The following is a 60,948-nucleotide window of genomic DNA, read 5'->3' as shown; positions in this document are numbered from 1 at the left end:
ATTTTAAGATCTTGATATTAGCTACCACTGTTATAAAAAATACACTATCATCAAATAAATTAGTAAAAGTTAAAACAAGTTCCTTAAGCAGTTATTGCAACTAAATGTTTTTTTTTGTTCTATAAATTATTCTGAGCAGTTAACCCACTTACGCCATCTACTGTTACAAAAGTGTTCAAATACGATGATAATGTCGGCTACTAATGGCGTAAATAATCTAAATGCACGTGCATGATATAGTTTGTTGTGGTTTGTTAATAATTATATATCATATCATATAATTATATTGTGTAATGTTTGATACGACAAATGAGCTTTTTTAAATCAGGCACAAATAGGACAAACTGCCTGTTCCTCCATGTGTTCAAGGACCCCTCAAGATGTCCATGCTTGCCGAACGTGAGTTTACAATTTGGAATGTATTTTAGGATAGTTGTATGTGTTTGAAAATATTAGTTGTAGGTTTTGTAAAATTGAATTAGGGTTGTGCTTTTGATTTGGATGAATATCTTACATTAAAGTCATTTTTGCATTCCTCCATGTTGTTTTGTATGTTTGCTAGCAGGCTAACGTTAGCCACCATGGTCATTTAATATCACAGGGCGAATCATGAGTTGTCAAATACTTTAAAATAATTCCGCTTTATACTGTAGTGTAGGCCTACCTCATAGACACAAAACCCTTGTGACACTCATAAAAAAAAAAAAAAGATTGAAACGTAACATGAAACGAAATCTGCTATTATTGTAGTTGCTTATTTTTTTTTACACTTATATCATATTTTTTGTATTTTATTAGCACGTCGTAAACAGAAATGGGCAGCGGACCCCCAAAACACCACGTGGAGCAACGATGAGTCTAAATTTGGACAGAAGATGCTGGAACGTATGGGCTGGGCCAAAGGAAAGGTATAATAACACATTAATAAAAACATACGTCAAATGTCTGTAATGAATATTAAGTTTAACTTAAATATTTCTAAACTTCTTATTTCTGTAAGAACGCCGCTGAGAATTTGACTTTGACTTATCTGTCACTTGCAATGACTGGTGCCACAACCACATTGTCTACGTCTTGAATTGGCTTATTATAACTTACGTATTACTTATATTTTAGACACATAGGTCTATATCAATAAAAACATATATTTAAAACACAACAAACATACAAACTTTTGTGCCAGTGATTTCAAAAACATGAGGAATATTGCATCCCTTAATGTAAGATCATTTAAGGCCATTCTAAATATATATATATGTATATGTATGTGTATATATAAATAAATTAATCATCCCACTAATCTTAAAATCGTTGATCCACCTACACGTGTTATGACTACTTGTGTTCTTGAACACCTTTCAATTCTGTTTATGCAAACATGTTGCTTGCCATGGCAATATTATCTAGCTGGCTGACATAGATGAAGAGTTACATTTCCATAGCAGTTTATGATAGTCTTTTAAAAAGTACCAAATAAACTAATAAAAAAGTTCAATTTGAATTATTCATTTATTTATTTTTGTGGCATTGTATAATATATAGTATAAAAAAAAAATCACACTATAAAGACAATTGCTAAATGTTTTTTTAAATGTAAATTGTAATCCAGATTTGTTAAATTGTTTCAAAGTATAGCTTTTTCCTTTTTACAATAATAAAAATAAATAAATAATAATTCAAATAAATAGAATAAAATAAAGGTAGAAATAGTAACTATGTACATCCAGGGAGAGAACGTGTGGCTGAATTAAATTCCATCTGACTGGAATAAACTCAAGCAAGTCATTATTTTGAAAATGAACATGCATCTATCAAAGAAAATAACAAACAAACCAAAAATAATAACAAACAAAACTAAAGGTGTTCCAGAGGGGGAACAAAATATCAAAAATAGTTGGTGGGGTCCTGTTGTAGAACAAGAAAGTCCACATCCCGGCACTTGCATAGTTAGACAGGTAAAAAGCCTTTATTGTAAGACAGGGCTACATCTTAAAAACCACCAACACGTTATTGGTGCTTACCATATACAATAAAGGCTTTATTATTATTTTTTTGCAGTCTATGTATCAAAGTGCTTGCATGCTTCTGATTATAATTTTGTGAAGGCAAAATTTGTGTAAAACCTTATAGAGATGGGTCCAGCTAACTGAATCAAAGGCTTTTTCAGCATCTAAACTTAAAATCATTGCTTTTGGTTTATTTCTACTTTATTTATCTTAAAGGGATGGTTGATTATGATTTCACTTTTCTAACTTTAGTTAGTGTGTAATGTTGCTGTTTGAGCATAAACATAAACATCTGCAAAGTTACGATGCTCAAAGTTCAAAGCAAAGGGAGATTTTAATTTAAAGAAATTGCCTTTTAATGACTACAACCCACGGCTGGTAGGGACTACACAACATTCCTCCCGGGTTAGTGACATCACCAACCCTAAAATTTACATAAACACCTCCCCCGGGAACACGATTTATAGATTAGCATCAGCTCATTTGCATTTAAAGGGACAGACACCAAAACTGCGTTTTTGCTCGCCTTCAAAAAGTGACAACTTTAACATGCTATATAAAAATATCTGTGGGGTATTTTAAGCTAAAACTTCACATACACACTCTGGGGACATCAGAGATTTATTTTACATCTTGTAAAAAGGGCATTATACCGCCGTAGGCCACATGACAATGACAATATTGTAGTATTTACAGATGTAGTAAGTCTGAATTTTATTTATATACGCATTCATACTATATAGAACATACTTTTTTTTAAATGGTTGTGAAGTAAGTTTCAAATCAAATGTAGTACCTATTGTACAGTATGTGATTTTGGATGCAACGCATGTCTGTATTGTGTGGAAATGTAATACATCATCTTCTAATTGTCTTATTTGTGTGTGTGCTCACGTTTTTCCTGGTTTGTTTGTGTGGCAGGGTCTTGGCAGGAGTGAACAGGGGTCTACAGAAAACATTAAAGTTAAAGCCAAGAACAACAAACTGGGTCTGGGCACTTCTGTAAACAACGAGGTGAGAGACCATTACTGTTTTTTTTCTCTTTGAGCTACTGTGTTTTGCGTTGTGTTTTTTAGTTACATCAATCTTCCTTTCGGGGGTTTGTGTTGTTAGGACAACTGGATTGCCCACCAGGACGATTTTAATCAACTCCTTGCAGAGCTTAACAACTGCCATGGACAGAGCCACACTGACAGTAAGCTGAATTTTGAACCTCAAAGGCAAAACATCACTTAAAAAGTAGTTTTGAAATGGGTTTAATTCTCCTTAACGTCCAATAGGTGGTGCTATTGTAATGTTGAAATGACCTGGACAATGTAATGTGGTTTTCATGTCTGTTACATTGTAGTTGCGTGAATCACTCTTATGTTAAAAACATTGTGTGATGCAATTTTTTTTAATGATTGGTTTTATTATGATTTTAACCTTTCTGTGTACTTTCAGATCCCACACAGGAGCAAGGATTTAGTTTGGAAGAGAAATCAAAGACCTCAAAGAAAAGGGTCCATTACATGAAATTCACTAAAGGTGAGCCATTCAGTGTCGTCTTGCAAATCTGACATTATGCTACCGGACTTTATTTTGAGCGAACTTTGCTCTACAACAGTGGTTCTCAACCTTTTTGACTCCCAAGGCCAATATTATCCACAGTAATATTCAAAGGCCCCATTACTTTTCCAGTTACTTTGCGATGTTCTGATTTTTTAAATAATAATAAAAAAAATGTAAAAGTGTTTTTTTTTTCTTACAGTTTGTGCCTGATAAAATATATTAAAGCATTACAGGATTTTCCAGGGATAGAAATCACACTTTTAAATGATGGCGTCCTTATATAACCAGGGTATCAAGAAAGTGGGAATTATGGTTCTTTTAAATAATTTATATTATGCTTGTTTTGTCTTTTAAAAAAAGAATTTGAAGTCATCTCGTGGCCCCAAGGACTATTGCCAAGGCCCCCTAGTTGAGAACCACTGCTGTAGAATCAATAGTTTTATTTATACAATTTTATTGAAAAAAAAAAAGTTCTGCATTTAATTGTGGGGTTATTCATCTGTTTTATTTGTAGGGGCTATATTTGGTGATTGTTTGTAAAGAGATGACTTGAGTCTCTACATAGTCAGGGTTGTCTATTTAAGTCTGGTGGTGAAAGGTGGTTGTTTTCTTTTTGTTTTTAAATAACCTAGATAACGTGTTAATTTGAAAAACATTCATGCAGCCTAGCCAGTTTTCTTTTGGTATTATTTTTCAATTTCCTTTTTAAATAAAGCCCCCCTTCCATCACTTCCTGTGTTCAGTAGCTGAACTTTGTATGCTTTGGCATATGTAGTAAAAGCTCACGGGTCACTGCTGCAGTAGATCAGCATGATCAAGTTGGCGGTCAGCTTAACCAGCAGCCTGTGCCGCCCCTAGTACAGGGAGTCACTTCATGAAGCTCCATGTTTTCTGGCAATCATGTAGACAAACAAGTAACCTGAGTTTGATCAGGCAGCTGAACAATCTCCCTGAATGTTTTGTCACGTAGTGTTGACCTCTGCTGAATGGCTCACATCCTTCCCAGCATGGAGAGCAGGGCGGCCTGATGTTTGTTGGTGGTCTCCGAGTGGGAAATTTATTTGGCCTCTGGTCTAAACATTCATGATGCTATGACACTTTCAAGGGTAGTATTTTTAGACCTTGTCTCATTTTCCATGATGGATGTTTATAAAAGATGTCAGGAATGTTGGGGAAAAACTCGACGTCTCTTATCACCTGAGAGGACACCGTAGCATACCGCTCCTAAGCTTGACTTCCTGTTTCCTGTGAGGAGCACAGGCCAGTGCACTTACTACTCAAAATGGCCTCAATCAGCACCTGATGAGTCTCACAGATAACACCGCATCCAGAACAATGTTGTTGTTGCTGCCGTTGTCTCTGTTAAAGCAGCACTAGGTAACTTTTCAACCTTCATAATATATTTCCAAGTCTCTTGTGATGGTACATCGACTTACAATAGGTTGAATGACACGTCTGCCATAGCCTGACGGGGTCTGTAGCGTTTTTAATCGTACTTTTAAACTTCGGGTTTCGGGTAGTAACCGGCGAACAAAGAGAACTACAAAATTCGACTGCTTTACGGCTTATACGTCACTTCCACCACCACCCCCACTTCCTTAAAATCGGACGTGCGAGCCAAATGTTATAGTCATGGCCGAAGCAGCACAGAAAAACAAGAAAGCAAAGGTTTTATCGGAGCAAAGAGAAAAAGACAAAGTGATCGCGTTAAAGGCAGAACGAGGATCAACATTGGGCCAGCATTTTCTCACTGGCGTGAGCTGAAGGAGGAGGAGGGGTGCCTGACCGATGCGGACTTGGCAAAAAAAAAAATCAAAAATCAAAAGAAAGCCTGTGTCTAAACGGCGTGCACAAGTTTGGTAGGGGCTACATTCTTGCAAGTAAATATATGAGATGTACAAAATTATATTTTAGGATACCTAACATGTCTGTGATATTTGTCTTGCCTCAAGCTATAATGCAAATCGATTTGTAAAATTTGCAGATTCATTTATGGTAGCTTGATATTATAATATTGACGATATATGGTTATTATCTACCACTCAAACATTGCATTGAAGTATCATATAGATCCAGTAAAACGGTAATCAATAGACTAGGCTACTATAATGACGCTGGCTTGTAAACGTGATCATCGCGATCATTTGTAGTTAGAAAAAAAAAAAAAAACATGAAATTATATTCTTATGACATGCTGAAATATATGCCACTGTACCTGGGATGAAGACATTTCAGACAAGACGCAAGCAGAACACCTGCATGTGACCTCCTCCTACAGTGTTCAGGGCTATCATGGTTGTCAACAATTGCACGTGCATGTAGGATGACAGCGTTTACGACAGTAGTAGAGGTCTAGAGGACAATACTGTTTCCCAACTGTAGGGGGACCCCACCCCGAGAGAAAGTTCCCTGGTGTTACTTTAAAGCCTTTGTTTAACTACAAGAAGGAAGATCGTACTTTCAGTGGATGGGTCTCATGTCTCATCAGACAGAGTGGACATCACACACAACCTCATCACGACACCCCAAGGCAATTGCGCTACTTCGCTAACCTCATGTCCATGACCTCAGCTCTACTCTGATTGGTTGTGTTGACCTCTGCCTCCATAAGTCTCATTTTGTGTCTTCCTGAAGTGAAAAAGCATCACTCAAGCTCATTAGTAAAACTTTTTTTTTTCTCCTATTCTTGGTATGATTGACATCCTATTGTAAAAGCATCCCCCTTCAGAGGTTAAAGAGATAGCCCACCCAAAAATAAACATTCCGTCATTATTTCCTTAGACCCATGTCATTCCAAACCTGTTTATTTGTAAAATAAAATGTAAGTCATTTTTCCTTCTGTTATTTTTCCTTCTTCCTGTTATTTTTCCTTCTTCCCAGGTAAAGAGCCTAGGTGTCATTTTAGACAGTACTTTGTCTTTCGAGGCTCACGTAAATAATATCACACGGTCCGCATATTATTATTTGCGCAGTATTAATCGTCTTCGACCATCGTTATCTGCTAGTGGAACTGCGGTCCTTGTGCATGCATTAGTGACTTCTAGAATTGACTATTGTAACGCTCTGCTTTGCGGCGTTTCACAAAAAATGATTCACAAACTTCAGATGGTTCAAAACTCAGCGGCTCGGATAATTACGCGAACATCAATGAGCGAGCATATTATTCCTGTTTTGGGGCATCTTCATTGGCTTCCAATTAAATCTCGTATTCAATTCAAGATCCTGCTTTTTACATACAAGGCCTTACATAATTTAGCATCTCAGTGAACTTTTGCATGTGTATGTTACATACTCGATCCCTCAGGTCTTCTACTTCTGGCACTCTTGTCATACCACCTGTGCGTTTAACTACTATGGGAGGTAGAGCTTTTAGCTATAACGCTCCGGCAATGTGGAATACTTTACCTCACGATATACGCAACAGTCTGAGTCTTTCAATTTTTAAGTCGCGTCTCAAAACTTATTTATTTAGACTAGCTTATCCTGATTGATGTTAGTATTGAGTATTGTTCTTGTGAATTATTTTATATTGTTGATTGTATTTTTTATTGTATTGCTGTCTCTCTTGTATAACTATGTATTTTATCCTTGTAAGGTGTCCTTGAGTGTCCTGAAAGGCGCCCTTAAATAAAATGAATTATTATTATTATTAAGTCAATAGGAACCGAAGCTGTTTTTGTTCATTTTTCAAAATATCCTTTGTGTTCTGCAGAAGAAAGAAATGCATACTGGTTTGTAACAACATAAATATCAGAATTTATCTTTGGGTGGTGGACTATCCCTTTAATAGTAAAAATATTGGAATGGGATTCTGCTTAAATGTATTAATAGATAACACCTTAACACACCTTAAATCCTTAAATATAGTCTATAACAGTCTCTGTCGATGTGTGTTGAGATGTCTGTTTCTAACCCATCATTGTCATATGTATCAACAATTGAATCTTTTATCACCAAAGGCTAGACGTCAGCTACACTGGTTTCAGTTTGTTTATAAATGTATATTTCTTTTAACTATCCTTTTTATTTGAAGCAACATTTAGTCCTATATAGGTCAACTTATGGCCTGAGACACCTTGATCATCCCTTTTTTTCTGTCCCAAAGATATCTAAAGAAATTGGAAGACGTGCTTTCAAATTCAAAGCCCCCTCAGATTGGAACAGTTTACCTTGTTCTTTAACCCTTTAGCTGTCACCCCCCTTTTTGAGAATGGGGGTTAAAATGCACTATTCAAACTTAAATAGTTGTAATTCAAGACTGCTTTGGAATATATACCCTAGTTTGGTCTTGTTTTAAAGAAAACACTCAGCAGATTATTGCTGAAGTGAAAACACTTCAAAAAATGAAAGTATGAAAAAGTTATGGAAGTTTAAATTTACAGTAAATCAAATATACTGTACTATATATCTTTTATTTTATATAAAATATATATTTTACAAAATATTTTTTACTATAAAATTACTATAAAATCAAAGCCATATATCTAACCAAGTTATGTTCCAAATTTGAAGTTGATATCACAAAAATTGAAGTTCCCATGAGATTTTGTTTAGGCGTAGTACCAAAAATAGCCACCGGGAGACATACATTCCATTGAATTTAGTTGTATATATTCTGCCTTCACAAATTAATAATTTTCTGTCCAAATATCAATTCTGTCACAAAATTTGGAACCTTGAGACACAGACGTTTCTGACAATATGTGTTTTGTCAAGATTAGAAAAGGTTTTGATCATAAATTATGAAATATAATGATGCCCAAAAGGGGAGGAGCCTGATAAAATAATTTAGAGTACCGTTTCTATGGTAACGCAACGTTCAATTATAAAACGGTTTTCACAGGATGAATTCTGAGTTTGTAAGCTGTCAAATGATACCTAATTTATGATAACTACTAAAATATGTGATAAAAAAGGCGATAAAAAAGATATTATATTTTAGAGGATAATATATATATTATAATTTTTAGAGGATAATATTATATTATAATTTTTTATTGAAAAATACTAGATTATATGTTTTATTATGAACTTTTAGCATGAAAACCCAAAGTTTCAATTATTAAAGGTGTGTGTGCGTCAACTTTTTGTGACAGAGGTCAGAACTCCTGTTATGCTGCAGATCTTTTTGAGGCGCACTCTTGTCAAAAATTCATCGGTTACTCTTCTTACATAATTTGTAGCAAAAAACAGCAGTCAAATATCTATTTAGCAGACTTAGACCTTTCCAACGATATATAGTTTGTCATGACTAGATTAGGATTTAATAGTAATATAGTGAAGTAAATTTAGATTGCCCGTATACGGGCAGGTGACAGTTTTAAGGTCCATCTCTTCCTTTCCACTCTTTAAGCCAGCCCTTTTAACTTATTTGCAATCGTGTGACCAATGTATATGTTTTCCTGGTATATGAGCTTTTGTGTCTCTAATGCCCTTAGTAAGAAATGATGTATGTGCATGCACGTTTGTATGCATATGTGTATATAGGTATGTATTTTTGTATTGTATGTATATTTGTTTGTTTTTGTGGTTTTGTCAACGTCAAATATGGTTCTCTCCTGTAATATCTTAATGTCATACTATATTGTTTATGTGAAAATGCTTTGGACAGAGGTGGGACAGGTTGGGCTGGTTGGTTGTGAGGAAGAGCTTTAGTATGTGCGAATGTGTAAGTGTTTGGTGTTATCTTGAGGACCCCCTCGAAAATGAGATGTTCCATCTCAAGGGGTTATCCTCTAATGAAATGAAATGAATTCTCAGAAGAAGACTCTGTTCTCTGAATGTGTGATGTCAGTAATTTGATCCGTAACAGTCTGTTTGAGATTTAAGTTGCTGTGCCTGAAAGTGGAACTAAGACGTCTAACCGTCTTTGAAATGACAAACGTGACACTGGTTGTTACAACTGCTAATGGATTTGTAGTTTGTTGTCATGGCAATTGTCTCGTTGTGCCAACGCGTCGGGTTCCGCCCATGTCCCCTGTGGAGGCTTTGTTGATTGGATCCCGTTTTGCTGATATTAGTTGATCTGTAACCCACAGAAGACCTCACCTTTTGTACGTTTCCTGGATACGCCCCAAAAAAGCCGTTGCCAGGTTAAGGCCTTTAATGGATTTAACAGAGATAAACTAGTTCTATCTAATGTTTAAACGTACACTACCGTTCAAAAGTTTGGGGTCAGTGAGAATTTTATTTTTATTTTTTGGAGGAAAGAAATCAATACTTTTATTTATCAAGGACAGTAAAGACATTTATAATGTTACAAAAGATTCTATTTCAAACAAATGCTGTTCTTTTGAACTTCCTATTCATCAAAGAATCCTAAAAAAAACAACAACTGACAGACCAACAACTGTTTCAACATTGATAATAATAATAAATGTTTCTTGAGCATCAAATCCTCATATTATACTGATTTGTGAAGGATCATTTGACACTGAAGACACTGACACTGGTGATGCTGAAAATTCAGCTTTGATCACAGGAATAAATTACACTTTACTATATATTCACACAGAAAACAGCTGATTTACACTGGAATAATATTTAATACTATAACTGATTTTTGTTGTATATTTAATTAAATAAGCGCAGCCATGGTTAGCAGAAGAGAATTCTTTTAAAAGTATTTAAAATCGTACCGACCCCAAACTTTTGAACGGTAGTGTATGTTACACTTTTTTTTTTTTTTTTTTTTAAGTAAATGTAAATACTTCAGTTTGTCTGGAGACCATTACTCTAAACTACCGCAATACCATCATGATAAAAAGTGGACAAAATCTTTTGACCTGGATGCTTTTAAATACTAGTATTAAATCAAAATGGAATGTTCACCAAGGCTGCATTTATTTGATCAGAAATACAGTAAAAACAAGAATAGTGAAATATTACAAAAAATAAATCTTAAATGTAATTTATTTCCGGCGATGGCAAAGGTGAATTATCAGCATCATTACTTCAGTCTTCAGTGTCTCATGGTTCTTCAGAAATCATTCAAATAAGCTGATTTGATGCTCATTCAACATTTATCAATTTTAAAAACAGTTAATATTGAAAACATATATTTTTATGGAAACGATGCTAAATTTTTTCAGGGTTATTTGATGAATAGAAAGTTCAAAAGTACAGCATTTATTCGAATTAATAGAAATCTTTTATAACATTATAAATCTTTACTGTCACTTTTGATCAAATAAATAATGCCAATACATTTAATTCATAATCTACAGTAGTCAACATTTGAAGTGGATCAAAACCTTTCATCAAAGTTCTACATGAATTTTGAACAATACCCGTTCTTGACTTCAAATGTTGACTACTGTAGATTACTTCACTATTATTAAAAACAACAGTACGGTAATAAAGAATGAGAAATTGTCCAAATGTTTGACTGTAATATTAGCAACCTTTAATGTAGTGTAGAGGTCTCTTGGTGTTGAGCATCCTCTTAGTGCTGATTATCTTTTGTCAGGATATGAATGTGCAGTGTGTAATGATGGTACAACTGCATATATTGCTTTCAATGTCATTTTTAATAACTGATTTTGGACTGATCCTTTAGAATGGAAGCAAGCTGAGCCCCACTCTAGACAGGATGGAGGTAGCTTGTTTCAAAGATTGATGGCTTTCAGAACAGGAGAAAGGCACCAGCGTCTCCAGCGCCCATCTCAGACACAAGCAGCGTAAACCAGTAACCCAGATTTAATTGGCTGCCCATTTATCAACTGATCCAGCATTTCTTGATGTGAGCTGAACTGCAAGCACTTCATCATCTGAGTGGGTCAAGCTGTTACACAGATGAACGAAACAATTTGGGACCCCTTTATTAATAATTAACCTGATTTCTTTTGAGAAACAAACCATTGCATATAATATTTTCATCTTTACTATTTCCTGCTCAAGCAGGTAAAATAACACCCATTGATCTATTTTTTTTTGTCACCTTCACTTCCTGTTCCAGAAAAGCCTGTGTCTTTGTTCATTTATTTGCACCTGACAAGCTTAGAACTTATGTAGGTGTCTTTTGAGGCAGTCAATCAGTATTTTGCTTGTCAGATTAGCAAGTCGATCCAAAAAAGCCTCTGTGATTGCTAATCTGGTTTGGCACATTCGTTGCCATCTCAACAGTGACCTTGCTCCCAACAGGATTGCATAACCTCATGTGCACTTGTAGACTATACTACCTCTCGGCGATGGCTTTCAGACACTTTAAATTTTTATTTTATGTTATAATGCTTTCAATATATTCACAGTAAATGATTACTGGGGCTGTCAATCTCTAAAACGACAAAAAGTGACACAAAGTGCACCATACACTTTGTGAAGTATTTTAAAGCGATGTGAATTCAAAACTAAAAATTTGTCGTTAATCGCAGAAAATAGGATCTGGGGCCGTATTCACAAAACATTTTATCTTACCACTAAGAGTTTCCTCATTAAACAACATTCACAAAGATGTTGAGACCAACTTTTACTAAGAAACAGAGAGGGCGGGGTTGACCTCTTTGCTATGGATGTCAACACACTTACTAACTAGGACCACAGTGATTGGGTGATGATGGGTCTCTGTCTGTGATTTAATCATAGAAATATTGTAGAACAAGGTATCATGTTGCCATATTCAAAGATATTTTAAAATGTAGGCTAAGTTTTACTAATAAAGCAAGTAAATGTTTAGCTAATTGTCTGCATCTCGAGAGACAAATTATGTTTTATAAACAAAGTTCGGGAGAAGCACGTTCAAACGATCTATCTAATCCGCTCGAGAGGAGGCATATATATATATATATACAGCCGACTCACCTAGTTAACTTGACAGTTTTCTGCATCCCTCCGCCATCCCGACTCCTCACTCTCGGCTGGTTCCTATTCCCAGACAGGGATACGGGGGAGTACTCTGGGTTTGGGCTAAAATCTGAGCTCTCCTCGGACAACATGCCAAGTACGCTTATTTTACTCTTGTACTGTATTTGATGATCGATCAAAAAAAAAATTTAATGTATATATGTTTGGCATTTTTCGCCTTTTTTATTGTGACAGGACATTCATTAAAAATGAAGCAAAGTGGATAGAGAGACAGGGGGGTGGGATCGGGAAAGGTCCAGGACCTGGAACTGGAGCTGCCCACAAGGCTATCAGCACAGACAATAGGACATTATTTTCAGTGTTCAACGTTTTATTCTCCATCTTTCAATGCATTTTGCCTTGGTTAATGCAAATTAACCTTTTATGTTATGTCATCATACATTAAAATCTATAAATCAAAACATTTATTGGATTTATGAAGAAAAGGCTCCGCACCCAAGGCCCAATTGCCTCAATGGTTTACTGTGTCTTTGAGCGGATTGCTTGGTCGAATTGCCGGCAACAGCCATTTTATGATTGTTTGTGATTTTGTCTTACTGACTTCTCTTAACTATCTCTAACTTTTTACAGATTTAGAGTGAAATCCTTTGTGAAATACTCTTAGAGCAAATTAAAGGACTGACACACCCATTATTTTTAAGAGTTACTCCTTAATCGGCAAGTTAGCCTTAAGATGTTTTGTGAATACGTCCCCAGATTTACAATGAGAATAAGAATTGAAGAATCATTGAAGAATTGGTCGATTAAGTTCAGAAAACCAACTTGAATGATTCATGAATCGCAACTTTCTGATTTAGTGATTCATCACAAATCAAACAGATCTGTTTTTTGAGTTTAACTCGCTGATTAATGATTTGGTCACAGCGGTTTACAGCTCACTGGACGGGAAGATTTTCAATAAATAATTACTGTTTCTCACTCAAAGCTATCGTATGACTTATGAAAACCCGTAATATATATAACGCATGAGTCGTCATGAACTGGTTTTATGATACTTTTATGGTTCGTTTGCTGCTTCATTTTTGAAGCTTGAAATCTCCAGTCCTCATTCATTTAAATTATTTTGGGGGGAAAAAACAATCAGTACATGATTCCAAATGTTAATTTTTGGTTGCGTTAATCCTTTAAAGGTTTTCTGTGGCACTTGTAGTTACACCCAAAACTAACCTTTGTTAGTTGATAGATCTCATTTCCAAAAGTAAAAAGGTCATTTTTGGGCTCCACTTGATGTCCACTGTGATCAGTGGACAGCCTGTTCGGCCTGGTCTTTTGTTTAGACTGCTTACAGGATACCTTGGTTACTTGAAGGCAAGGTCTCCCCTTTGAAAGCCATGCTGAAAAAGACCCTAGAGCAATAAATAAGCGAGTGTTATCAGGAGCTGCTTGGAGGAAGAGGATGCAGCTGTACGAACAGGACTCGCGCCTGAGACGGGCGCCCAGGCACTCCTGGAGCCTTTGAGCTGCTGGAAAACGGGAGGTGTGAGGTGGGGCCGGCCCTGCACCGTTTGTTTTTCCTCAGCCGTTTCATCCCCTGCGACCATGCAACGTGCCCTTTTTTTACCTCTAAACCTTTCCTCTCGGCAGGAGTTCAAAACTGTCCTGTGACCCTTATCCATTTAAATCAATAGTTTACACAGTTGAACGGCACTAGAAAAATATCCATTTGTCAACAAGTTGCGACCGGAAACATTTCCTTTTCATCTCTCCAGACGTTTATGAAATGCGTTAACACGTTTCTCTTTCTAAATCGGAAAGTAGTGATCGATAATGTCTTTTTAAAGCGTTTTTGGTACCGGATGATAGTTTGACAGAAGTGCAGGTTGAAATGAACTCCACCGCCCTCACAATAAAATAGAACTCAATGTTTACACGCATGCTCTATTGTGTGAAATAATGTCAAAGATCTATAAAAAGTCTTCATGTTTTTAACCTTTTCTCACAGGAAAGGACCTGTCCAGTCGCAGCAAAACAGACCTGGCTTGTATTTTTGGGAAGCGATCGAAACAAGAAACAAGAGACCAAGATGAGGTAAACAGTTTAACTTGGCGACGCATCTATTTTCTTTCTTTCTTTTTTTTATTCTTTAAAATGTTGTACAACAATATTCCAGGTTCAGCATAAGCATAAGCAATCCTATTTGACACAGAATCTATGCGATTGAGAGTTATGTGAGAGCGAAAGATTTCCCCACGCAGATTTCATTGGGTTCAAGTTGTTTACTGAAGTGTTGACTTACAGAAAGCTGTTTAGTAAAAAAAAGGCCCCTTTCACTTTCTCATCGTAACTTTAATGTCTGGTACACGTTGTACGATTTTAGGCTGTCCCAGAAGAAAGATGACCAGCCGTCGTGGTTTCTGTGGTCGTGGCTCCTAAACGCTTGTCCTATGTTGTACAGTGAGAGAGGTTCAAAGATGGCCGTTGTCACGGTCTTGCGACCAAAGATAGCCTGCAATAATTTCCTGACAGTGTCTGAAATATAGCATGATCCTCTCACAGTGTGTTTTCTGCTACAACCTACATCTACTGACTAGCCAATAACAATTGCAACATGAAATGGCGTATTGATCAACACGAAATTATGCTAAAACGTAAAAACTACTTACCCCAAGCTCGATTTGCAAAATTGGCATGCCGAGTTGGCCTCTTTTCCCTAGCCATGACCTCATCCATATTCTCCTCTTTCGCTTCCTCATCTTTTTTCAGCGAACGTAGTTGCCAAAGTGCGATTCATCTCTCTATTTTTTTCTTTGCCACTAGTGCATGCTAGCGGATGACATTTTATTCTTCTATTCTAACTTGCGTTGTAACCTATGATTCAATAGGTGTCATCATCGTAGTCTACATGCATGTCGTACCCAAGTTTATTAGATCCATGTGTACAGTGTGATTTGTAAGGATCTTATAGGACAGGGCTATTCAATTGGCGGCTTTGGCCCGCCAATCATCTCCATGCGGCCCGACGGCACCAACCTCCCTCCTCCTCTGTTCCTGGCGGTGCGGCTAATTCAGTTTGATACTCGCTCCGATTGACCCGAGAAACGTTTTACGTGCGAATATTTCAGCAGTTATTATATGTGTTCTGAATTTATGTCGACTGAACCAGCGATAGGCTACCAATCATTCGTGAATGAATCATTCATTTGGTTCGATTCTAAACGCGCTTGCATAACGGTCTAAAACTATTCGGATTCATTCGGACCGCTCCGTTACTGAATCATCTGAAGCGGTTTCTCGTTCAGTACAGTCTATCAACAAATAGCGATGTTTTCAGTTGTTTCACTAGTTGTTTCAACACGGCCCAGCACAGAATTGCGTTTACTCCCGGACACTATTATTAAACAGCGTTGCGACAACCAGTGAGAAGTGTTTCAATTCGACAGACACCTCTCTGTTACAAACCAACAATCACTTGATGATTTAATTAGTATTAAATCGGATGAAACCGCCTCAACATTCCCAACAAGACTGATGAGGAAAGCAGAAGAAACACTGTGAGCATGAACGAAATTAGAAGACTTTAAATCCCCTAATCACCCTTACAAACATTTACCATGAATGTACTGTAGTAATTTACCATGGTTGGGCAGAAATGTGCAATATTTATATTGAATAATATGTAGTAATAAATAAATAAAGTAAATATATATATATATATACTATAATATTATATAGGCCTATAATAGTAAATATAGTGATTTATATTGCATTAGTTTTATTAGGTGGGTAGAGGAATAATTAATGCTTGTTATGAAATTGTCAGTTTCTTTGTAAAGGTGCGTATAGTTTTTAACTTGTGTTTAGGCATTTCTTTATACAGTGGGAGTGAGTAGCCTGTGTTTAACAAGTCTCACTGTCAGAATATTTTCATTTAAGCATAACAATGATAAAAAATTATTATTATTTCTCTCCAACAGCTGTAAGTTTGTATAAATAATTTATTTGTTCCATGGAAAATAGTTGTACACAGCTGTAAATTATCAAGTCTAAATTATAAAGTCTAATACCACATTTCCAAGTAAATACCACATTTTTAGGGTTACTTTAACTTATTTATTGAAACTGTTATGTTTCAATAAATAAGATAAACCCCCAAACCAACCCACCGCCCCACCTCTACTTTTCGATTTGATAATGCGGCCCTCGAATGAAACTAATTGAATAGCCCTGCATGTCTGTAGCAGGCATAGAAAGAAAGAAAGAAAGAAAGAAAGAAAGAAAGAAAGAAAGAAAGAAAGAAAGAAAGAAAGAAAGAAAGAAAGAAAGAAAGAGAAAGAAAACAAGGTTACTATTTATTTAGTTACTATATTATGTGTGTGTATATATATATATATATATATATATATATTACATATTACACACACAGGTGAAACCCGAAAAATTAGAATATCGTGCAAAAGTTAATTTTTATATATATATAGTATATGTTGAGCCGACATTTGAAGTGTTACATAAAACACGAGAATAATATTGAGATGTGGCAAAGCTATTGCAGCAGGTTGCATGTCACCTTACGGTCCAGCCCACCTGTAAGTACCGCTGACCTCTGCTTTCACGTGACCTGCTCACCGCAAGCTGCAGGCTGATAATGAGCCGTGTCATAGTGTGCAGTCTGACTCCACACACGAGTCACTGTAGGCAGGGATCCTGCTGAAATCCCCTTAAAGGATTTGCACCCGCTCTCTCCTTTTCACCCCATAGTCCTGTCAGCCACCTCTGTGGTCAAATCACAGGTAGTGTATTTCTGATGATGTGCTGGTGGGCACGATCAAACTGCATTTCCCCATCATCTCCCAGGTACAGGAGGCAGTGATGGAAGTAAAAAACAGAATTACTGATGATCCCTTCAAACCCTCGAAACTTGGTTCGACGAAGTTTGGTTGAAGGGATTATTTAGTAGACTTTTTGGCTTACACGGCTCTAATAGTTTAGATTCAGTTTGAAGGTGGCTTTACCAGCCCTTTTTGTGTTTGTATTTCCTTTGGAAGTCCACCTTAAATTTGGAATTGTAATTATTTCGACGATTATTTTTGCAAGTGGACACGTCATTTGCTCATTTTTGCTGTGATGTAAATACCATACTGGATTTTTTGTGATTTTAGTTCTTAGTGGGATTTGTATTTCCACAAAGAAACACCAGTGCTTGCAAGGCAGCAGAAGAATAGTTTTAGGTAATCTTAGGTTTTAAGCTTTGGCTCGTAAATGAAATGTCGCATCAGAGCAGCTTTGCTGTTGTCGTGACACTCGGCACGTGTCTCGTTTTCTGGCTGCTGTGCAAAGGCAGAGTTGTGTTAAATGTTAATTCGCATACAGTGTAAAACGGTTGGTTATTTTGGTGTTTTGTCATACCACAATTCAGAATGCAAATAAATTATGAAAGTTAATTTGCCCGCTTTTAATTAAACCAATTCTAACAATGGTTATGGGAGATTTTGAAATGCAATTTCATCTTAAGTACACAAATTATATGATCAATACGTTATGACATATCAAAATAAGTTAAGCAATTTTCAACTTTTTTTTAAAGTTATACAAGATTCAACTCCTCTTTTTAAAGTCAGTTTCATATCATTTAAGGTGAAATGAATGAAACATCCAAGTAGTTTGTACTTTGTTTGTGAACTTTCTACACTGTAAAAAAAAAAAGTTCAAATATACAATGAGCAGTTCCAGTTTAATTAATTGAGAGCGAGAAGGAAAAACAGTGTTGCCTTGAAGGAAGTGTAAGTAAATTCATTCCTCAGTGTAACAAACTGATCAAGCAGGTAATTGCTCAAATTATTAATGTCTTTCATAAAGAGTTGGTTACGTTGTTTTGTTTAGTTTTTAGTGATCTAGTTGCTAAGTGCCAGTTGTGTATGGAATTACACATTCTTGCAACATACTTGTGGGTTGAAACTGAATAGATGAAATGAGGGAGTCTGAACAGAGGTCATTTTGACATTTATTTTTTAAACGTAATATATTGGTTATTGGAAAAAATATTTAGTAAATTAAGCGATTTTATATCTATCAGGTGAGGGTTTTCACATAAAATCTCTTTGTTTTTTTTTTGTTTTTACCCTTTCCCTCTTGGTTGTCATTTTTTTTACCTCAGTGTTCGTGACATAGCAATTCCAAGTACATCTAATGTATGTGCTGCAGGTCTGAAGCCCCCGCCGAACTGCCTCTTTACTGAGAAAGCAACACAATAGCAGCAGCTCATGCTTTGCTTGAATTTGGAAGTGCCGGCAGTGTGCTATATTTTTTATTCCGCTAATCGTTTTGTTGCAGTTTGTTATTGTCCTAGTCTGGAGGGACTTCATTGACCGGATTGAAAACCAATCTGAACAGGCTCACAATGGCATCCCAGGAGGCCGTGTGGCGAAGGGCTGGTGGCGAGCCCTGTAAACGAGGGGCAGTTAGGCCTGCATAGGAAGCCAATGAGGGGGCGTTGTTTGTGTGCATTGTGTGCTTGTGCGGTGATGCAGCCTGTGGAAGATTTTTTGCCATCCTGGGTTCACAATGGGACGGGAAGGTGATTATAAACCTGTTTAATACAGTTTTTGTGACCGAGAGGTGTCACCTTGCAGGTTTTAAGTGCATCAGTCAGTTAGTGTCCATGCAAAGGCCCGATCTCACTGCTGCTGTGTCTTGGCAGCCCTCTCTCCCACCTCTTGCACCAGGGGTTTTCCTCCCCTCTCTCAGAGCTTCCTGTCAGTCCCTTATCTCTTGTCACAGTGTTCTCTGACACACACATGGGAGGTCGTTCCAAGTCGCCCCTGATCTCATTACCTTGATTTAAGAAACTGCAACCAAATTGCTCTCCATATTTCTGTCAAAATCCAGTTGCCCGCTTTTTGTTTGTTTGCATAAACACACTTTGACAGATTGTGATGGACACTATATCCCCCCCCTTTTTTATTTACAGAAACCAGGAGTGGCAATATATTAAAATTAAATAATTATAAATTAATTAAAATAATTTCATAAATCCAGAAATTACAATAGCTGAATGTTTTTTTTTTTTTCAATGAATATAAACTTTTCTGCTTATTTATTTTTATTTTTTACTCCTCAAATAGAAATTGTTACTCAATAAACATTTTCAGACCTTGACGTAATTATAATTTATTTTATTAATTCTTGAAATTTCCATGACTTTTCTACACTTTTAAAATGTCCTCCTATATCCAGGTTTTTCAAGACGGTGGGAATCCTTGTTCATAATTAAAAAGGAATAAATCAACAGTTGTTTAAGAAACTAATTAAATTAGGAATTATAATGCCAGCTTACATCCTAATTTTTAGCTGTTTAACTTATCTTAAATCTTGTTTTGTCTTATTCCAACATAATTTCAACCCATCTTGCCCACCCCCTTGGACATTTGCTGTGGCCTCCTGGTTGAGAACCACTGCTATAACGGATAGCCGTCACGAGCATGTTGGAGATCCGGCAGTGCCCGAACAGACCGCTGTCTGGATGCCACGCTGCCATCCATCACTGCCTTTTGCTCTGAATGATGTGGGAAAGTCTCAGTGGCAGGGAGAGCAATGTTCATGACTAGTGCTTTTGTGCCTTTCTCACAAACCGTAGTCTTTACTTGATCACATTTCTTTTTGTATTTTTTGCTTTCAGTATTTATTCTTGATGTGTCTCTTATTTCGTTCCCTCCCCATCCCTTGGCTGGTTCTCTTCTCGGGGGCCTTAGTTAGGCTGTAGGCTAGTGTGTACGGAGTCATGAGGAGTGGGTGTGATTTATCTCCCTCGGCCCCTCCGTAGCCCCCTCCACTCCGGCAGGCCCAAAGGAAAGAGCCGAGTTTGCTTGAACGTGGCTCGGTTTGCGAGGCCCCAGCATTAGCTGAAATAAACCCTCCTGCTGCTGGTGAAAAATGTCCTGTGATTGGCTAATTAATCAGTCAAAAGGGGAGCGTCGCGGCCTGTGACTTGAGGGACCCGAGCAGGCGACCGCTGAGGGCCCGCTGATAAATGGACTCCCTCCTGCTTCATACATCAGTGAAACTTAGTCATTTTTTACCACTGCTCTTTGCGTCAATGGTGGATCGCTAAGGCCTACACTTATATATTTCGTGTGAAACTCCATCTGTGTGTGTGTGTGTGTGTGTGTGTGTGTGTGTGGAATGCATTTCAGACAATCGTCTGATTTGGTCTGCGCCCTTTAAATTGCTCAATAAATAGTCTATTCAGCATAATTGTCCACATTGAAGTTTTAGTTTCAATATTATTGTGCCCCAGATTTTTCAGTTTGACGCTGCAAACAATAGACTTTCAATTTGAAAAAAATTGATATTTCTTGTGATTTTAAATTATCTTTTTAAAAAAAAAACTATTATTTGTGCCTGTGCTATTTAATTTAGCCTAAAAGAGATGCATTGCTACCTGTTGCTGCAAGTCCTTTGCTTAAAATCAAACAAATTTTAGAATATGTATATACTACCGTTGAAAAGTTTGTGCTCAGTAAGATTTAATTTTTTTTTAAAGAAAATTTTAATTGATCAGAGGAGGCAGTAAAGACATTTATGATGTTTTCAAACTATTTCCAGTTCAAATGAATGCTGCTATTTTGAACTTTCTATTCATCAAAGAATCTTGAAATAAATGTAGCAGTTTCCACACAATTATGAAAAATCAGCTTTGCCATCACAGGAATAAATAATATTTTAAATATATTAAAATAGAAAATTATTTTAAATCATTTCACAATTAAAAAACATTTAAAATATCTTCCCAACAATTATTATTATTATTGTTGCTTTTGTTTGTTTATTATTATTATTATTTATTGTTGTTAGGAATTGGGTATGCATAACTTTAAGCAAATATTACCTTTTTACTACAGTCTTCCTACATAAATGTAAATATACTACATACATAAGTACACAAACATTTTCTTTTTATTCTTTTTTAAATGTTGACTGTAATGAACTGGGATTTCCTTTAAGTAAGCAGCAAGATGGTTCGCGTCTGTGGTTGTCTCTATGGTTCCGGTCAGGCATCTCCTCGCTCTGTGTTTCCAGGGGTTGGCGTGACCCCCTGTGGCCTCTCCCACTCCCACGGCAGCTCTAACACAAAGCCCTCAGACTAGAGGGTGGTACCTGTAGCTGTTCTGAATCAGCCCACGCCCGTCCTCATGAAGGATCGCCAGCCGGTTGACTCGCCCGTTCCCCCGATGCCGCCACCTCACCAAATGAGGAGAAGAGGCTGCACCATTTGGCAGATGTGGTGAAGGGGCGAGAGGCAGCGATGTCATTGGCCGCATGGGAGTCGGCTGGTGGGCGGAGTTGAATACTGAAATGCTGCTGAGGATGCAAAAGTTGAGATCCAAAAATGCCAGCAGGCTGATGGAGCAGGCTCCCATAACAAAACCGCTGAGTTTTATCCACATTTAATATATGATTACACAAATGATAACTTGTATGATATTTTGGAAATTATACGATATTGGTGAGAGCTTTGGAGAGGTCACTACTGAAGCTAATATTTAGTCTTTATAGTCAGTAGTGACCTCTCCAAAGCTCTCACCAATATCGTATAATTTCCAAATTATCATTTGTGTATCATGAAGCTATTATAAATGCAGCCTTGGAGAATGAGACACTCTTTCAAACCCATTTAAAAATATTACCAACCCCAAACTTTTATAAATTCTAATATATAAATTGTACTTGAATATTTAAAATTAAATGAAGTAATGATTTGAGTTTTTCAAAAAAATATGTATAAACTATTATTATTGTTGTTATTGCTGATGTTTATTATTATTGTTATTAATTGGTTTTGCATAACTTTTTTCAGCAAATATGACATCCGTAAAATATTTGTACACCGATGTCATATTTGCTGAAAAAAGTTATGCAAAACCAATTAATAATAATAATAAACATCAGCAATAACAACAATAATAATAGTTTATACATATTTTTTTGAAAAACTCAAATCATTACTTCATAAATATTCAAGTACAATTTATATATATATTAGAATTTATAAAAGTTTGGGGTTGGTAATATTTTTAAATGGGTTTGAAAGAGTGTCTCATTCTCCAAGGCTGCATTTATTTGATCAGAAAGTACAGTAAAAACAGCAATATTGTGAAATAATACAATTTAAAATAACTATTTATTTTTATATATTTTAAAATGTAATTTATCCTTTTGATCAAAGCCAAGTCTTCAGTGTCACGTGATTCTTCAGAAATCATTCTAACATGCTGATTTTCTGCTCAAGAAACATTTCTTATCAATATGAAAAACATATTGATTAGAACATATAACATGTGCTGCCTAATATTTGTGGAAACTGAATTATTTTTCATGCTTTGATGAACAAAGTTCAAAAGAGATTCCTATAATTTTCTGTCCTGTCTTTCCTCAAAGTAGCAAAATGCGAGAAAAAAAAGAAAAAAAAAAGCTTTAAACCTGAAAACTGAAGCTTTTTCACGTTATTGCACAATAAATTGCACAAGCCCACAATAGGACTGAATATTATGACTAGAAGATTTATGCTCAGTCAGGACCAGACAGCAGTGCAAACTGGCACGTTGCAACCATGTGGTCCAGCATGTTTAACTTCTCAACTAATGCGGTAACCGACGCCGGTGTTCAAAGGCATGTTTGTTTGGAAGCAGGAGAGCCCTAATATGTTCTCAGATAACATCTAATTGCCTCAAACAAAAGCGCAGCCTCCCTTACGCTGTTGACAGGGCTACAGAATAATGAAGAAACAGACTGCTTGCAACATACCCTCCGGCAACTGGCTTTACGCCCATGCCAACCCACGGACGTACAAATTAGTGTGAAAATAAAAACAGCATTAACTAAAAAGGGTAACTGAAGTGTCCAACTTCAGCAGTCATTGTTGGCCCATGCATGGCTGCCCTGGCATGGTGATTACAGTATGAACAGAGGAAGCTAACCACCCGACGCTCCTGAGAGCCACCACCACTGCTGTTTTCATGGGTCTCGGCTTGCATTTAATCACCGCCAGTTTAATCTAATAAATCACCGCAGGGCAGAGAATAAATGGTGTGTCCTCCATCTTGGGGTTGACACATCAGCTCCTTGGAGGGCACGGAAAGGCAAGCACTTTACATTGTAAAGCAAGCAGAGTTTAGTGATGATGCCCTATGCAGTGTGTCGTCGCCATTTGTTACTGATGATAAGTAATGAAGTCTAGGGTTGGTGGAGAGGTCTGCTTCACGCTGGCTTACTGTTTGCATTAGGTCTACGTCTTTGTTATTCAAATGCCTCTTCATCACTTACACCGTCATTTACCTTATTTTATTCATTCCGTTTCAGGGTTTTGAATTTTTTTTATTATGATGCCTGTTGTAAATTTTAATTATATTCATAATTATATAATCATTTACAATATTATTATATTAATAATAATAATTGTTGCTGTTATTAATAATAATATACCAATTTAACATGCACCATGCAACCTAAAAATGTATTTGGTGTATATCTGGTTTATTATTATTATTATTATTATTATTTAATAATTCTTAAATTTTTTTGTTGCCTGATTGTACGTTTTAAATTGTATCAATAAGTAATTATTTGTAATATTAATTATTATATATTTATTATTATAACAATGTAGCACAACATGCAACCTAAAATAATGCATTTTGTGTATGTGTAGTTATATTAATAATAATAATAATGACAATATCAATTGCATTTATTATTATACCAAATGAACATGCATATGCAACCTAAAAGAATGCCTTTGGTGTATCTGGTTTTATAATATCAATATTAGTACAATTATTTTATTATTATTAGCAGCATCAGCAATGTGCTTGTTTGTATCCATCGACCTGTATTTCTGTAATAGCAAGTTTTTAAGTTTTGTATATAGTTCTGCCTTGATAAAGAAGAGCATTATGCCAAACATTTCAAGTACTTAAGAAACATGAATCAAAGGATGGCTTGTAATTGAACTATTCGCTTTGTTGTACTTCGTTACATTATTCACATAATGTATATTATCATGATACATGTTAAAATGCTCATTAAACCATGCAAAGCACTGTATTGCGTGGGTGCCACCTGTTTTTCTGTCCGCCTACGTGAATGGTATGAAGGATGGCGCGGCGGGTCCTTTCCCCTCATCAGGGAGGGACAGCTGGGTAATCTGGGTCCCGATCCATAAGCCCAGGCCACCACCAAATTTATAATAGTGGCAGGACAATGAGAACACGCTCGCACAATCAGCCCTCTTCCCAATATCGTCTCAATATTATCCATCGGCCTGCGAGCGTAATGGCCTGCGATCCATTTTGTTTAGAATATAGTTTAACTTGGAGCCCTCAAAGGAGTAAATTATCCTCAAATGCTTCCATCCTCAAAGATTGGGGGGATAAGAAGAGAAAAAAACAGTGTTGATGTCTTTTGGGGGGAAAGAAATCCCCTGAATGAAGATTGATTGACCATTCAACTCCAGCTTTTTACCATGCTTAAATCTAATGATGTTTTCTACAGTTAACCCTTTCACGCGTGTGATCAGTCTTGGCTGGTCCCTGGAGCGTTGTGATTAGAGCGGTCAGTGCATCACGTGATCAACTGCTAAATTCAAACGAGCCAGAGACGGACGCACTCAGTCCTGTCATATATCACAACTATTGAGTGTTTTCAACCACATAATGGTTATTTTAGGTTTCAGACATTTAAATACACATACGTACTAGCAAAACAATGATTTTGAGTTTGTAAAATACACACTGATGTCTATGGAAGCGGCAATAATAATCCTTTCCATTATAGTAAGACGACATGTTTTATTCATATCAGATACACATTGTGTAAGTAAGTAGCTTTACATTTGACCCTATTCTCTCCCAGTTCACCGTCCACTTACTTTCATGTATTTCGTGAAGTGGAGGAAATGACGTGTTGTAAATCCAACAGATCCCATTCTCTGAACTGTAAAACAAACTAAAATGGCGCCGCCCATCGCGCATTCAGCTCAACTAACGCGATCGTTATAAAGATGTTTAAACAACAAAACCCATCCACTTGCACATATTTGACAATCGGGATATCAGTGTTTCATGCTATAGCTAATACATTTGTGAATATTTTTAATAAAAAAGGGAAAATGACATAAAAGCAGATCATCATTCATTCAGCGCTGTGTTGTGGTTGCGCTGTGTCACGTGACAAGCAATGACGCGTCACCATGGAAACATTAAAGTGTCTAAATAAGAAAAACGGGGATTATAATTGCAAATATCTGACAATTTTAAGTCTGGTTTGCAAGAAAGTTTGCAAAAAATTGTCATTTTAATAATTTTTTCCCCCTTTTTAATATTGTTTGTTTATTTTATCATTTTTATAACGATAGCACATTAACAAATACTGACAAATTGTAAACTTGCCTATACACTGTTTGTACTGCATGTCCACTGTATTTATGTATAACTTCATGTATTGTTTAATTGGTTTAACATCCTTAGCTGGGATTATTGTAAAAGAATTACAAAATATCTGTACTAGAAATAATCAAACTTATATATATATATATATATATATAGCACAGTATCATTGTACCATATTGCAGTCTTTACTCCCTGGACACTAGAAGTTCTCATTGCTGACGCAGCATTTGCAGTGCTAAACTAGCGTAGTCAGAGTGCCGTGTCTATGCAGGGAGGAATATTACTTCTGTATTATAAATTAGGGACTCTCTGACATAGCACAGAGTGGGACAAATTAGTTGCAGTTTTCAGCAGCAAATTCAAGACTGTGTCACGATTTGGGTTTTCTTTTTTGGGGGGTTTGTGAAACGCATTCCGGAGGCATTTTGACACCGTTTTTTTCACTGTCCCTGGCTGCTTTGGACCGTCTGCTGCAATGTGTTGGCGTCAGTGGCGATGTCTTGTTCTTCGGTTTCCTCGTCGCAGCCTTTTGAATGTCCCGACGCCCCCTTCCAAGTCCAGCCCCACTGCCGCGCCGCCCCCACCCACCCCTCCAGCCGGAGCAGGAAAGAACCCGTAGCTCCTGCTGCAGGGCCCTTATCTGAACGCTGCACACAGTTCGGGGAACGCATCCTCTTCCTGGGGCCTCCCATCTGCCAGGAGGAGAGAAAGAACGAGGGGAATGTGGAGGCAGAAGAAGCCAGAAGTGTGTATAAGAACATACGGGGGCCATTTTTGTTGTTTACACCCTCATTAGGACGTCCAAGCAGAGTCATGAAACCTGGACTTGCATTATCTCCATGTCAGCCTTCCTGCTGGCTTGCTTGTTTGTTTGTGTGCACGTATGTGCTTGCATGTGTGTGGTATAACCCAATCCGTGCTCAGCACTGTTGAGGGAATGCTACCAGCAGCACTTCTCTCGGCACATTAGAGAGATAAGCCTAATGGAGGTCCCCAGGCGGTGAGACGTCGCACCACACACACTCTCCGATGAAGAGGATTTCCCCACTCGCTCCATCTCTCTCTCTCCTTCTCCCTCGTTTTTTCTCTCGGGAGAGTAATTTCACAGTTCGCTCCAAAATGCCCCCCAGTCGTTTCTCTAAGTCCCTGCTACATGCTGTCAGCCACATCTCCTCTGATGACCAGTTTTGGTCCCCTTAAACCAGAAATATAGATTTTATTTTTTGGGGAGGGAAAAGTGAGACTGTTTTAATGAGTCTCCAGTCTCCCTCTCGGTGACTTCCAACTTTTGAGGGGCTTATGGCTGCGACTTGTAGTCACGATGACCACGGGGATGGGTAACTTGGTCCTGCAGAGTTTAGCTCCAACCCTGATGAAAACCTTTCTAGTAATCCTTAAAACGTTGATTACCTTGTTCGGGTGTGTTTGATTAGGGTTGGAGCTAAACTCTTCAGGACAGTGGCCCTCCTGGACTGAAGTTGCTCATCTCTGATCTAGAACATTGGTTCCCAACCCTGGTCCCAGTCGACCTGCAACTCGGCACATTTTTCATGTCTCTCCATTAAAATACAGTAGTCAACATTTGAACTGGATCAAAACCTTTCATCGAAGTTATACATGGATTTTGAACAATACCCGTTCTTGTCTTAGGACAACTTTGATGAACTTTTTTGATCTACTTGTTGATTACTGTACATCTAAATGAACTCATCAGCAGAGACTTCAAGACCTGGGGACTCGTTTATCCTACATCAAAAAGAGAAGCACAAATCAGGCTTTAGAAGGCAGAAACTGATGTGAAAATGTTTGTGTACGCCAGCTGAACAGCATGTGTACAAACTTGTTGTCTCTATTCAACGTTTTTTACGAAAAAGTAAAGATAAATAGGCAATCACAAAATGCATTAATATAATTGTGTGCAAATAAGCAACATTTTAACTGCTTTATAACTCTAAAATTAATCACATGATTTCATTAAAATAGTAATAATAATTTCCTTGCCCAATTATGAGTGCTGTATTTATTTTGAACCATAAAGGGATATTTGTGGGCATTCTGTAGGTTGACGCTTGAATTTAAGATTAACTGCGAGATGCGTTTCTGAAAATTTGTGCATACAGATATTTTTTAAATCATTAATATTAAAACCATTTCCAAAACTATCTTGTTCATGTTGACACATGCACATGTTTATAAATTAGGCCCCTAAAATGGATGTTTTAGATAAGGGAGCGATCTTTAAACATGCTTGTCTTGGCTAGTATTCTAGTAAACCTAGTCGGTTATGTCTTAAGCAAACGTAACCAGTCGAGAAAGACAACGAATGTGCAACAGTATCAGTATATTGGATCCGTGCATTGTCTTAAAGTGACAGCAGCCTTATATTCCTGTTGATGTCCTTGTTTTTAATGTTAATCAAACAACAAAAGACTAACTGCAAAAAATCACTCACTGCTCTTGACTGAATAACTTTTGTAAATTTAATAAGGATTAATCTCTTTTTTATTTATACAGTGAAGACTACGCAGTGTTATTTACATTTGTTTACTTGTCAATTTTTTCTACCTAATCTGTTATCTAATTACTGTTAGATCTACCTGAAAAGCACTGTACTCATTTCTGTTGTTTATTTTTGTGATTGCTTGTAGTTTCTTCATTTGTTCTTATTTTATTAGACTTTTTACTTCTCTTTAATAATGTTTGAAAGTTATATTTTTATTTATATTTAATTTTTAATTTGCGTTTTACATGGAATGCATGAACGAGTAAAATAAAATAATTACTAGCCAATGGCGACTCTAGCTTCAGTGTGTCTGTAGAGGGTTGCATTACTTCTGTTACATTGTGTCTTTTAAAAATACATATTACAATATCATAGTAACAATTATTCTTATTATTGTAATGTTAAGTTTAGCCATTTTTCACTATTTGTATATAGAATACTTTAAACCTCTTAAGAATTGTAGGTAGTCCATATGTATTTTGTTGTTTCTTTGCTATGCAAACACTTTTTTTATCTTTTTTTTTATCTATCCGGTCCCTCCATATATCTTTTTAAAAAAATGCCGTTTTTACCACCGTCTCTGGCGTAATGTAGAGCACCGGCGTGGTTTAGCTTAGGCTTCAGAGCGGGTATTCTTCACTGCAAATCATTATGCATTGAGGAGGCCATTAGCAAAACGAAGACGAATGGGTGAGAGAGTCACCGTGATAAAGTATTGGAGGACAACAGTTTAATCTAAAATATTCCTCTGTGGTCTTTCAACATAGTCACTATGTCTTGCTATCGTTTGCCTTTTATGATTTAGCTGTGTTATGCCAGAAAATTCGTTCTCTCTCTTTATGCTTATAATAACTTTCTTAGTTTGGCCAATGCGAGCACTGACTCACTCATCAGACAAGTTTTTCAAGAATGAGTTGTTTAATCCAGCCATTTGCACAGTGACTTGAAGATAAGCCTTCTTTTTAACTGTTTCCTCTTTATAGACGTGCTGGTGAATATTATACAACATGTGATATATGAAGAAATGAACAGAATCGAATTCTTGATAGATTGAGAGGAAATGTATTTCTCTTTAGACATTTGAATTTTTTTCTTTAAAAATGAAGCTAAGAGTGTTTTGAAAATGTCTCTAAGCAGATACTTCAGACGCAGTTCTGTGATGTCATGAGATACTTGGGGCAAGTCTCAGCATGACAGGAATTTGATTGACAACAGTTAATGAGACACGTACATGGGTGTGTACATCATGTTGCTTTAAATTAATTGAGGGGTTGTCCTGTTCCTTCCTGACTGACAAGCCACCACCTCACTGCTTGATCCAATCGTTTCATCAGTTTGTTCCACTTGCGCATTGCGTTCTTTGTCTGATCTTTGGAATAGTTCTGTTATTATTACATAATGTAATGACTCGCGTGCAACGGGATCTCGCAACATTAAAAAGTGACGAGATTTCTTGTCGATATCGCCATGACTGGGTGTGAGGGAGGGTGAAATAAGCATAGAATCAGAGTTCACTGATCACATGACCAGAGTAAGGTGAGATGAATGACAAGACCATGGCAGAGGATTCGTTGCGCAACAGAGCCTAGTGCGCAGAGCCGCTTCTGAAACCGCGGCCTGGCTGGTCACAAGCACGATCAGCTCAGGTAGCTGTGTCGGAGCCGTAATGCGCCGCAGATGTGTGCAGTGTTAATAAGGGGTAAGCGTCTGATAAATGTACCGATGCTCCCTAAACACGGAGTACGTGCGAACGTGAGTTCGAAAGTGAAAGTATAAAGTGAGAACCCTGATGTGCGCAAAAATAGGCTACATACAGTGTTCTTTCTCCCAATATCAAACCTATCTTAGGCTTGGCTGCGTAGTTGTACCCACCTCTTAACTCTGGTCTCTGTTTGCACTTTGAATATGGAGAGAGTACTTTGATTATGGTTGCACTTATTGTTTGCACTTAAAGGGTTAGTTCACCCAAAAATGAAAATTAAGTCATTAATTACTCACCCCCATGCTGTACCCCGTAAGACCTTCGTTCATCTTCGGAACACAAATGAAGATATTTTTGATTAAATCTGAGAGGTGGATACATAGGCTGCCTAAGGGAATGATACTTGACGGCCCAGAAAGTCATTAAAGAAAATGTTTAAATATTCCATGTGCCTACAGTGGCTCAACTATAAGTTTATCAAGCGACGAGAATACTTTTTGTGCGAAAAAACCCCACATAAATAACGACTTTATTCGAATATTCCACTACTTCCTTGTGGGCCTGAGACGAGAGTTGAAGAGATTTCCACGACGCATGCGCGAGAACTGAACAAGAAGTAGTAGAAGAAGTCCTCTTCCAGTTCTCGCGCATGCGTTCTGGAAATCTCTTCAACTCTCGTCTCAAGGCCCACAAGGAAGTAGGGGTGGAACGGTACATGTATTCGTATCGAACCGAAACGGTACGGGCGTCACGGTTCGGTGCATGAATTTACACGGAGAATACACGGTATAAAAATAAATAAAACTCGCATGCAAATTAATTAATGTAATGCGGAACTACTGTTAGATACGCGGGTTCTTTAGGGACACATAATCTGAACCATCGGCTTAGCTCTGAACGCGCGTTCACTTCAAACGTTGGCTTTATACGCGCGTCCTATTCGCTTTGGACTAGCGTCGAACTAGATGCGAATTTGACGCTCTATTCGCGTTTGGTGTGACCACATAATGAAGGCTGCGATGTCAAGATTGCAGTGTGTGTGTGTGTGTGCGAGAGAGAGAGGGGCGCGATCGAACTGTGTGTGTGTGTGTGAGAGAATAAAACACAACATTGTGCTTTTGTCACACTGTAAACTCTTGTCAAACTGTAACCTACAACTGTCACTCAACCAAAATCACACACACACACACACACTGTTTTAAAAGAAAAACATTTATCCAACTCCATTTCAAAACAGTCTGTGGGTCCCATCTTTTGGACATTCATCATATTGCATTGGTTTTCATTTCTTGTCCTCGGAGCACTAATCTTAAACATTCTACATTGATTAAAAAAGAAAATCGAATGTGTTTTTAATGGTAGTATTATTTTATACAGAAATCAATTATTTATAATTCAGATGAGAATAATGTTACATTGTTAATTAATAATGTTAATTAAAATTAAGGAAAACAAATATATTGATCTGAAATATAGCAAATTAATTTTAAATTAATTCAGGTACAATTACCAAACATATCGCAAGGTCTTTTTATTAATTTAATTAATAAACTAATTATATAAAACTATTGTCAGTGCACTACAAATAAACTGGTTCTATGCCTTTATTAATAAAACTTATTTAAAAAATACAATGCCTTCTGCATTTTTGTTTTGCTTTTCCCTCCATTGTACCGAAATCATACCGAACCGTGACTTCTGTGTACCGTTCCACCCCTACAAGGAAGTAATGAAAAAAGTATTCTCGTCGCTTGATAAACTTATAGTTGAGCCACTGTAGGCACATGGAATATTTAAACATGTTCTTTAATGACTTTCTGGGCCGTCAAGTGTCATTCCCTTAGGCAGCCTATGTAGCAGTGATCCACCTCTCAGATTTAATCAAAAATATCTTCATTTGTGTTCCGAAGATGAACGAAGGTCTTACGGGGTTGGTACAGCATGGGGGTGAGTAATTAATTACTTAATTTTCATTTTTGGGTGAACTAACCCTTTAAGACTAAGAAAAAAACTGTTATTCTTGTTTTTTATACTGTATTTATTACGATTTGTGGAAAGGAGCTAAATTAGGAGGTCACACACAGCCTCAATTAGAAGTTCTGGAAGCTCATAATTAATGTACAGTAAGGTCTGAAGAGACTCGTGTGAAATCGTACTGGAGAGAAGCCAGTTTGTGGCAAAATCTTTTACAGTGCTTGTTTATTGTTGTCTTTCAATGCATTTCATAATTAATTCTCAAAGTAGAACGGAAATGACATTCATTACAAGATGATTAGGTAAAACATTTTAAAATGCACCTGCAGATTATTTTTCTAATCATGAATTTTGTCATTGAGGATTTCTCACTCGTTCTCGTGAACCCAATCTCGCATCTCGTTTATTATTAATGCCTAATAATATATATATATATATATATATATATATATATATATATACAATACACACACACACACACACACACACACACACACACACACACACACACACACACACACACACACACACACACACACACACACACACACACACATATATATGTGTGTATATATCTTATTAGGCATTAAGTCATTTTTTCATTACAATAAAATGGCAAATAAATTGTATAATGTATTGTACAGTTTTTGTTTTTATTATAAAAATAAATACCATGTTATCACTTAATATAAATATAATTATTTAAAGTAATAATAGTGTGTGTTATATATTTACACACACTATTATATATATATATATATATATATATATATATATATATATATATATATATATATATGTATGTATGTATTTTCATACACATTAATAATTTAATAGTAATTTTTCATTAAAATAAAACAATCACATAATAGAAAATTATAATAATTTGTTATTTTTTTGTATAACGTATTAATAATTTTAAATACATATTATACAATTTATATCAAACAATAAATGTAAAAAAAATCACGTCATAACATATCTTATTGCTCTCATATTTGTCCATTTCTTTCATTCAGGGAAGCAGTGGACCTGACTCTCAGGAAGAGCGAGAAGAGGACAGTGACACAGTACATAATCCAAACCCAGAGGAGCAACTAAATACAGTGACCAGCACACTGACCATGCAAGAGTACTTTGCCCAGCGGATGGCCAAGATCAAGAAGGCTCAGGGAACTTGTGACCCAGCCATCAGCAGCAACACACAGTCTCCACTGGCTACATCTGCCTCCATGGAGGATTCCCCAAACACCTGTGATATGGAACAGTCCAAAAAAAAAAAAAAAAAAAAGGACAGAGATGGCACAGTGGAAAAGGTAGAGGAAGATGCTCTGACCTCAGGGACAAAGAAAAAGAAAAAGAATAAGAACAAGAGGAAACGAGAGGAGAGGGAGGAGGATGGGGCTGAAGTGTGCAGCGCCCCTACAGTAACGGATGGATCCACTGAAGAAGAGACACCCAAAACAGGGAAGAAAAAAACCATTCTAGAGGTTCATACAGATGAACATAAAACGGTAGAAATTGAGAATACGGACTTTAAAGTTTCAGATAAAAAGAAAAGGAGAGAACAGGATGAAGAGGAGGGAGTGATTGAAAAAGTAATGCCCAAAAAGAACAAGAAAAAACAGAAAAACTGATTTTGTACAACCGACTGCTCTTGAAACTATTGGCTTTTTGATATCATGATTTTAATATTGAGATCACCAAAATGGATGGCAATGAAGCCCATGAATTTAAATTCATAATTGGTTTGTATCTCCATACTTAAACTAAATAAAAAAAAAACATTAAAAACATGAGTCAACTAAAAGTGAAGTTGTGTTTATTTATATGTAAGAGATTTTTTTGTTGTTAGCTTTCCAGAAAGTAGCATTATGCTTTCTACAAGACCAAAATGTGCGATAGGTGTAGGCCGTAGTATTTATACTATATATATACACTCCCCTAAAGGATTATTAGGAACACCATACTAATACTGTGTTTGACCCCCTTTCGCCTTCAGAACTGCCTTAATTTTACGTGGCATTGATTCAACAAGGTGCTGAAAGCATTCTTTAGAAATGTTGGCCCATATTGATAGGACAGCATCTTGCAGTTGATGGAGATTTGTGGGATGCACATCCAGGGCACGAAGCTCCCGTTCCACCACATCCCAAAGATGCTCTATTGGGTTGAGATCTGGTGACTGTGGGGGCCATTTTAGTACAGTGAACTCATTGTCATGTTCAAGAAACCAATTTGAAATGATTCGAGCTTTGTGACATGGTGCATTATCCTGCTGGAAGTAGCCATCAGAGGATGGGTACATGGTGGCCATAAAGGGATGGACATGGTCAGAAACAATGCTCAGGCCGTGGCATTTAAACGATGCCCAATTGGCACTAAGGGGCCTAAAGTGTGCCAGGAAAACATCCCCCACACCATTACACCACCACCACCAGCCTGCACAGTGGTAACAAGGCATGATGGATCCATGTTCTTCATTCTGTTTACGCCAAATTCTGACTCTACCATCTGAATGTCTCAACAGAAATCGAGACTCATCAGACCAGGCAACATTTTTCCAGTCTTCAACTGTTCAATTTTGGTGAGCTCTTGCAAATTGTAGCCTCTTTTTCCTATTTGTAGTGGAGATGAGTGGTACCCGGTGGGGTCTTCTGCTGTTGTAGCCCATCCGCCTCAAGGTTGTGCGTGTTGTGGCTTCACAAATGCTTTGCTGCATACTTCGGTTGTAACGAGTGGTTATTTCAGTCAAAGTTGCTCTTCTATCAGCTTGAATCAGTCGGCCCATTCTCCTCTGACCTCTAGCATCAACAAGGCATTTTCGCCCACAGGACTGCCGCATACTGGATGTTTTTCCCTTTTCACACCATTCTTTGTAAACCCTAGAAATGGTTGTGTGTGAAAATCCCAGTAACTGAGCAGATTGTGAAATACTCAGACGGGCCCTTCTGGCACCAACAACCATGCCACGCTCAAAATTGCTTAAATCACCTTTCTTTCCCATTCTGACATTCAGTTTGGAGTTCAGGAGATTGTCTTGACCAGGACCACACCCCTAAATGCATTGAAGCAACGTGATTGGTTGATTAGATAATTGCATTAATGAGAAATTGTACAGGTGTTCCTAATAATCCTTTAGGTGAGTGTATCTGTTATAGACCAATTTTCAGTTGGTAAACATGGTGACGTTTTTATGTGGGCGGAGCTTAGGTGGTGGCAGAACGATCCCTCTGGCCGCTTCACTAACGTAAAGTCTGCAAGTTTTGTTAGCTTGTTTTTAACAATGGCTGGAGAAAATCCGATTTTATCTTAATGTGCAAGGTCACTCACTGTCCAGGACCGCGATTGTTATTTGCAAAAGTTAATTTTAACGGACGGAACCAGATTGGCTGACCCGTACACTCATTGAGGATCTGACAGGATTAACGTTAACGCTACCTCCGGTTGAGTGGCCTGACATCTACACCAACCTGATAGAGAAACGGAGGGCATATAAATCTTTAGATGCCTATAACTATGTGCTGAATGGTGATGTGCAAGACGTTCTGCAGTTCTGCCTAGCCAGCGCCATGAAGACGACAATGTAAAGAGTGACATTACGGTGCAATTTTAATGAGGTGAATATTTTCTAGAAATAAAACATTGCAAATAAAGCATATTAATGTTTCATTGATTCTTGCACCCAACAACACAACAAGATGACATTTAATAATAATAAGAATAATTTAAGATCCTTATTTTGTAGCCGAATCTGTGCTGGTTTGTATTCACCGCCTCAAGTTTTCCCTTTGTTCTGCCACCAGCTAGCACTGTGACGTAACTGTGACGTCGGCTGGAAATTGGTCTATATGGAAAGAAAAATGGGGAAGCTCAAATGTGCTGCGTAACATGAGAATGAACCTCATTGGTTCTCACATGTCAAGCGAACATGCTTTAGCTTCCTGTAACCACAACTGACGAGTGAGTTGATGAATGTTTATATGTGAAGAAAATTCAGTCTGTTCATCATATAAAGGGATCGAGTCTTCAGAAAATTTGGACTAAACCCTTCAATTCATTAAGTTTTATGAACTTTGAAACTTCAAAGTTGTTGTGTCAATGGAGGGACAGAAAGCTCTCAGATTTTCATCAAAAATATATTTATTTGATCTGCATTCATCAACTATCCCTTTAAGTTTTTAATACTTTTTCTTGTAAGTATGGTTAATCATTTCTCTTTCAGTATAATGAACATTTTAATGTTCAAGTGATGAATGAACAAGTTAATGAACATTTATTTAAATGACTAAACTGTTTAAATTTGACTAAACAGGTGGTGACAGTCACATCGAGCTCCATCACACTTGAAAAATCATTTTTTCACATGCATAACCTATGCATGTTGACAAACCAGCTCTGTGAATATTGCTTGTACTTTAAGGTATCTGTCTGTTCCCTCCATTTACCCCCTTTAAAACATTTGCATAAGATGATGGCTGTAGATTGATTTACTGTTTTAGTGACTAAAGTCATTCCTATTCAAGTTCAATTGTTCTTAATCATTTTGTTTTTATTATTATTTTATAATTGTCTTGATTCGAATCTACCATTTTGCCAGAATTCTACCTTTGTCTTCTCTGGAATAACTTGACCAGCCCAACATGTCAGCAATGTTTACTGTCATTATGATTTATACAAATAGACAGTTTTGGGACATGGATCATGGGACTTAATTTTAATCTCACCTATTATGCACGTATCCTTAATGATGACGCTAAACAAACACGTCTTTCTTTTTTTTGAAGCGCATGATTAATTGTACGACCCTGCTTTTCTTTGTCACGCTAATGTGTGGTTTTGAGGTCTTTTCATAATGATAATGTTGGGTTGTGTTGAGCTTATCCAATGTATGTTAAGTATACATGACTGAAGTCTTGAGATGGTGCGGAGTAACTGGCAACAAATACGATGCTTTTGTTTAAAATCCTTATGACCTTGTCACACGGTCAATATTGATACTCTGGAATGAAATCTGCCATACCAAAGGATGTCCTGTTTTACCAGATTAATCAAATCCCATGGAACTGACGTTTTCGTGCGATGTTTGTTCACCTGTGTGGGCATCTGTCAAGAATGAATTAAAGACACGAGCAAAAAGTAACATTTTCAAGAATACGCCGTTTTGAGAGAATAGTAGAAACCCCTTCAAGATAATCTTGTTTGGAGTCTGAGTGGGCGTATGGAGCAAAAAGAGGGAAAAGGAAACAGACAGCTTATGTTACTCCGAACAATAATTGTAGAATCTGCCGAACAGCAATGGCTTAGTTTGTTTACATGTCTTGACTGCTGCTATAAATGGCATCTGCTTCTGAGGTAAATCTGAAAGCATCGCCATAGCCGTTTATGATGATGAAATAATAGAGCTACATCCTACCTATTCCCACGGTCCACGTCCAGAATCTTTTGAGGTGCTCGTCAACAGGAGAGGGATAAGATGGACATTGTTTTAGTTGTTTCTTTAAAAAAAAAAAAAAAAAAACCATAGAAAGGGCCGATTAAATCCTTAAATTGGAATAGGAGTATCATCACATTTTGCTTATTTTGCCTTCTAGCAAAGGATAAATGTAATGCTTTTAAATATATATTAATACACATTAAAATAAAGTGGTCCAGTGACACAACTTGTCCCACAATAGGGGTAAGCTGTGTCATGTTAAATTTATAAGGGAGGGGGGAGGCGAAATTAAATCTTGTTCCATGGGTGCTAATATTGTATTTGATCCTGATTTAATTTAAGAGGTAACAGCAATAATTGTTGAAAATATCTCAGTTAACTGAATGAAAATGTTTGTAACATTAATATTTTGCAAAACATTAAACGCGTTAATAAATTTAATCAGGAAAAGGTTTTTATTTTGTAAATTTAGTCCGTGACGAAAATGGTAGTTAGTAACGGAAAAGATTTCTCATTTTAGGTATAGGCCTAATGTATTCTGACTCATTTTTGATTACTTTTAGATACCGTTTGACCTAACTCGTTTATCGTATTGATTTGAATGGGATTATTGTGTACCATATTGATATTGATTTTTCTTTTTTTTTAAAGTGGAAAGAATTTGTTTTTCCATTCTTTGTGTTCAACAACATGAAATGCATTAAGCATTACATTGTGCCAGGGTTTCCCCAAACTGGGGTTAATGAAAGAACTGCAGAGGGGATTGAGAGTCGATGAAAAGCTAATGATCAAGTCAATCATAACAAATGTAGAATTAAAATGAATAAAATATTTTAAAAAATAAAACAATAAAAATATTAATATTTTATTTATTTACCTGCATGTCAATGTAACCATTATTCAACATCAAATGTCCTTTTAAATTATTGAAAAATGTACTTAAAACCTCAGGGGTCTCCAAGTAAATATTTTAGGTCAAAGGGGTTTGTCTGACAAAAAAAGTTAGTGAATCCCTGCATTACATGAACAAACAATAATACATATTAAAATGGCAGTGATATTACACATTTAAAGGTTTGTTTGAAATATTTTTGTCCAGAATTTTGTCAAGATCAATAATTATCGAAGTCACTGTATATGATGAAGACAGTGTTTCACAGCTATATATCAAGAAACTTGCATAATTATTCATCACATATTTTAAAGGTGCGTTTGTCCCAAAATTTAGAAGCATCACAAATTTATTTACATGGCCATTCTGTGAATATATTCAAAGCTAAACAGCATGACACACAATCAGATTTTTTAGAAAGAAAAAAATGTGAGTGTGGATAGAAGAATTAGGGGAAATCAATAAATTATAGTTTACTGCCATTGTGTGAAAAATGCAATAATGTAATCCATAAAAAAGTTACTAATTTGATTATCAGCATTTTAAAATGTAATACATTTTTGGAATCTGATTATGTAATCCAGATTACATGTAATCAGTTACTACCAGCACTGTTAGCTGATTGACTGACACACTTTACCCCATGATTAACATTTAGAAAAAAAAAACTGCTTCATTTAATATTTTATGGCCAAAATTTACAAAGAAGGATCATGTAACTGAAGGCTTAATGACTGCCATCACAGGAACAAATTACTTTTCCAAATATATATAAAAAAAAAGACTTGTTTTAAATTGGATCAATATTTCAGAATTTTACTGTATTTTTGATCAAGTAAACAGCCTTGGTGAGCAGCCTCAGTGAGATGCTAAAACAAATTAATCCTTCCGACCCCAAATTTTTACATGGCCCTTTGAAAATATGGTAATTTTACTAAATTTATGGACAGTTTTTTTAGATTAAGGGGGCATTACAGTTTAGCCTCTGAAACATCTTATCCATAAGATCTTTCCTTCATGCTGTGGAAATACAAACCAGAAGACTGAACACAATAATGATGAAAAGGGGCGGAGCTACATCAGGGTCCAATATAATGGTCTAAACCCTGCACTCATCATAGACAGATACACTCGACACAAAGCAGACACGTCTGCATTTCCCCGAACGCTCATCAAACGAAACAGGAAATAATGCCTCAAAATCCAGAACCGTAAAGATGTTTAGTGATCGACACAAATAGTTTGCACCTCACACCCAAACGTGCAGGACAAGGAGAGCAGGAAGTGTAGTGTCATATTCTGATTCTGTTGTAATGTTTTTTTTGCAATCTGGGGCATCAAACTCCTCTTCCTGTTCCTGCAAGGAATGAGTCCCACAATTTAATGGTGTTCATCCTCTGCTTGTCCACTGCACTGGAACCTACCATGAGCTCTCAAACACTGGAGCAAATTCAAAGGTCAGTCACAAAATGATACTTCTAACATTCATTGAAGTCAAACAAACATGGGATCGGTTTCTCCGTTCAGATTCTCTTAAGTAGAGCATTGGTCTATTCTGAACTCTTCCTGTCTTTCCGGCAGCTTTCATGAACTACCTGTCAACAGGATCCCGACCGTCTGATCTTGACGATCTTGACAATAGGGGTTCAATCTACCCACCAGCCCTCAAGCTAGAAGTATCAGGATCTGAACTATCTGAGGTGTAAATCATTGAGCACAACGACCGGTTTTGATGAGTGAGATGATGTGCGTGGAAAACTGTTGTCAAGCTTGTGACACTGTTAAATAACAAGTTTCCTCCAGCAGAAAGAATAATGAGACTAGCTGTAAAACACATCATGATTTCTGAAGAAATGTCTTCAAGGATGTATGCAGACGGCCCCATCAAAATCTCCCAACTAAATATATCTTTAAATCAACATTTAAACACCACCATTGCAGACTGATCTCATGAAATGGCGTATGCATGACACGCCAATTCGTATTTCCATTTTTGGCGTGCTATCAACACGCATAATCGCTTTTCAGCGTGTTTATCAACGCCTTTGACTTAACGTTATATTACTGTATTATGTATATATCAGACTGATCTCATGAAATGGCGTATGCATGACACGCCAATTCGTTGCTATCTTTAAAAAATGGATGACATAATTTTATAAACAGTCCTTTGTAGCAAAGAGGAAACCAGTGTTGGTTACCACACTTTTTATTTGCTTAATATCTCTAGTGGAACAAACGTTAAGATAACTTTGATTTGAAAACATTCTCAACAAAATGTGTCTTTAAAAAAAAAAATCAGTGCCAGCCAACCCCAACATGCATTTATTGTTAATTATTCAAATTTTATATCCAAATGCCAAATAACCCTACTCACACTCTCTCGAGCCTGGCATCATCATTTATTGCAGGCTTCCAAATTTTAAATCAAAATTCATAAAATGGATAATCCCGGTCCTGGCCTCTGAGTGCTATTTTTAATGCAGGTTGTGCCTAATAACAGCATTTAGCCGTGACCATTCACAATATAGCATGGCCTCTTGTGCCTTATTGGTTAAATAACTTATTTGTTAAATAGCTTCCTACATCAACATTTTATAACAACTTCAGCTGGATGGGCGAATTTTCGTTTTGACATTGAAAAATTAAGGAATCGTCCTAATGAGAATTTGATAACACTTTATTTGACAGTGTCCGTGTTACATACATGTAGGTACTTTACCTAGTAATAACAGTAAATTATGCATAATTACATGCAACTAACCCACAACCAAACTCTAATCCTACCTTAACCCATATAGTAAGTGTTGTTAATTAATATTACTCAGTACTTAATAATTACACTGTAGCAATGACACCTTAAAATTAAGTGAAACAGCACACAATTATGACTAATTAAGTCCTACACATAAATGTTTCAAATGGAACCAAAACGTTCTATATTTATCCAGGCCTATATTGATGTAGGCCTACTGGTGCTTTGAAGAATCTAGAAACCAATACCTTGATCTGAAGAACCTAATGCGACAGGAACTTTTTTAATCTCCAAAGAACCGGAAAAATTGTGATTTGTTGAACTTAAGAACCATCGAATAACGTGTAGTAGGCTTTATCCAACCAAACAGGGCCCTTATCTTGTAAGATAAACCAGAAAAAAAAAAAAACTTTATTAGTGTTAGTTTTAAATAGCTTTAAAAAACTTTAAATAGCCGTCACTCAGATTCGCAACCTGCATTTCTCAAAGCAGTGATTTGCCGTCTCAGCTCTGATGACATATTCCGTAACACTCTCACTGGGCCCATTAATAACCTGTTAGCAGAGCACACAGATAACACAAGAAATACATTGTACTCTTTCACAACATCCAGTCGCTCTAAACAAAACAGGCGCAGTCACTGATGAGGTCACATGACATGGGTATGCCTGTCTGTCTGTCTCACGAACATAACACAACTGGGAAAACAAATACAAATACAGCATAATATTATTTTTATACATCTTAACAATTATATTATCTTATTTGTCTGTTATGTAAATGTTATGAAGTGTCTACTAGCCTACATTGACTGAAAACGGGCAACAGCCTTATCCATCACTACCATCAAAATAACGTGTCATGAAAACAAACCCAACCAACAGCTTATGACGTGATTTAGTAGTAAAGCTGTTGAAATATTTTTGTCACTTCGTTTTTTCTCACCGTCGTTGGTCTCAGGTTGCAGTCAAGGAGGAGCTGAGATCCTCCCGTGGGCCTGTGCTGGAAGCTGCTCCTCACATATAAAGCGCTTCCCAATGCCGGAGGAAACAGTGAATCACAGCTTCAGAAGAGGGAGTCGATCTCTCTCACAGTGCTCTTCAACCACCAGCTGCTCAGTCAAAGTCATCTCTCACTGCGCCTTTACTTTGATTTAGATTCAAAACGGAAAGAAAATCTCCAGGTCACATTCGCGCCAGAGAAACAAAGTTTGAATTAAAGGGGAAGGTGAAGTTTTGAGAGCGCACATGGCTGCTTTGATAAGCGCGTATTCGTCCTGGCCGGAGAGCTTTGAGTGCTCTGCGGGAAACGCGGACGTACCTGACGGACACACCTCTCACAGAGCTCCCGCGGACAAGGTGTCGGAGCCGCGCATCAGGAGACCCATGAACGCCTTCATGGTGTGGGCCAAAGACGAGCGCAAGAGACTCGCAGTGCAGAACCCAGACCTCCACAACGCCGAGCTCAGCAAGATGCTGGGTAAGACATTATCATTATTATTTGTCTAATAATTACTATTAATATCAAAATCTCATTTTTATTATTATTATTAAAGGAAATTGTCATTGGCAAGTTTTGCGAGACTTCATTGTGAGACATCACTCTCTGTTACACAGTTGTTTTATGCATTGATTACAGAAAGTGGGATGTTTAATCCCTTCTAATTGTAGCTAATAATTGTAAACTAATTGTAGACATAAGTTAAAATACTTTTTGGTAGCGGAAAGCACACAGAGAGCGTGAATCTGTCCGAAACGAACCTGAATTGAAAATAAACTGAAACAAAACCGAAATAAATAAAGCAGTCACGGTGAGATGCGGCACATTTTTAGATTGTATTTAATTGAATTTAGATCAAGGGCACATTTATCATTTCACAAGAGTGGGAGACTTTTTTTCCCCAAACATAAATAGCCTACTAGGCCTTTATAAATCTGTAAAAAATAATTTGTTTGTTAAAATAAAAAATAAATAAAAAAAATATATAGAGAGAGAGAGAAGGCCTATATAAAATGTAAAAAATGATATGTCAATACTTAAACCATTTCAGTAATGGTAATAATAATATATAATAATTAAATATATAAATAACATACAAATAATTTTAAATTCATTCATTTGAAATCAGTCTGATCTTCAGGTTTGCATCAGAAATAAAACAAAAATGAAAAACTTCATTGGTTAATTAATTAATAAGAGGTTTTGGAACTATAATTTGCATGTGTGAGTCATTTCTGTTTTTTTACTACTACACATTGTTTCTCTACCTGCTCTGGTTTTTAAAACACTTTCAAGTATTTTTAAAAGCTAAAATAACTCAGTATTATTACTGCCAATATTGGAATTTAAACATTATCAAATTAATGCCAAGCAACAGATAATGTACCGTTAAAAAGTTTTAAATACCGTGGTGCAAATTGAATTTTTTTTTGTAACTGACATTATAAACAATTATAGTTGATGATTATTTCCATTATTTCTTTTGAAATATTAAAAAATGCTTATGAAGACATTAAACTAGCTTTGTCTCCTGTAGAATATAAGCAGACAAACTAAATGTGGCCATGTAATTATGTTGTGTTGGTGCTAATGTGATTGTCAAGCTATTAGTTTGTAATCTCAAAAACTCCAAATGGATCCTTTAAAAAAACATTATTAAGTCTAATGTGTCTGTTTCTTTCTCCAACAGGAAAGTCATGGAAAGCTTTAACTCCACCGCAGAAGAGACCGTACGTGGAGGAAGCGGAGCGTCTGAGGGTTCAGCACATGCAGGACTACCCCAATTATAAGTACCGTCCCCGTAGGAAGAAGCAGCTGAAGCGCATTTGTAAGCGCGTGGACCCCGGCTTCCTCCTGACCACACTCGGCCCGGAAAACTCCCTCCCGGATCCTCGCTGCTGTCACCCCCTGGATAAAGACGACGAGAGCGGTGTGAGTGGCGGCTTCGGTTCTCCAAGCGCAGCTCTACCCGGCGTCAGGGTCTTCAGAGATCCCGCCAGTTCCAACAGCAGCTTCGATACGTACCCGTACGGCTTGCCCACGCCACCTGAGATGTCGCCTCTGGACGCCGTGGATCATGAACACCAGTCCTACTACTCGTCCTCCAGCTCAGTCTCCACCAGCTCCTGCTCGTCTTCCGCCTCTTGCCCAGACGACAGGCGTCCCACGCCGGCGCACATGAGCAGTCCACCCCCTTACCATCCCGATTACTCCCAGCAGGCACCTCTGCACTGTGGTCACATCCAGATGTCCCACCCGGGAAGTGGGGCGACCTTTATCCCAGCACATCCACTGTCCTATTACAGCCCTTCGTTCCCACAGGTTCAGATCCATCACGGGCACCAGGGGCACCTCGGCCAGCTTTCACCCCCTCCAGAACAGGGGCACCTGGAGGGTCTGGACCAGCTGAGCCAGGCTGAATTGCTGGGTGAGGTCGACCGAGATGAGTTCGACCAGTACCTAAATTCCACCAGTTATCACCCTGAGCAGGGTGGGATGACAGTCACGGGACACATCCAGGTAACGCCGGCTTCCGTTTGCTCGAGCAGCGCTACGGAAACCAGTCTCATCTCCGTACTGGCCGATGCCACGGCAGCCTACTATAACAACTACAGCATTTCATAAACGCCAAAACAGGGACAATTGACACAGACAGAGACTGTGGGCTCGACGTGGGTCAGCAATATGACTGGCAGGTGAAAGGGGGGCTGTGGAGGGAGCGGAAAAGAGAAGCTACAGGAAGTCAAAGGACACCTCAGGGATGCATAGATAAAAAAAAAAAAACTGAAGTTCATTCCCATCTTTGTTTCCAAAAGGAGAACGGAAGTAAAAAAAAAAAAAAATTGGACAAACATAGAAATGCTCTCATATCTTGCCACAAAAGCATGTACATATGCGATGAAGCTTATTTATATATCGAATTGCTTTGCATTAAAGCTTATTGTATTGTTTTTTTCAGTCAGGATATATTCAGTTGTGTTGTTTTTTTAAACCTCAAATGTTTTACCTCAAGAATTATTTAAGTGAGGCTGGTCTCTTCCTTCATAAGACATTATTGTGAAGGAAATTTTGCCTTCCCCCCCCCTCCCCTTTACATTCATTTAAAAAAAAAAATTATATGTATACTCATAAACAGTTCAAAGAATAATAATAATAATAATGAATACTATTGTATGCCGATTTAGGTTTGCCCTATTAATTTAATTCAAATAAAATTTTGAGTTTATACATTTAGCATTCTCATTTGATGTCCACACAGATGTCAATAACAAGCGGATTAACGTAGGTCATTATTGATGTTTGTTGAACACCATTCTTGATGATGAGGTCTTTTGATGAATTGCATTGTGTTTGCCCATATAAGTACAACACAGTGATTCCGTCTGTAGGTCTGGACTTGAGAAAAAATGTTGCAGATGCTCATCATTTTGTGATAAATTAAGTGAATGTTCTGAGGTCCCATCTGAATTAGATGCCACTAAATAAAAACACAATATAAATACAGGAGAAAAGACTCTTGCTTTTGTAATTACAGGTAGATCAAGATTTTCAAAAGGGGGGGGGGGGGTCTCTGATAGTAGTAAGTAAACTGCTTATTACAGTTTTTTCAGTGTAACCATTATTATTTGCCTCTTTTTCAGTTTCATTATTACGATAGTGATAGTATGACAGTGTATAAAAAGCTTTTATATTTCTTTCAGAAAGTTGCATTTATAATTATTACTTATCATTAGTGAGTATAGAAACTGATTTATGGAAAGTTACAGAATACTAATAACTGTTCAAGGATATTTATCCACAGTTTTTTTTTTTAGAAATATTTTATTGATAGCTCAACATTTATGTTTTCAGTATTTTTGGAGCTTTTTTCCATGCCTTTTTTTGGGACCGTTTGAGGTCCTTTCAAGAAGCTGACCTGTAATTTCTCGGTGTTGTGCGTGGCGGGCCGTCGCCATAACCACTGGCGGTATCCACCCTACGTTCGCAGTTGGCTATCAGCAACACCCATTATGCACTCAGTTTCACTCCTCCGCGCATCAGAGGATTAGTGTAAAACAGGCTCTGCTGTTTTTCTCTCCGCCTCCATCTCCACGGGCCTTTTGTTTCCCTTATTCTGGGTGCGTGTCTTAAGCAGAACGCTGGAACTCCCCTCCTACCCTACCTTCGCCCCCCTCTGCTGCCCGTCCTATCTTGCTGATGCAGACTTTCATAATCTCTGCGAAATAAATAAATACACCTCGTCCCCGTCAACTGTTTTACACGTTCAGTGTTTTTTTTTTTTTTTGCTCCTTCTGTCTCTCTCACTCTCTTTTCAAATTCCTCCTCTTTTTTGATAAAAGGAATCTGAAGTGGGGGAAATAGGGAGGCGGTGGCGGGCGTTTGACAAATCCTGGAGTCTGGCTTGGTCTTCCTGCGTTTTTTGGGAACGGTTGAGTCGTGTTTCTTGTAAAGAGGATGTGGCGGAGAAGCAGTGTTTCCTGCCTGATAAGAGTAAAGCCTCTCTCCGTCAGGATGTTTGGGCCCCGGCCGGTCCCCGCATTAAAAGAGCCCATGGCGAGGGAAAGGGAACCTGCTGTTCATTTTAGCTGGGAGGAAACATGGCTCTCGTTGATTAATATCTCACACTGTGGTTTTTTTAGGGCTTCGATTTGACCCTCCTCTGGTTTGGCCACACACCAGGCTCAGCACAGATTTTCTTAATCTGTCTCTGTCACTGGCTCCAAAGACAAGTGCTAGCTCGTGGTTATGATGTGAGTTGAGGCATCGCATGCGTTGTTATGAAATGTTTCGGTCAAGGCACATTCATCATGTGACTCCAATTTCTTTTCACAACTGAGGTTGTTATTAACAGCCTGTGACTGAATGCTTAAGGTTTGGGAGAAAGGGGGTGGTTGGGGCCACCAGCCGCAGGCCGAGGCCTGAATTGTGGCTTATGATACAGGCAACTTTTAGGGTTAGAGTAAGGGCCCCATACAACCTATTCTGGCCTTGGGGAAGGGCATTGTGTCATGGTTGGTAACCATGCACTTCAACATCAATAAGTAATATACTGTACATTTTAATAGTTTGATTTCAGTTAGACTGACACTGTAATTTGTCTACAACTGACCTTGCCATTGTGTGCTTGCTACAAAAGACAGAGGTAATGTGCAATGTAAATTCGGCATGAAATGGAAGTTGCAATATATCCGAGTAAAACGACTTCTTGAACAAGAAAAAAATGTTTGGCGGGACTTGATTTTGCCCATTGAGAATTGATTGGATCGTTGGATGGTTGTGGTTTGCTATTGGTCGATCTCATGTGAGTGACAGGTTGCCCCTAAACATGTAATCAGAGAGGAGATGTCACTGCAAGAGGGAGGGGAAGTTATTCTGAATAAAGATTACGAGGGCACATGAATAAAAATAAATAAAATAAAAAATATATATATACTGTATGTGCACAAATAAATCATGTATAATAAATACTGCGATATATAAAAAATAAGAGTTGTCTATTTTGATTTCATGCATTAATCTACCATTAGGTACCATTAGGTGAATTCAGGTAAATTGGGTGGTTTAAGCTTGCCTGCATCCAAAATTGCATTTAGTTGGCAAAAAACAGCATGTGACAAAATATGTATGTCTGAATTCGCAGTACTAATAAAAGAGTAGGCAAAAAGTACCCGGATGACCCATGACATATACTTTACTATCCCATGAGGCCACAGGAGAGGATCTGTGAATGTTACAGTAAGTCAAGTGATAATGATTGATAGACGTGTATTCTACATGCCAAACGGCTCATCGCCATTTATTGGAAAAAGACAAAAAGGCCTACTATAACTCGATGGTTAAGAGAAATATCTTCATGCATTGTAATGGAAAAGATAACCAATATTCTTAAGGGTAAAGAAGGCCAATTCAAGAGGATCTCGAGTCCCTTTTTATTATTTATTGAACATAGGAATATTAACTGTATAATAGAGGGGGAACAAAATGCTTGATTAGGTTTTATGTTCATATGAAAATATATTTTAATTTACACTGTTAATCCTATTTTATTGCTTATATCTGTGGCTATTATTGATTGCAGTTTATTGTTAATTCTAAATTCAAAATACATACTGTATTATCCAATGTTGGTTTATTTCCCTTTTCATGCAATATGAGCCCAGGTGTTTGTTTTGTTTTTGTACATTATGTGTTGTTACAGACATGTGATGTATACATTGTTGTGTAAGTGTTCAAGAAAATGCAATAAAAAACAGTATTACAAAAAAAAAAAAAAGTCAAGTGATAATGACAACATGCCGAATGTATACGTCCAGATTACATTCATACTACACACATTCATATTATAGAACATGCTTTTTTAGTGGTCGCAAAGTAATTAGTCAAAAGTATAGGCCTACTCAAGAGAGTAGGCCTATGTGAATTTGGACGCAGCCCTTGATTGTATTGTGCTCAACGGGTTTACAGGGGTGCCCAATGCTCAATCCTGTTCCCGGAGACCTACCTGGGGCCAGTACCATAATGGTGGATGAACAAACTCAGGGTTACAGGATTAGCTTCAAGTTGACAAAACCAAACTGATCATCAACTTTCACTGTCAACTCAAGCTTTGATCCTGAGTTCATGAATTATAAATAAATAATCATAGCTAAAAGCCAGATAAGTTTGTATTTAAAAATATTTTAATATAGGCCATAGTGACCTTTAATTTGGAGCAAGAGAAACTGGGGGAATGATTTTATTGTGTCAGACATCACAGTTTGCTCACAGCTGATTGGTCCAATTTCGGTTTGAGACATATGCCTAAACCATCCGTTTTCCCTGAGAGTCTCCCGTATTTCACACCCATCTACCCCCCTTCTCCCGGTTTCCTATTTCTCCTGGGAAACTCCCGTAATTTGTATGGCCCAAACCTCGTTATATGAATAATCATATTAATATAGGCCTATTATTGAAGGTTGTCCAGTTGCCAGATGAAACGCATAGGCTACTCACACAATCAACAAATCATACAAATCAACCCATTTGAGATCTCTTACCGGTTAGAGATATATCTAGATAAACATATTATGGAACAATGGTGCTGTTTTTATTGGTCTGGAATGGATTTACACAGTTTTGATGATTCGATTCTATTTTTGATTCATAAACCTGCGATTCGATTCCGATCTTGATTCATTTCGATTCAATATGGATTCATTTTAGATATCAGAAAGATTACATGTGATTTTTCCCCCCAAAAAAATATCTCTAAATACGTAACATGGAGCCTTGTCAGCTGGTACATTATTATTATTAGTTAAAATTTAGTGATTCGTATACAATTAAAGGCAGTTTTTATTTTTATCCAAACTTTTTAACTTTTAAAAGAGTAAAATATAGCATACTGGTAATAAAGTGCATATATATTTTAAATGCTCCACACTAGAGTTATCCTAGCTAACTAAATGATGGTCATTGAGTTGCTTTTCTGAGGTAGGCAGGCTAGGCCTAAATGTAACGTGTCATGTTTTATTGACTTAATACATGAGAGAACGTTTAGTGTGAACCGATTCAATATAAGGGAATCATACTTTCCAACGCTGCATAAATGAGAAAAGCACCGTTTAGAATGAAGTTCATTCAAATTCATACTGCGAATGCCAGAGAAAAGACCGTTTATTCGTGAGCGCGTTTGATTATTCTCTCAGCTAAAACAACGATGTAGTGTTGCTTTTAGTCGCGTTAGTTAGTTAATATTTCAAATATATCATCACTATTTTGATTATATTTCACTGGACACATTACCTAATTAAAAATAAGACATAAGAAGACTGTGTGAACCGTTTAGGTGAGTGTGTCTGATTATTATTATTTTTCTCAGGATGAAGTGTGAAGCTCGTTACTGTCTGGGCATATTTCAAAATATTATACTATATTTGAATTATTTAACTTGACATATTAACTGCATTATTAAAATAAAATTATTTAATAAATTTAAATAATAGGTGTTCTGCAGTTAAAAGTAGAAGCCTTTAGATTTTTCACCACTTCGCATAAACACCACGGCCCATTGTAGTCTCTGTGGAGACTGCTGACTTTCAGGAAACCAGGGCAAACAATCAACTCATCTGCTACAATCTTTTCCTGTGTGAAACTTGAATAATTCTCCATGCAACATACTAAGAATACACTGCACTCAATGTCACTCACAGAATGGCCTCTATTTCCATGTTCCTCAAATAGGCCAGAGTGTTGGCTAGCTCTACGGTGCCTGAGAATTACATTGATCTGCAGAATGTTTTTGTTATGTGTAAAATTAAGTTAAAAAGTTAAAAATGAAAACAACCAACTTGTCTAGGCTATTTGAATAACTTATTCATGTTTATTTTTGGTGTTCAATGTCCATAAAACAATTTCGCACTGTTTGAATTTGTATCCATCTTATGCAACCCTTTTAGACAACCCTTTAAAAAAAATCCCCCTTTTAATGGGTTCTTGTTGTTTTTCTCTCTGATTGCTCCCTGGATCAGCTCCATTCTCAGGTCAGCTCTGTGGAACGTGGATGTCAGGTAGTCCCAACTGTTTCCTGTTTCCCCAGCAGTGACGTCACATCGCTGGGCAAATATGCAAGAGAGCAGTCCAGCACGCGCCATCTTCCTCACAACGGGTATCTGATGGTGTGACGACCTTGCTGAGCACATCTGGGTAAAGTATTAAGTGTCCTGAGGGAGAGGAGGTCAAGCATATTGACGCCCCTGTCGGAGACATACTGGCTCGAGCTCTGACTGGGTGTGGACAAAACCCACCTGATAACGTCATCCCATATGCTAAAATGAGTTAGACAGCACATACTGTACACTGTAAAATTGATTCTATTGATTCAACAATAGAATACTGTGCTTTTTATTTTGAAATTAATGCAGGCAGATGCAAATTGTTCTGGGGGAAAAAAATCCAGGACCTTGGACCAAAATAAACCAGCAAATGCAACTCCATTTATTTATAGCCAGTATAGTACTCATACAATAACAGTTATGAGATGACTAATGCAGAAGCAGATAATCATTAAGATTTTACAGCACACGCCACTACATCACAGTCCTTTCCTGCTATTCTTCAATGGGAATTCACACTATACAGTCAAATTAGATTGTATTAAAGGGGTCATATAATGCAATTTTTGTACAAGCTAATATGATTCTTTAGGGTCTAAATTAAAAGTTTGTAATATACTTTAATTAAAAATTCTCATTAGTATTGTAAGAAAACACTTATTTTACCTGGTCAAAAACAGCTCTGTTTTCAGCACGCCGTTTCAGTGCATATGCCTTTAAATGATCATGAGCTGCGCTCACTCCGCCCCTCTGTTCTGTGCTACACCGTTTGTAACACAATAACACAATAACCATAGCGCGTTGTTCAATATAAACGTGGAATTATGAATTATATTGAGAACGTCATACATAGAAAACATGCCGTAATGTACCCTGACTGAGTGTAAACCTTAGACGCATTCATTGTGAAGCGTGCAGCTAGCGATTTGCAAAGATTAATATATTAATATAAAGTTTAATAAAACGTTTCACTCACTTCCGTTCTTCTGGAGGTTCAGCAGGAACACGAATATCTGGTACAGATCCTTTTTAGCAAAGCTTCTTAGCAAATCCAGCTTTATACTGACCCTCGTTTATAAAGCAGTCTGCTGAGAAATGATTCGCGCAAACATGAAAGCATTGACGTTGCTCGTGGGGAATATTCCCTTCGAAAACAAAACTCAGCCACTGCGTCTTCAGCGGTTCGGATTCAGGAACATTAAAATGACTGTTCGTTATTACACCCAAGAACAGAACACCACAATCGCTTAGACGCCATTCTGCTCATAGACAGTGCTCCAGCATATCAACAATGACCGCGCCGGTCCGGTCCGCGCCGCGCAGACTATGATTGACAGCTACCTCATGTGCGAGGGCGGGTCTGTGTTGAAACGCTCCCGTCAATCAACAGTCGTGGGAGTGGCGTCCGTTTTATTGACGTCACAAAAACGAACGGCTTGATTTGAGGCAGGGGAAAACATATAAGGAGATTAAAACAAAACCACTGGATGGATTTTTATCATTATATGATGTTTGTGTACAGGCACTGCCAACACACATTTCAGTACAATCAACTTGTAAAAGTGCATGTACCATTATATGACCCCTTTAAATTATAGCGCTACAGTAAAAAATACTGTATGGCAACTACTAGTAAAAATATACAAAAACCACCCACACTACACTCCTTCTATTTTTATTTTATTTTTTTATAGCAGCTAGACGTTCGGTTGAATAACTGTTCGTCTGTTATAGGACAACTTGCTCTATACGTTCATTTAAAATGAACAGCAAGACAACTAGAAGTGAATGTGCTTTCCATTAAATGAATCCTTAACACAAAAAAAAAAAACGTTGCAATGAACGTGCTTTGTTTTAAATAAATCACACACAGTAAACAAAACCTTAACAAAAAAACGTTGCAATGAACTTTGCAATTTAGACGCGCAAACTGCGTGACGGTGCGGTGAGACGTAGCCTACATGCTCGGGCAGATTCGGCTTGAAGTCGTTCATCCTCGGATACGGCGTCGCGCGCAGTTACAAAAAAAAAGCTGAAATGGGGTCTTGCCGGTCTTGCGCACCGAACGCGTCATTTTTTTGCCGTCCGCACCTTCGCGCTCGTGCGGGCGCGTCGAGTATAAACAAGGCTTTACTCCGTGTCAGCGCGCGCTCTGATCGGTAAAGGTGCACAGACCTCTCCCCGAATCATCTCCAGCACTCAGCCTCTGAAGCACCACTAACTCCGCCTCCGTTTCCCTCGTAAGATGATATTAGTATTTAAACATTCTCTATGATAAAAAATGTTTGTAAAAAATATTTTAATAGCACGGTTTGGGCGGTTATAGAGTTCTAATGACGGGGTTCATATAACCGTCGGTCTCACGGTTATATAATAACGTCACACCCCTCATAATACTTGCCTACTGTTCGACCATGAGGTTCATAGTCGAATCAGACCTCTCCGAATCGAATCGTCGAATCCTCGACTATTAGAAGTCAGCCCTACTACACACATTAAACATTACACATGAGGATGGAAATCAAAGAGACAGGGAACAGGTGTGGACTAATTAGAAACCATGGAAACAAACTAAGAACTAGAGCATCTCGGTTATGTGTGTAACCCTTGTTCCCTGAAGGAGGGAACGGAGATGTAGTCGACTGATTGGGATCACGCTTAGGGAGCCTGTAATCTTCGAGTATTGTTAAAACGAGCCAATGCACATTGGCATGCGAGATTTGCATCTCACACTCCGCCCCGCGCCGCGAGTATAAATACGGAAGCACTTGCAGTTGTTTTTCGCTGAGGAGCCAAGCCTTCAGGGAACGAGGGTTACATACGCAACCGAGACGTTCCCTTTCAGTCGTTCACGTTCGACGTAGTCGACGTGTCGACTGATTGGGATCCCAATTAAAACGCCACCTAGTGCTGCCACCTTCCAGTGCCTAGACAAAAGCCTTCTGATCCCCCCGCATTATTGAGGCGGAGAAGGAATAGGGCTTAGGCCAGGGAAGTCACTGCTGTTCCGCAAGACCCACTCAGTTAGACTTGGAACACTGGGAAAGCGTGCCCTATCGAAGGAAGGAGGGACGCTACGGAAGCCACATCCTGCCCGAAGGGAGGTAAAGTGGAAATACACATATGAACTGAGCGGATGACCGGGCAGTACAACATATGGAATGTCACTGGGGTGACAGGGGGAGACTCAACCGGACAGTGACGGCAGAAGAAACTCTGCCAAGGGAAAGACACGGGCTCGCCGCGGGGAGTCGTACCGTGGAAGAATACACATATGGGATTGCCGTAGGGATCACAACATATGGACCCAGCCTAGCACAAGTTCCACCAGTGCATACGAGTGGTAGGCCTAGCATCGGATGCTCCGCCACATCTAATGCCGCAGGGGTGTGGAGGAACTCAACTGGAGCAAGAATTGGGCACGTATCCAGTCCATAAGAGGGGAGTGGCGCAGCAAGCCGACACTTCGAGCAGGGCTTACGGTGTTGACTGGCTTTTATGTGAAGAGAGCACATGGGAAGCAACTGGCTCGACACGTAGGCTATAGAATCTAGCGAACGTGTTAGGTGTCGCCCAGCCCGCAGCTCTACAAACATCTGTCAGCATGGCAAGCTGCGCCAACGCCCAGGAAGCGGCTACACTCCGAGTGGAGTGAGCTCGCAGTCTGGGGGGACAAGTTTCACCTTGGGAGTCAAGATTCACCTTGGGAGTCATACGCCAAGATAGATAGAAAGATAGTCTTTATTGTCCCATAGGGATAATCATTTTCACACATCCTTTTTTCCTTCTTCCATAGCACAGAAATATCACATATGAGGAAACACATATAACATGTAACACATATCCAAATACATATACAAACGCACAGCTCAAAAAGAGACCCAGATAAACACATCAAATGTGAAAACTACAAAGCAACTGAAGTGGGGGGTGGCAGTATTACAGTTTGTTCAGCACTGTGATGGCGGTGGGGACAAAACTTTTTTTGAAATAGGCTTTAGTCCAGGTTAGTGCTCTGTATCTGCGACCAGATGGGAGTAGTATGAAGAATTTATTCAGGGGATGGTCTGTGTCAGCTGCTATTGCGCGTGCTAGGTGTGTGATGGCTGTGTCATTCATGTCTGATAGGCTAGGTGTGGGGAGATTGATAATCTTAGAAGCAATATGTGTGATTTTAGTGAGTTTGTTTTTGCAAGTGACGGTTAACATTGTGTAGAAACAGGTTGAGCAGTACAGTAGGGTGGGTTGAATGATGCTTTTGTAAAGTAGGAGCAAGAGATGTGGGGCAACAGAGAGGGCTTTCAGTTTGCGTATTACATGTAGTGTGGAGAGGAGCTGTCGAGAGGAGCACAAGATGATGGCATCCACTATCCAGTGGGCCAACCTCTGCTTGGAGACAGCCTTTCCCTTCTGCTGGCCTCCGTAACAGACGAAGAGCTGGTCTGCGGTCCTGAGGCTTTGCGTTCTGTCCACGTATAACTGCAAGGAGCGGACGGGACAAAGAAAAGCCAGGGCTGGGTCTGCCTCCTCCGGGGGCAGCGCTTACAGGTTCACTACCTGGTCCCGGAAGGGAGTGGTAGGAACCTTGGGCACATATCCAGGCTGGGGTCTCAGAACAGATTCAGGCGGATTCAGTCTCCTCGCTCCCCTCAGGAACCTGATGATCAGGTCATGCTTTCCCACGGATCTCCCATCTACTGCATCGTGATGCGCGGCAATCGAGGCAACAAACACTTTGAGGGTGGAGGGAGACAGCCCTCGCTCCAACCCATGTTGCAGGAAAAAAAACACAGCACCGATCGAACACCTTCGGGGGTCTTCTCGTGAGATGAACACCACTCAAAGAACAGGTTCCACTTCAGGGCGTAAGCATGCCTCGTAGAGGGTGCTCTCGCAGAAGCGATGGTGTCTACGACAGATTGAGGTAGACCACCTAGAACCTCCGCGTCCCGTCCAGGGACCAGACATGGAGTTTCCAGAGGTCTGGACGTGGGTGCCATACGGCGCCCCGTCCCTGAGAAAGAAGGTCCTCCCTCAGAGTAATGGGCCAGGGAGGGGCTGTCGAGAGGAGCACAAGTTCAGAGAATCAGGTCCGGTTGGGCCAATAAGGGGCAACTAGCTAGACCTGCTCCTCTTCCTCCCTGACTTTAGCTATGCAATAAGGCTCACTGGGGGAAACGCATACTTGCGCATACTCGCATACCAGCTGTGTGCCAGTGCATCCGAGCCGAGGGTGCCCTCGGTCAGGGAGTAAAACAACTGGCAATGGGACGAGTCCGGAGAGGCAAACAGATCTACCTGTGCAGCTCCGAAGTAGTCCCAGATCAGCTGGACCGCCTGGGGATGGAGTCTCCACTCTCCCTGGGCCACAGGCTGTCGTGAGAGCTCGTCGGCGGCACGATTGAGCAGGAGGGAATATAAGTGGCGCGGAGCGACCTCAGATGCTTCTGACTCCATAGGAGGAGGTCGCCGGCGAGTTGCGACATACAACGGGAGCGTAGACCACCTTGATGGTTCATGTACGCAACGGTCGCAGTGTTGTCCGAACGGACCAGTACATGCTTGCCGAGCAGCGGCATTTTGAGGCACCTCAAAGCAAGGTGCACTGCAAACAACTCGAGGCAATTGATGTGCCAATGCAGGGGCCCGTCCAGATCCCCGCTACTGCATGCCCGTTGTACGTGGTCTCCCAGCCGGTGTTGGAGGCATCTGTGGAGACCACAGCATGCCTGGACACTTGTTCTGGGGTTACTCCGGCCCGGAGAAACAAAGGGTCTGACCACGGGCTGAGGGTTTGGCGGCAGGCCGGGGTGATTGTCACATGGAGCGTGCCGCTCTGCCACGCCCACCTCGGGACTCTGCCCTGAAGCCAGTGCTGAAGTGGTCTCATATGAAGCAAGCCGAGCGGCCTTACTGCGGCTGCGGCTGCCATATGCCCCAAGAGCCTCTGAAAAAGTTTCAGTGGGACCACTGTTCTGCTCTTGACAGTATTCAGGCAGTTCAGCACCGACGGGACACGTTCCTCTGTGAGGCGTGCCGTGAGTTGGACCGAATCCAGCTCCATACCGAGAAAAGAGATCCTCTGCACGGGGGTGAGTTTGCTCTTTTCCCAGTTGACCTGAAGATCCAACTGGCTGATATGTTGGAGCAACAAATCCCTGTGTTCGCACAACTGTTCTCGAGAGTAAGCTAGTTTCAGCCAGTCGTCGAGGTAGTTGAGGATACGAACCCCCTGCTCTCTGATGGGAGCAATGGCAGCCTCCACGACTTTCGTAAAGACGCGGGGCGACAGGGCCAGCCTGAAGGGTAGGACTTTGTACTGGTACGCTAGACCCTCGAACGCAAAGCGCAGGAATGGCCTGTGCCGCGGCAGGATGGAGACATGAAAGTACGCGTCCTTCAGGTCGATCGCTGCACACCAATCTCGGGGACGGATGCATTCGAAAATGCGTCTCTGCGTTAGCATTTTGAACGGAAGCTTGTGAAGGGCCCAATTCAAAATTTGCAGGTCCAAGATTGGCCGTAACCCACCACCTTTCTTGGGTACAATGAAGTACGGGCTGTAGAAGCCGGTCTTCAAATCGGCTAGTGAAACCGGCTCTATCGCGTCCTTCGCCAGTAGGACTGCGATCTCCGCGCGCATTACAGGGGCACGTTCGTTCAACACCGAAGTGTAACGAACTCCACTGAACCTGGGCAGACGCCGGGCGAACTGAATCGTGTAGCCGAATCTGATGGTATGGAGGAGCCAGCTGGACTGGTTGGGAAGCACTTTCCAGGCTGCCACAAACCGGGCCAGGGGGACCAAGGGCACCATAGACGTACCCGGGGTGGCGCAGCGAGGTGGAAGACAGGGACCCGGCTCGGAAAGCCCCTGGGCGGCCCGAAGCGGGGTCTGAGTGAGCGGAGCAACACTTACCTGTCTCCACAAGGCAACAGGGGATGCGTGAGAAGGCGGATGACCGGGTCCTCGAACGCATTGTGCTGCCAGCTGGCGAACAAGAGGGGGGTGAGGGGTGCAAGGCGGATCCACAGGGTCGCACAACACCAGCCTCACTCTCTTGGGACCCAGGGATGGAGGAATTTGCTCTTCTGACAATTTGGATACCACTGGACTCTGGGGAGCCAGTGGCGGAACGGTAACCATCTGAAGAGCTTGTCCCCCCATCCCTGGGTGGCCTGTCTCAGGGATGATTCCTCTTATGCTTCCCACCTGGTTTGGCAGCGCCTGAGACAGGCTGGGCGGCCTGCGTGCGGCTTGCTCCATGCTGAGGCCGGGGTAAACGCTGCTGCGGGACCTCAGCAGGAGCAGAAGGGGCGGCAGGGGGACGCCCTCGACGACGAGCAGGCGGAGAAACTGCCACCGGCAGTGGGGTGAAGGCAGCAGCTGGGCGCCAGGGGCAGGATGTGCCGGATGGCCTCCGTCTGCGCTTGAGCAGCAGAAAACTGTTGGGCGCAGTTCTCCACCACGTCGCCGAAAAACCCCAACCTGGGAAATTGGGGAGTCCAGGAACCGATCCTTGTCCGCATCCGGAATATCAACCAGGCTGAGCCAACGATGGCACTCCTGGACCACCAGGGTGGACATCGCTAGACCGATCGTGACCGTCAGAGGGGGACAGGGAACGACCGCATCCAGAAACGCACGGGTGGAATGACATCTTGAAAAAGACGCAAACACACCCGTGTTGCTCTTTCAGGATTTGAAAACTCTCACCAGTGCCGGAGCACACAGGGGAATGATCGCGGCAACACTGACAGGGATGGTGCAGCCTGTACCAGTGAAGCACTCACTCTCTTTGCCCTCAACCGGCCGACAAATAAACACACAAACAGAAATGTGATGCTGTTAAAACAGCAGTTGAGAGCTCAGAGAGCTCGCGACCACCGCTGTACTCGAGCTGTAAACCACCAAAGCCCGGGAGAGCCTTCCTGAAGAAGCACCGACGCACTCGCTCGTTGTAATAAACAACACTCTTCAGAGACATCGACATGAAGACCGATCGGTTCTGAAGCGAAAGACAACTGGTGCATGCATCCACTTCCGTATTTATACACTCTAAAAAATGATGTGTTGGATTTACTTAAAATATATATGCACCATTTTTGCATCATACTTTTTAAGTAATCCCAACTTGTAATAAGCCCATTTGTATATAAAAATAAGACAATTAAATGAGTTGAACCAACCATTTTGACTTATTTTAGATCTTCAGCTATTGGTCTGCTAACTGCACTGCTCCAGTACATTCAATGTCTTAAAATAAATTAAACATGCAAATCACACACAATAAAGCATTTAACTTTATTATTTTTAATTTTTTGCCAAAGGTTTGAAAGCCTGAAACCACACATGAAATGTAACAAAATGTGGCAAATCGACAAATGGAAAATCACTTTTAACAGGTCACTTTTTCACCTTTGCAACACTTCTCAAAAGATTTACACTTTTCCAATATTTACTTTTGGAACATACAAAAAACCTCTTAAAGGACAATTCCGGTGAAAAATGAACCTAGGGGTAACACATGGTTACCGAGTTGATCGTTCTCTGGGATGCGTTTTCATGATAATCGAATGTACGTAGAGTTTTATCTCTAAAAACTGTTTAGCTAATAACGCTAGTATATAGGGCATAGAATAAGCAAAAGTAAATCGCTAGTTAATACCACTAACAAGGCTCAAAATAGCCCCACACTAACACAGTAACATAATGAGGGTCCCTACATGCAAACCGAAGCATTGAGAACTTTGTAAGTGTGCAAACAGTTTAATAAGAAGATACTTTATAAAGACAGTACATTACACTTATACAGGCAGGAGCCATCTTGGAAAACAGTCTCGACCAGTCGAGCCACGAACGCTGTGCTAAGTGAGATGAACTGTGACTTGGAATCTCATAATATGGTCCGTTGTTTACGGAAGAAACTATTTTAATAAACAGATATAATTCATGCATTTCCATGTAATTAGTTTCACAAACATAATTCCTATCGACCAGCTCACTTAGCACAGCTTTCATGACTCATCACCTCTATGCCTTCCAGCGTTACCCCAGTCTGTGAAGGATCATCTGCTGAGCCACCTTCGTGATGATCCTCAATGTGAGATGTTCCAGTTCCTCTTCGTTCCTATGAGTATAAAAAAAACATAAAAAAAAAAAACAGGAAATCTGCATTTACTTGCAACATCACTTGTTATTGTTCAGACTGTTGCAAAAAATCAATTGCATTGAAACACAGAATGAGAAAGAAATGTACCTTTATATTTTAAAATAAAATAAATCTCTTACAGCCTCTTACATTTGCAACATTATAAATGTCTATACTGTCACGTTTTTATCAATTTAATGCAAACTTGCTGGATAAAAGTATTAATTTATTTTATTTCTTTAAAAAAAAAAGTTCTAATTGACCCAAAACTTTTAAATTGCATCTTAAAATATATTCAAATAGAAAACAGTTGTTTTAAATTGTAATAATAATAATAATAATAATCCCAATATTACAGTTTTTGCTGTAGTTTGGATCAAATAAATGAAGGCTTGGTGGGCAGAAGAGACTTCTTTTAAAAACATTAAACAATCTTACTGGTTGTGTGTGTGTGTATATATACATATATATATATATATATATACACATTTTTTTCTGGTTATCAAAAATATATCTAAAAAGAAAAAAACAATAATTAAATGTTACAAATTAGTCCATTATTAAATGCCTATATAAAAATGAGTCTATTAAATAATATCTATTAATTTAAACAAAACAAGTTAATTAATGAAGACTTTTGTCCAGAGGTTTTGAACAAATCTCTTCAAAACATTTTAACAGTTAGTCACTACTGGAATAGCCAAACAGTAAATAAAGATCTACAATCTTTGTTTGAAGCCAAACTTTTGCTTAAAAGCTATTTACTTATTTTGATAATAATTTTGAAGGTTTAATAGACAGGGTTGTAGCTGTCATTTAGGAATAATATTGTGTTTGAATCAAGATCGCCATTATTTAATGATAAATCGTGCACACGGAGCTGTAGCCAATGTGTTTTCGAATTTATTTGTATGTTAACGAACGTTAGGCTAACCCGCGCCCAAGGCCTGGCCGCCCCCCTTTCCCGCGATCCATTTATAGATATTACCATGGGCGTAGGTTTGGTCTCAGCTTTGGTGGGGACATCCACCCCCCCCGCCCCCCCCCCCACCCCCCACCCCCCCACGCGAATTATTTTGTTGTAAGATTACAGTGCTTTAATAGCGATTTCCAGACTGCTGGCAATACAGTATATCACA

The 60,948-nt window shown here is 38.8% G+C and overlaps 2 protein-coding genes across 3 annotated transcripts; both read left to right on the top strand.

Moving 5' to 3' along the window:
* Nucleotides 1-295: 295 nt before the first annotated feature.
* Nucleotides 296-33,790, top strand: pinx1 (PIN2 (TERF1) interacting telomerase inhibitor 1). Its single transcript, XM_056264499.1, has 7 exons — nt 296-399; nt 799-908; nt 2,928-3,020; nt 3,120-3,201; nt 3,450-3,533; nt 14,362-14,447; nt 33,000-33,790. Exons 1-7 carry the CDS (start codon nt 381-383, stop codon nt 33,615-33,617), a joined length of 1,092 nt encoding a protein of 363 aa, XP_056120474.1. The 5' UTR covers nt 296-380; the 3' UTR covers nt 33,618-33,790.
* Nucleotides 33,791-39,941: 6,151 nt separating this feature from the next.
* Nucleotides 39,942-44,689, top strand: sox7 (SRY-box transcription factor 7). 2 transcript variants are annotated; one of them, XM_056264496.1, is made up of 3 exons: nt 39,942-40,009; nt 42,025-42,543; nt 43,754-44,689. In XM_056264496.1, the coding sequence occupies exons 2-3, from the start codon at nt 42,312-42,314 to the stop codon at nt 44,686-44,688; spliced, it is 1,167 nt and encodes a 388-aa protein (XP_056120471.1). In that variant the 5' UTR covers nt 39,942-40,009; nt 42,025-42,311; the 3' UTR covers nt 44,689. The 2 variants fall into 2 exon arrangements, with proteins under 2 accessions (XP_056120471.1, XP_056120472.1); XM_056264497.1 differs by lacking the exon at nt 39,942-40,009 and having other exon boundaries at nt 42,008-42,543.
* Nucleotides 44,690-60,948: the final 16,259 nt, after the last annotated feature.

This window comes from Rhinichthys klamathensis, unplaced genomic scaffold, assembly GCF_029890125.1.
Source record: "Rhinichthys klamathensis goyatoka isolate OS25496 unplaced genomic scaffold, OSU_Roscu_1.1 h1tg000221l_1, whole genome shotgun sequence".
Classification (NCBI taxonomy): domain Eukaryota; kingdom Metazoa; phylum Chordata; class Actinopteri; order Cypriniformes; family Leuciscidae; genus Rhinichthys; species Rhinichthys klamathensis.
The sequence above is the reverse complement of the archived record's forward strand: the minus strand, read 5'-3'. Positions and strand labels throughout refer to the sequence as shown.

Excerpts from the sequence above, each read along its gene's own strand:
- sox7 (XM_056264496.1), top strand. The coding sequence starts at position 42,312 with ATGGCTGCTTTGATAAGCGCGTATTCGTCCTGGCCGGAGAGCTTTGAG. Across the intron at positions 42,544-43,753 it reads CGAGCTCAGCAAGATGCTGG|GAAAGTCATGGAAAGCTTTA; the intron begins GTAAGACATTAT and ends TTTCTCCAACAG.
- pinx1 (XM_056264499.1), top strand. Across the intron at positions 3,021-3,119 it reads GCACTTCTGTAAACAACGAG|GACAACTGGATTGCCCACCA; the intron begins GTGAGAGACCAT and ends TTGTGTTGTTAG. Across the intron at positions 14,448-32,999 it reads AAACAAGAGACCAAGATGAG|GGAAGCAGTGGACCTGACTC; the intron begins GTAAACAGTTTA and ends TCTTTCATTCAG.